At 40.2% G+C, this 67,236-nt stretch overlaps 3 protein-coding genes across 4 annotated transcripts in view; 2 read left to right on the plus strand and 1 right to left on the minus strand.

Moving 5' to 3' along the window:
- Nucleotides 1-433: 433 nt before the first annotated feature.
- dnajc12 (DnaJ (Hsp40) homolog, subfamily C, member 12) lies at nt 434-21,546 on the minus strand. 2 transcript variants are annotated; one of them, XM_026939333.3, is made up of 6 exons: nt 21,454-21,546; nt 21,144-21,246; nt 1,488-1,566; nt 1,169-1,308; nt 857-992; nt 434-640 (listed from the first exon to the last, which is right to left on the minus strand). In XM_026939333.3, exons 1-6 carry the CDS (start codon nt 21,465-21,467, stop codon nt 558-560), a joined length of 555 nt encoding a protein of 184 aa, XP_026795134.1. In that variant the 5' UTR covers nt 21,468-21,546; the 3' UTR covers nt 434-557. The 2 variants fall into 2 exon arrangements, with proteins under 2 accessions (XP_026795134.1, XP_026795135.1); XM_026939334.3 differs by having other exon boundaries at nt 21,428-21,488.
- Nucleotides 21,547-45,274: 23,728 nt separating this feature from the next.
- Nucleotides 45,275-56,352, plus strand: LOC113541878 (piggyBac transposable element-derived protein 1-like). The gene is made up of 3 exons (XM_034301836.2): nt 45,275-52,755; nt 52,941-52,993; nt 53,121-56,352. Exon 1 carries the CDS (start codon nt 50,871-50,873, stop codon nt 51,990-51,992), a length of 1,122 nt encoding a protein of 373 aa, XP_034157727.2. The 5' UTR covers nt 45,275-50,870; the 3' UTR covers nt 51,993-52,755; nt 52,941-52,993; nt 53,121-56,352.
- A 287-nt stretch (nt 56,353-56,639) lies between these two features.
- Nucleotides 56,640-67,236, plus strand: part of sirt1 (sirtuin 1) — a 22,356-nt gene continuing 11,759 nt past the window's right edge. The window contains exons 1-6 of the mRNA XM_026939297.3: nt 56,640-57,000; nt 57,538-57,651; nt 57,830-58,068; nt 59,932-60,084; nt 60,161-60,308; nt 63,116-63,195. Of these exons, the coding sequence (XP_026795098.3) occupies nt 56,679-57,000; nt 57,538-57,651; nt 57,830-58,068; nt 59,932-60,084; nt 60,161-60,308; nt 63,116-63,195 (1,056 nt within the window). The 5' untranslated portion in view covers nt 56,640-56,678. The remainder of the gene's footprint in view (nt 57,001-57,537; nt 57,652-57,829; nt 58,069-59,931; nt 60,085-60,160; nt 60,309-63,115; nt 63,196-67,236) is intronic.

The raw sequence follows: 67,236 nt of genomic DNA on the forward strand, positions 1-67,236 counted from the left end.
ATGCATGTGACAAATAAAATTTGAATTTGAAATTTTAATTTTGTGTCTATCACCAGCTTCGGAAGACAGATTACCTGTAGCTCTGACCATAGTCACAAGCTGTTATGCAAGACATACAAAAAAAGAATAAAGAGGCTCATAGCCATGGACGATCATATTTTATATGAACTACTAAGTCATACAGTGACCATATGAAACAAGGTCTCAGCATGTGTACACATGTGCACAAGAAGGTATCCAGGTGTTACATACCGACCCCTGGCAGCTAGGGGGGTATAGAACTTTAAAAATGAGACATTTTTATTTAAAGCAATGTAATGCTAATTACCCTAGACTAAACAACAAACTTATGCATTCTCAATAATACTGACTCAATATCCTGTAGCATTCTGTAGTATGGACTATGAAAATACAGTATGATATCTCCACTGAGTGAGGACAATAGCCATACTTTATTCCACAATATGAAACAATTCACAAAATTATTTCATTTATATATGTCAAAACCACAAATTTCAATAGGAGTGCCAAATATTGAGTTTATAGCTTATAATTCTTCATATTTGATAATTTCTAAACTTTTTCAAGAGGGCTGAAGGAGGATCACCCGCACACCGAAATTTGTGATGCCAATAACCACCTGAGGGGAAACAGATCAACATTATCAGTAACATAAGACAGTGCACATTTAATACCATGTTACCATCAATTTTTAACTGAGAACATTAGAATAGTGTGTATTAAAATTTTTACATATTTAAATTTTCATGTATTGATTAAATGACAATTTTGCTATCCTTTTTGTTGTGCTTTAATTGACTGATTTAATTTAACTGTAATGGTAAAAAGAAATTACTGGAAGAGAGTTCTTCATCGGATGAATTCCCCTCTATTGGCACTTGAGTTTCTGACTGACCAGCTTGGAATTCAGGTGTGTCTTTTGCTGCTTTTAGCATTGGCTCCTTTTTGCTTTTAAGGGCCCAATGCATTGACTAAAAAAATTTAAGGAAACACAATAGATGACAAATAGCATGTATTTATTTTCCTATGTATTTAACCTGTCTGTAATTCCTTCATATTTCTTTTGTGTATTATATAAGAATAAGGAAAATGAAAAATGGAAATTGAAATAGTCAATCACAATGTCCTGTTAAAAAATGGCACTTACAATTTTAACTGTGTCACTCAAGGCCTGCCATTCCCTGAATGGAACAGTGATGCTACTTCTCAACCAGTAATCATATTTTCTTCTTTTGGTCTCATCTGTGAGAACATCTTTGGCCTGTTGTAACTTTTGAAAGTCTTGTGCTGCACAAAAAATGTAAGTAATGCAATAACAATCTTTAATATTTTTTTAAATAAATTGTAAAAATCCAAATATACAGCCTCTGAAAGGTAAACTGGCTCACCATAATTGCCTGTTTTACTTATTTAACTGTTATTTACTATGTTGGCCAGGAGGCTAATTTTAATTTGTTTGAGCTTACCTGCTTCAGGATTTTCCGGATGTTTGTCAGGGTGGCAAGACAGGGCTCTCACTTTATACTCTGCCATAATTTGTTCAGTCTAATGGATACGAAAAGAACAGACTATAAACAGACTGCTTGTCAAACATGGTCATTGCTACAACAGACTGTTTTTTTTATATCTAGTCTAAATGTGCATAATCTGTTTTCGGCAAAATGAATATTTGCATGGATGTCAGTATGCTATACAGGCTAATGTAGTAATGCAATGCCACTATCAATATCTGTTGAGCGTTCCAAATATGCATATCTTTATCTATATATGGATATAAACACAAACCATTATGCCCACAGAAACACTGGAAAACACACAGGAGGGAAAAACAGATGCAGAAATGCCATGCCATGGTCTGTGAATTCTGGCTCTGACAGTTTATCAACCTCAGATACATCACTTGAATTCATAATGGGTCTCAACTAGCGATGTGTGTGGACCTGTTTTTTTCCCTCAAATAAATCCTTCTTGTGCCATTATTAATAGCCAAGCACATATTGTGTTTGTTAGTGTCATTAGAGGTTCAAGCATGAAGTGCTGGAACCCTCTTGTCTTTGTTAAGATTTTTAATTTCTTATTAGGGGTCCAAGCACATAGTCCTGGAACCATACTGTAATTGTTAGAATTTTTATTTCTTTGTATTATTATTTTTCTGCCTTAAAACAAATTATGCAGACAAAACCATAAATGGAAGGCGTGAAACGTGGTCAATACTCCCTCCTGCTACTCAGGCAAGTGAGAGGGGTTTTACATTTTGGTCCGTATCTCATGAACTGTGAGTCCTACAAACAAAATACTTCTTCTCCCTGATTCCTTGGGGTATCCCAACAAAAAGCCTCAAGAACTATTAGTTCTACCCACTTAGATTTTTTGGTAACTTGCATAATATGCAAAACATACTTTTGCTAATGAGTCCTAGGATTTTTGGCCAATCTTCACAACCTTTGTGTAGACTACTCAGAAGAGAGTGAACCTCAGTAATGATCAAAAACATGTTGACATTTGTAAACAATATGGCCAGCACACATCAATCAATTCTAATGAGGTGGAGCCTAATTTATTTAAAACATCTGCAACTCATGACTGCTTGCATGGATTCAGATGAAACTTCAATTGAATGCACAGGACAAGCTTCTGTGGTGATGTGCAAAGTTTGGGGGGCATGATTATGCCTAGGGGCAGAGCTAAGGTCAGATAACTGTTCCTCAGGAACCATAAGGCTGATCAAGCTGAAATATAGTATGCTGCATCAAGGTTAAAATCTGTAAGGGGAATTTTGATGTTGACCTGATTACTTAAAAAAAAAAGGCCGCCATTGTCAGTCAGATTAACATTGAGCTAACATTGAATAGTAGGTTTGGTTAGGGACCTAATAGTACCTGATGCAATCTCACTCAAATTGGCCACTGGAGAGCGTTATTCGTGTTTTGCATTGGAAAATGAGGTGTAGAAAGAAATTTCTCTGTTTGCCTGATTCTGTTGTTGAAACCATGAAAAATACTGTACCCTTTGGACCATTTAGCCACAACCACTCAAATTTATGATAATTTGCATAATATGCGAAATCTACTTTTGCAAACTAGTCCTAGGATTTTTGGCCTAAACAATATGGCCGCCAAACATCAATAAATTCTAGCCAAAACGAAGCCTAATTTAATCAAACAGCTATAACTCATAATTGCTTACATGCATTCACATGAATCTTGAAAGAGATATACAAGATAAGATTCTCAGGGTGTATGCAAAGGTTTATGAAATTTGGTATGGTATGTGTATCTATGTGTAATGTACACACTATATGGCCAAAAGTTTGCGGACATCTGACCATAACATTCATACAACATGTGCTTGTTGAACATCCCATTCCAGATTTAGTTCCAATTTGCTGTTATCCTCCACTCCTCTGGGAAGGCTTTCCACCACATTTTGGAGCGTGGCTGTGGGGATTTGCTCATTGAGCCACAAGAGTGTTAGTGAGGTCAGGCACTGATGTTGGGTGAGGAGGCCTGGGAGGCAGTCAGCGTTCCAGTTCATCCCAAAGGTGTTCAGTGGGGTTGAGATCAGGGCTCTGTACAGGCCACTCGAGTTCTACCACTCCAACTTTGGCAAAACATGTCTTCATGTGATAATGACAATGTGCACAGGGGCATTATATTGCTGGAACAGGTTTGTGCCCCTTAGTTCCAGTGAAGGGAAGCCGTAATCTTATAGCCTACAAAGACATTCTATACAATTGTGTACTTCCAAATTTGTGGCACCAGTTTGGGGAAGAACCACGTATAGGTGTAATGGTCAGGTGTCCACAAACTTTTGGCTATATAGTGTGTATATATGTACATTCACTATATGGCATGTCAGAGCCAAAACATCCCTGTCCATCAGGTTTCCAAGTCAAACTGTAAAATGCTTAGTGATTTTATGTACAGTGATGTTAAACACATTAACAAGCTCTGTTTCTTTTAGAACTTTCCACTTGATTGTGCTTGATTGTGACCTTAAATCAAAAACTCACATTCTTACATTCAAATGTAGCCTTCAAACCTACCAAAATTTCTGTTTTTTGGTAGGTTTGAAGGCTACAATGAGAGATTGTCAAACACTACTTATAATAGGAAAACTGGTTGGTGTTAGTACTCAATAATAATCTAGAATAGTGCAAAAGTATGCAATTTGAGAGTCAACACTAGTATCTTTAAACTTGGAAATTTGTCCGTTATTATAGCTGAACTACTAGTGTCTCAGGATAGTGCAAAAGACGACAAAAACTCATACCCTATAAATTTAAATGTGGCTTGTCTGAATGTGACTCCCAATAACATTTCAAAATATTAGCACACAAAATCAGTCTTCAATATTTCTAATATTAATTTGTAAAATAAATGAAGGAAACAAAAGAGGACATAGTGAGTTCCTCTTGCAAAGCCCTTTTTTAAAACAAGTGCCTAGTTTAGGAAACCCTGACCTATAAAAATGAGTATGCATAAACTTAATTTATTTAACAGCAGAACTTGGAAAAATGTTGCTTGGTTTATGCCAGAGATATTCAAACATTTCACTCAAACTACTGCAGCATGTGGGTCTCTAACGAATAATTTATAATTAAAAAATAAATAAATAAAAAATCAAGCCTATATTGGGTAATTGTTGAAATCCATATTGAGCAATTGTTGATCAATGTGGTGTACACATACACATACGTATCATGGGATACAGTCATATTTCAATATGTAGTAATTTTTTTCCAAAAAGGAAATCAACATTCAGAAACCAGGTGGGAAAAATAAGTTCACCCTATAATTCATTAGAATGTAGCACCACATTTAGCAACAATAACCTGAAGGAAACATTTTTTGTATGAATTTATCAGTCTCTCACATCGCTTTGGAAAAATTTGGCCCACACTTCTTTACAACATTGCTTCAAGTTCATTGATGTTTGAGGGCATTTGTTTATACACAGCTCTCTTAGGATCCTGCCACACCATCTCAGTGGGGTTGAGGTCTGGACTTTGACTTGGTCATTGTATCACCTTGATTTTTTTTTCTTTGTAGTCATTCAGATGTCGATTTGCTGGTGTCCTTGGGATCATTGTTCTGTTGCATGACCCAATTTCAGCCCAGCTTAAACTGCTGGACAGATGGCCTCACATTTGTCTCAAGAATATTCTGGTATAAAGTGGAGCTCATCACTGTCTCAATGACTGCATGTTTCCCAGGTCCTGTGGCTGCAAAATTAGGCCAAATCATCACCCCTCCACCACCTTGCTTGACAGTTGGTATGGGGTGTTTGTGGTTTTCGCCAAACACGGCACTGTGCACGATCATCAAACATCTCCACCTTGGTCTCTTCAGTCTAAAAGATATTGTTCCAGAACTTTTGTGGTTTATTCAGATGCAATTTTGCAAATATAAGTTGTGCTGACATATTCCTTTTGGAGAGAAGGGGTTCCTTCCTCACCACCCTTCCATGAAAGCCATACTTGTTCATACTTGTCCCACCAGGTTATTTTACTTTTTGGAGAAAAATGACTACATATTGATATGTGTGCTTTTTTGTTGTCACCTGAGGGTATTTGTTTGATTATAGAAGATGGTGAAGACAACACAATTGTTATTTTGGCCCTGATAAATAAAAAAAAAGTTTGAGGAAAAAAAGTTTTCGCAGTTATTTGTGCACACCCGGATGCTCCAGAAGCAGCTGAAAGAGCCGGGGTCCTGGATGACTGCTGTACTTGATAATTTTGGCAATCTTCAGGAACCATTTCAGGTAAATGTCCTGTAAAGAACTTCCTGCCAATGATGAGCTCAGCTGATCTCACCATTTCGTAGGTCCCTACAGTCACGAGCAGAATAGCTGCCATACCAGGCTGTGATGCAGCTACTGAAAATACTCTGAATTGTGCAATGATGGTGAGAATGTCCGGGGCCATTTCAAACCATCTCAGCTTCTGCAGGAAGAACATACACTGCCAGGTTGATGTGTATATAAGCGTGCTCACACTCCTGTCTCTTCCTGTAGTCCATGATCATCTCCTTTGCTTTGCTGACATTGAGGCAGTGGTTGATGTCTGAGCACCAAGCAGCCAGGGCTCTGACCTCCTTTGTGTAGGCTGTCTTATCAGCATCCAAGTTAAGGCCTACAACGGTGGTGTAGTCAGCAAATTTAAAGGCATATTAGGTAAGATTAGGTCTCTGATGGTTAAGTGGGTAGGTTCAAAATTTGAATGATTATGATAATCACAATTATATCTCCTTTACCCTGAGTAACTTCATTCCATCATCATGCTACAGAGTTAGCTTTTGCCCACTTCAAGAGTTGAAACCTAAGTTATAGCAAGATATTCAGCTCATTATGATTAATGATCATTAGATTTCACTAATCCTGAGTAACATAATGTTACATATGTACTCTGCTTGTTACAACAGCCTGGATTGGTGCACCGTGTCTCAATGGCTAAAGTTAGCATTTTAGCATTTAGCTTCTGTCCACACAGCCAAAGTGATTGAAACCCAAGTTATAGTTCTAAAACACACAAAGTTCGGCTGTTGAAGGAGTGAAGGGGTATTGGGGAGTGTTTATAAAATGACTGACATGAGGCATATCCAAGCAATTCCAGTCTGGAGTGAAGTGCATTTGCAGTTTTTTTTTAAATGTTTTTTCAGCCTCATAATAGATTCACCCCACATAACACACTGAGGCCAATAAAAAAATGGACTATTGTTCCTCTAAGGATGATATTTGAGCTGTGTTGTACTACACAGTCATGTGTAAACAGAAAGAATAGAAGGGGCTTGAGCACTCAGCCTTGGGGAGCTTCAGTGCTGAGGGTGAGAGAGGAGGATGTGAGGCTGCCACTTCAGACCACCTGTGGCCTACCCATCAAAAAGTCCATGATCCAGTTGCACAGTTGGCTCTCCAGACACAGTGTAAGACTTCCCTCGGGTTGGGTCAGTAACAAGGAATGGGAGACAGGCTTGGGACAACTCAAATAGTTTTTATTTTTAATTTAATACTTGTCAGTGCTGATCTCACTCTCTGCACACACGCGCGCACACACACACATGGCTCTGTGCCGCTCAGCTCTCTCTCTTTCTCTCGCTTGTTACGGGGACCCTGAAGGCAGAAAAAGACACACACAAGTAACGTGGGCTAATACAACACAATCATCAAACGTTACCTGCTGTATCGACCCACCTCCTCTCCGTCCACAGCTGGCGCTTGATCACACCCCCACCGCCACAAACCCCCAACGCCTGACTCAGGCCCGGGAGCCGTCTGGCCTACAGCTGACCCCCCCGCTGGGAGAGGTTCTCCAGCACCACCAACTGCGCCCCCTGGTCTGTGGACCTCATCGGATATATGCGTCAAATTTAGACAGCGTATTGACGTTTCTCAAGTTCATACAAAAATGGACCAACCCGTCGGCCTTGGACACCAAGAACACCAGGCTGCTCCAATCACTGTGGGACTACTCGATTACCATGTCAAGCAGGGCCTTGAGGTCCTCCTGAACCATATTTTTATCAACTTTTTCAACTTGAGGTCCTCCTGAACCATATTTTTTTCAACTTACCTTCAGTCCCAGCTCCTCCCTCTCTGGAACCACCATCGCCAGAGCCAAAGGAACTGCCTCTCTCCATGGTTTTAGGAAATGGTATTTTAGGAGGTGGTATACTTGTGCATCGCCTCTATCCGTTCGTCTGACCTCATAGTCGACACCTCCAACTCGCCGTGTGACCTGTGTTAATTGTCTCAATGTGTGGAGTTTTGCTCTCAGGTCAAGAACATTTCATTTTCGCTATTAGAAGATCAATTTTCTCTAATGACGTCTAAGACTCCACGGGGCTTGCGCCCGTACAATTATTCGGGAATTATAATTATTAGGGAAAACCCCGTGGAGGCTCGCGGCACTTCTCTTACGAAGTGTATTATATACGTCTTACAGAGGTATTCTGGTGGGCTGGGACTTTCTCAGCTGTGGAATTGTTGCTTACCTCAAAATGAGCATAGAAATTGTTAAGCTTGTCTGGTAGTGAGGCAGAGGCTTCACAGTGGCTGTTTTTGCTTCCTTCACACTCTGTGATAGCACCAGGCCACTCCACATGTGCTGGATGTCAGAGCACTGGTTGTGTGATTCCACCCTGTCCCTATAGCTCATCTTGGCCTTCCTGATGGCCTTCTGAAGATAAAATCTGGTCTTTTTGTAGGCCATAGGTTGCAGGCAGCAGTGCCTACCGTTTGGTTCAAACATCCCCAATGGCCCAGGGCTTTTGGTTGGGAAATGCACAGGCAGAGGTTTTTGGAATGGCCTCGTCTGTGCACTTACTGATGTAACTGATCCTTATAAAGGTTGATTTCTCATTTTGCAGCCTCTCGGAATATCTCCCAGTCTGTGATTTCAAAGCAGTCTTTTCGCATGCTTATGGACTACTCGTTCCACTGATGGACCGGAGCTTTCCATTTTAGCCTTTGTCTGTAATTCAGCAGCTGGAGAATGCTGTTGTGATCTGGCTTATCAAAAGCTGGACAGGGTTGTCTTTGTTACAGTCCTTTTGTGCTGAACAGAAATGGTCTGTCTGCTCACCTCGTGTGGGAAAATCAATGTGTTGGTAATATTTAGGGAGAACTTTCTTCATGTTCACCCAGTTGAAGTCCCCAACAACAATAAATGCAGCCTCAGGATGTGAATTATGCACACAAACTTGCATCACTGCCTCCTGTATGCATTTCCCCTCTACAATTCTGCAAATGTAACACAGAATTTAGAAAGTTGCCTAAAATTTAGCAAGTTACTGCTCATTGTCCCAAAGTGGCCTGCGAGGCCCTGGTTACTGCTGCTGACCTCGGAATGGACGGAAGGACTTGGCAGCTTCCTCCTCACCAAGATCTCAATTAGATAGGATAATTAGACTTGGCCAGGGTGCCCATGCCTATGAGCCTCTCAGAGGGAATCACAGGCCAGTACAGTTAGGTTAGGTTTTTAATTTTTAATGCCACGTTCAGCGTCAAGTGCAACATTCATGGTAGGAACAAGATTATAAATAATAAATGAATAAAAATGTATAAATGAATACATGGGTAGATATACATAAGAACTGGCACACTAAATAAATTAACACAATTGAATAGAAGATATTTTAAAAACTAAAACAATTTAAAAGTGTAAAATATTTCACAGTGGGCAAGGTAAGCATCTATATGGATCAATTCAAATTAATTTTTGATAAAAATTCTAAAACTCTTTCTGGTGTTTCCTTGTCAAAAATCTCCTTGAAAGACCTTGCTCAGTAATACCTGTTGACATTAAAAGTAGAACAGTTTGATAAAATGTGCTTTTGAGTCAGAGGAGTTCTACATGACTGACATGATGGTGCCTCTCCACCCATTAATAAAAACATGCGTTAGTCTCAAGTGACCCACGCGACATCTTGTGTACACAGTCTGATCCCAGTGAGTTTTAAAGGAAGGGGTCAGTCTTAACAAGAATGATTTCATGCAGTTTATCATCATTTTTGTCCCATTTCACTTGCCACTTTCTTACAGTATAGGAGTTCAAGATCGGTCTGAGGTCAGATGGTGGGATATGGCACTTGCTGGTTCTCATTCCAAAAGCCTTTTTAGCAGCTATATGTGCCTACTCATTGCCGGAGAGCCCACAATGTCCCAGTACCCAGCAAAAAAGCAATGCTGTAGTTCTGTAAAAGGTACACATTGGATAAGATGCAGACTATTATGGGGTGATCCGTTTTTCATGGACTCCAGGGCTTGTAGGTAGGATTTAGAATCTGTACAAATTAAAACATAATGTTGTGTATTTTGTGCAAGGTATTCCAGGGCTAAAAGCAAAGTGCGTGCCCCGGCTGTCAAGATCCTGGAATGCAGATGCCATGGTGCTGCTGTCCAACTGCTAGTGCAGCAGATAGACGATTGTCCACTTTGGTTCCGTCTGTGTGTATAGGTGTGTGATGAGGAAATCTGCTTCTTATGTTCAGGAACTGCTGCTGATACATAACTGGGTGAGTTTTTTACTTTTTATTGTAAGACATGTCAAAGATGATGTCAGTTTATTTTTAGATCCCATGAAGGATACAACAGAAATGCATCGGGGTTAAAACAACAAGGTTAATGTACAGGTTTTCTAAATGGAGTCTTACACATAGCCCAAAGGGGTGAATGCATTTCACTCTGGCCTCATACAAATGTACAAAGTTGTTGGGGACAAAAACCTGGAGAGTAGGCTGGATTTTGTTGATTTGTCTTAAGCTTGGTTGTATACTGAAGAGCCAGTTTCAAGCATCTGTTACTGAGGGTTCGTTGGCTTCAACATGTATGCAACATATAAGGCAAGTCGCAAGGTCCTAAACGCTCCCAACATGTAATGCGCCCAAGGCAAGGTCCTAAATGCTCCCTAGGCAAGTCGCAGTCCTTGATGGTGCACAGTGTCCAGCATTTGTATGTATGATGTCTGGCAGAGCCATAGATTATACTCCCATAATCCGATTGGGATCAGACTAGTGTCCTGTATAGGCACCATAGTAATGTACAGTATGCACCCTGTATGATCAGCACCTATGTTTTTGCCAGCACCTATACAATATCTAAAACCTTAAGGCATCTGTTCTTTAGAAGTTTCATACATGGGATAAGAGACAGTCTGTTGTCTAAAAGAAGTCCTAAAAAACCTTGTCTTCTTTACTACCTTAATATGTACAGCTCTGGCTCATAGTGTAGAGAAGGTAGTAGGCAGAAGTGTCTACAGACAATTTTTGTTTCAGAAAATTTGAACTCATCGTCTGACCACAAATGGATTTTATTTATTTATGCATATGCATTCCTCTTGCAGCAAATACAGAGATTGTCAACATAAAGATTGCACAATATATTAGATGCAATCACATTCACAATACTGTTAATATTAAAAAGGATGCTTCTCTGAGGTACTCCCAGTTCTTGTGTGTGTAAGCTTGAGAGGGTAGAACCTACCCTGACTTTAAAAGGTCCCTTAGATAAAAACTTGGAGATAAAAAATGGTCAGGTGCCCCCTAAAACCCATGTGTTACTTTTAAAATGCCATACTTCCATGTTGTGGCATATGCTTTCTCTAGATCAAAAAAGACAGCTACAGCACATTCTTTTTTAACAAAAGCGTCATGTGCATAAGATTCCAGTCTGACAAGGAGACCTAGTGTGCACCTACCCTGTCTAAAGTCACACTGGAGTCTACTTATTTGATTGTCAGTTTATAGCTTCCAGACAAAATGATTATTAACCATCCACTCCATGGTTTTACAAAGACAACTAGTCAGGGCAATAGGGCTATTATAGTCCTTGTCTGGTTTAGGTATGGGTATGCTTCTAGCCAGGAGGGTGGCATGTGTCCTGATGTCCAGACTATATTTAAGTTTTTAAGAAGCAGACACAGAACACTATGGGGGAGGTGTTTTATAAATTGATAGTGACTCTTGTCTGGCCCAACAATGGTATCCTGGGATTTCTTTATGGAGTTCAGGAGTTCTTCCATTGAGACGGGCTGGTTATATGGTTCTGTATTATCTGAGTAAAACTCAAGTTGCTTCTTTTCTTGCTGTACATGTATTACTTGGAATTCGGGGAGGTAGTTTTGTGTTGAGAAGTTCTTTTTGAATGTCCCTGCTAGCTTGTTTGATATTTCATGTTTTGTGGTACGGAGTGCCTTGATGTTTGATATGCTGTATTTGTGGTCCGCTTCCTTTGCCCTTCCTGTTACACATCATACCCCAAACATTCTTTGCTGGCGTATTTAGTGTTACGCTTGATACTATTTGCCTCCAACTTTGTTTCTTGTTGCATTAATGACTTGGTTAGATTCTCTGTTGTTGGGTGTTGGTTGAAGAGCCTTTCTGCTTTTTTAATTGGCCTCAAAGCATTTTTGCAGTTTTCCTCAAACCATGGATTACATCTTCAATTTGGTTTTCTTGATGTTTTTGGGATAATTCATCTGATATTGGAGTATCGGTGAACCAATTTATTGGGTCCTGTAATATATTAAAATCTTAAACTTCTCCTGGTTCAGGGTCTGAAAGGGAAGGCAGTTACCTTTTTTAAGTTGCCATCTTTGCGCTCTTTGTTGCTTCTGCCAAGGTTATAATCAAGGGGAAGTGATTGCTCCCACACAGGTGGTCCCGTACTTGCCATGAGAAGTCAAGCAATAATTCAGGTTCACATATAGTCAAATCAGTTGCAGAGTATGTCCCATGCCCTGGATGCAGATAGGTATTTGAGTTCATCTATTCATCTAGCAAACAGAGAGCATTTTACTGATGTAGTTCTCTATAGTCTTGCCTTTAGTGGGCTGCTTCCCCATAGAGGATTGAGGCTGTTAAAATCACCCATGAGGGCATATGGGGATTTCAACTGACCTGGTCTTATAATGTCACAGAGCCATCAAGTGGTACATAGATAGAGCACATTCTGGTGGGTTTGTGGAGCGTTAAGTGTACTGCTGTTGCCTGCAGGTCGGTGCTCATTGCAGTGGGGCTATGGATGATATCACGTCTTATTAAGATGGCTGTACCACCAGAGGGACGTTGTGCATTTGGGCCATAAGCACTGCACATTGCAGTGGAGCTATATGGTACCAGGAGGTTCTCCTGAAGACAAAAGGCAAGAGGGTTAAAAACTGCAATTCTGCAAAGTTGGCATTAAGACCACGACAGTTCCACTGAATAATATTACTCCGCATTAGGTAGGCAGTACATGTACTCGCACCATATTCCTGCCTTCGGGTTAGAGGCTTTGGCTGCAAGAGGTCACAGTCTATGCCATTTCAATATCTTTGGGGTGTTCAGTTTTGTTCAGGCTTTGACCCAGACACTATGACCCTTTGACCCTTTTGAGGGGGCACTATGCTTGTGCCTTTTCCTGAGATTCCTGAGATGCCTTTTTGTATGGCGAAAGGAGATAGCTTGGTAAGGGGCATGTCTGGGGATAGAGATTCTAAGATTAAGAACCTCTGCCAGTTATCAAATGACATAAGAGAATCTCTAGTTACTGAATCAAGATCTAAATCCTAATCTACCATCCTTTTTGGGGGAGTTTGTTTGGTAGCCATGTGTATATGTATTTGGTTTCATCACCCCTATTCCCCACCCACCTCGGAGCCCAACAAGGGGATGCACAGGGCCACGGACATCCTGCAGATATGCATCAGGGATATAGGGGTGGTATACTCAAGCAACCATGTAATTACATTGCTCGATTGACCTTTAGCCAATGCCTTCTGGGAAGAGAAAAGGAATGGCCGATATTAATGCCAAAAAGGTACAACCCAGGGCAAGTCTTGACCAGCCACTTGATTGGAATGGCTCTTCCAACCTCCTGTCTATGTGAAATAGCAACCAAAGCACTGTGTTGGTAGCTGCAGCAGACCACATTCCTCAAGTGAAAGGACCTCTTCCTCCACAATCACAAGTTGCAACTCACGGCAAACAATCTACCCCATTTGTCACCTCTTATGATCAGCAAGGCGGTGCTAGGGACCTATTCTAACCTTTATTCTATTTTCCTTTACTTATGCTTAATAAAGAGAAAAAAAGATTTTTTATTATATTATCACTTTCTCGTATTATTTGTGAGTGTATTCTGAACCAGGGTTTTCCGACCTGATATGTCTCACCATTAGATAAGTGGATAGAATGTACATAAGGAGATAGATAAGCGGTACACATTGTCAGGTGAAGACCATTTATCATACAATAAGCTAAGCCTCTCTAAATGATTACACATAAATTAGCTAAAAACTTCTTATATATTGGGTAGCCTTTCACACATTTAGTTAGACAGGAAGGGAGTTGCGTGACAAAGCCAAAAAAGAACTCGGACTACACTCCCGTACTTCTCCATCTGAAGAATTTTCTGCAAATAAAATTCAGCAACTGTGAAGATCTGGTTGCAAGATTTATCCTTTCACGCTTTGCATCTGACTGAAGTGTTATGACTTTGACTTTGACAATGATACACCTACCTCCTCCAGAGTGTTCTTGAGTTGGCTAGATGTTGTGAAGGGGTTTTTCTTCACCAAGGAAAGAATTCTCCATTCTCTACTTTAGTTGTCTTCCGTGGTCTTCCAGGCCTTTTTGTGTTGCTGAGCTCGCCAGTGCATTCCTTCTTCTTAAGAATGTACCAAATTGTTGATTTAGCCACTCCTACAGTTTCTGCTATCTCTCTGATATGTCTGTTTTGTTTTTTCAGCTTAATGATGGCATCCTTCACTTGCATCAACACCTCTTTGGAGTTTCCACGCAAATTTAACACTTGGAATCAACTCCAGACCATTTATCTCCTTAATTTGTCAGGAAATAACAGGCCAAACCTGGCCATGAAACAATTGTCCAATTAAAAAATTACAACCTGACTATACACACACACAAGTCCCAAAAGTCTCCATACATGGGGTATTTAACACTTTTTGGCAAAATGTCTTCCAAAATGTTTCATACCTAGTTTATATCATATTGCGAGATCCCCAGATCTAAGCCCACTTGATTTGTACCTGTGGGGGCACATGAAGGCCATGGAGTACCAGGAAAAGATACAGCACAATGATAATTTAAAGGAACGCATTCAAAGTGCAGACCTGTTAAAATGGCAGGTTTTTGTGAAATGAAACCAAAATAAATCATGTCAAAATTTTTTCCACCGTCAATGTGAAATTACAACATATAAAAATTAAGTGAAAAACAATCAAACATTTTAGGTAAAAATAGGAAAAATAAAAAACTTACAACAACCTGGCTGCATAAGTGTGCACACCTTTTCATAATTGGGATGTGGCTGCAAAGAGCTTACAAAGCCTGTACAGCATCCCACTGTCAAAAGGTATCAATCAGGAGAGAGGTAAAAAAAAATTCCTAAACATTAGATGTACCATGGAACACTGTGAAGGCCATCATCAACAAGTGGAGAAAATGGAGCACCACAGTGACATCACCAAGAACAGGACGTCACTCCAAAATTTATAAAAGGACAAGACAAAAACTTAACAGGGAGGCTGCCAAGAGACCTATGGCAACATTAAAGGAGATGCAGGAATAGCTGACAAGTACTCTCTGCATGTGACAGCAATTTCTCATATTCTTCACATGTCTGGGCTATGGGGTAGGGTGGCTAGACAGAAGCCCTTTCTCACAAAAAAAAAAAAAAAAAAAATCCAAGCTCAACTAAATCACCCTAAACTAAGTGGCAAAATGTGTTGTGGTCTGATGAGACCAATTCCAAAAATTATAATAATTCTATAATTTCAAAAGGTATGTTTGGTGCAAAAAAAACAGCACTTCACCAAAAGAACACCATATCCACAGTGAAGCTTGGTGGTGGCAGCATCATGCTTTAGGGCTGCTTTTCTTCAGCCAGAACTAGGGTTTTTGTCAAGGTGGAGGGAATCATGAATAGCTAGAAATGCTAGTCGATTTTAGTGTTAAACCTTCAAGTGTCTGCTAGTAAGCTGAAGATGAAAAGGAATTTCCCCTTTTTAACATGACAATGACCCAAATCATACATCCATATCAACAAAGAAATGGCTTAACCAAAAGAAGATCAATGTTTTTGAATGACCTAGCCAGAGCCCAGACCTGAATCCAAGGTCTGCACAGGAGATGCCCTCACAGTTTGATGTTTTTGCAAGAAAGAGTGATAACACTGATTATCTAGTTACAATGGCACATAGTAGTAGTTACGGTGCCACATATTAGGCAGCAAGTGAACAGTCAGTTCTCAAAGTTGATTTGTTGGAAGCAGGAAAAATGGGCAAGTGTAAGGATCTGAGTGACTTTGACTAGGGCCAAATTGTGATGGCTAGATGACTGGGTCAGATCATCTCCAAAATGGCAGGTCTTGTGTGGTGTTTCTGGTATGCAGTGGTTAGTACCTACCAAAGTGGTCCAAGGAAGGACAACTGGTGAACCGGTGACAGGATCATGGGTGCCCAAGGCTCATTCATGCACATGGGGAGCAAAGGCTAGCCCATCTGGTCTGATCCTACAGAAGAGTTACTGTAGCACAAATTGCTGAAAAAGTTAACACAAATACCCATAAACAGGCATCTAGAAATCTGGACAAGGGCAAAAAGTACATATGGTCCAATGTCACTGGAGAAGAGTTCTACAAATTCATTGATCTGATCATCTACACATCAATGATTGCTCTAAAACATATACAGGATTATTGGAGAGAGAGCTACTTCTACTCTGTCCCATCTCCAGCAACAGTTATGACGAGGGATATGTTCAGAACTACTTCCTGGAACATTCACAAGTGACCTAGACAAAGGTGTGGAGAACAACAGGAAGAAGGGGACACCAGACCGTGACAGGTTGTTCCTCACAAGATCACTTCTCAATGAGATATGTGCTGCCTGCCAGGCACATTACCATCCAAGAAGGGAGCTTGCAGGAATGGTAACAAAATCTAAAACTAGCATGACCCTGTATATGAAAGACAAGCCAAAAAAATGGGGGTTCAAATTTTTTCTGTTAGCTGACTCCTCTAACAGCTACACAAATAATTTCTTTGTGTATACTGGGAAAACAAGGGATGTAAGTGGGAATGGACTCCAGCTTACCTGGGAACTGGATACAACATATACAGTCATGTGAAAAAATTAGGACACCCCATTAAATATTCAGTTCTTTATTAAGAAATGTCAACATGTCAATTTTTGATCTTGTTTTAATTTGTACCTGTAGATGAAAGTGATGTAATTGCATGTAAACAACAAAAAAAATTACTTTGTTTTCACTTATTTAACAAAAGAAATTTTAAAAAATGAGTATTTCAATTGAGGAAAAAGTTAGGACACCCTATGCCCTAATAGCTAGTGTTTCCCCCTTTGGCTGAAATAACCTCAATGAAACATTTCTTGTAGCCATCTACCAGCTTCTGACATCGACTGGAAGAAAGTTTCCCCCACTCCTCAATGCAGAATTCTTTCAGCTGATGGGTTTCTTGCATGCACAGTCCGTTTCAAATCACCCCCAGGATCTCAATAAGATTTAGATCTGGGGTTTGACTTGGCCATTCCAGAACTCTCCATTTTTTACTGTTCAGCCAGTCCTTGGTGGATTTACTGGTATGTTTTGCGTCATTGTCATGTTGCAAGGTCCAGTTCCACTTCAGCTTCAGTTTTTTGACAGATGGTCTCACATGTTCCTCAAGCACCTTCTGATAGTGAGCTGGCCAGGTCCTGCTGCAGCAAAGCATCCCTAAACCATCACCTAAACTTCCACCTCCATGTTTCAAAGTTGGTATGAGGTTCTTTTGCTGAAATGCTGTATTTGGTTTATGCCAAACATGCCCTCTGTTATGGTGTCCAAATAATTCAATTTTAGACTCATCTATCCAAAGCACATTATTCCAGAAGTCTTGGCCTTTGTCTATGTGTTCTTTGGCAAACTTCAGTCTTGCCCTCATGTTTTTCTTAGACAGCAAAGGTTTCCTCCTTGCACACCGCCCATGATAATTAAAGTTGTGCAGTCTCTTTCCGATTGTAAATTCATGAACTTTGACATCAACTGTAGCAAGAGCTTGCTGTAGGTCCCGTGATGATATTTTAGGGTTTTTGGAGACTTCTTTAACCATCTTGTGATCTGCTCTTGGGGTGAATTTGCTTGGACGGCCTGACCTGGCCATGTTGGCAGTTGTTTTAAATGTTCTCCACTTGTAAATGATTTTCCGGACAGTGGAATGGCTGATTACAAATTCTTTTGAGATCTTTTTATATCCCTTACCAGACTCATAAGCATCAACAATCTTCTTTCTGAAGGCCTCAGAGAGCTCTTTGGATCTCACCATGGTGATACCTCTCACTGCAACAATTAAGAGCAAACCAAACTAAATGAGGTTTAAATAAGGCAAGCCTCCTTCAAAATGCTCTGTAACGATGTTCTAATAATTTGCACCTGATATGATACACCTGTAGGAAATTTTAGCCATTTTAAGTACAAATAAATGTGGGGGTGTCCTTACTTTTTCCTCACAAGAAATTGGATTTTTTTTTTAATTACATTTTACAGATCATTTAAAAAAGACTTTTCTTTGGTTTTATTTGTTTAGTTACATTACTTGAATTTCCCAATATTGTTAAAATGAAGATCAAGTGTCCATATGTTTAACTATGTTAAAAAAAACACAGGCTTTCATGGGGTGTCCTAATTTTTTCACATGACTGTATGTGGACAACTTTTATACAAGTCCCAGGCTTTTCACAGATTTGGCACAGGCACACTATGGAGCTTGTGGGACATATAGAGACAACCGGAAAGGCTGCTCCCAAAACAGGCAGAATGCTCTGGACCAAAAATTCCTGAAGGGATACAGCAGATGGATCAGAGATGACCCTCTTCTGGTTGTGAAGTGGATGGACACACGGGAGGTGTCTGTATGCTCCACAACTCTCCAGGCCTTCTCCAGTGTTTTAGCTGTGTAGGACAGAGATTACTGGGCATCCCAGGAGAAATGTTAGGTAGACACTGCAGCACCTGCCCGTGGCCACTGCCAGCCCCACTGATAAAAGCATGAAGGCCACACCAGGACAGGGGACCTGTGAACGTTGCCGTAAGGTGGATAAAAAGGAAATGTGGATACCATGGAAGTGCAAGGCCTGTGATGTGGCACTGTGCCTCACTGTTGACAGGAACTGCTTTGAAAAATGGCACAGCTAAAAGGACACTGACATTGGAGGACTGCCCAGACTGAAAGAAATGCCTGTGACTAATCTGTTTTCTTGTAAATAGTTCACTATAGTTTCTTGTTTCTCATTTTTAAAGTTTAAATTTTGCATTTATAGTGGACTGACCAGAGAGAAAAAAGGAATGACTGACCAGACTGAAAAACCATCTGGGACTGATGTGTTTTATTTGTAAATTGTTCATTAGAGTTCTTTGTTTTTCACTCCTAAAGTTCATATTTTGCATTTATGGTATTGAAAAAAAATTACTGAAAAAAATATACATATATACATCACTGCTGTATTAACATCTTATAAGCATCTTTAAAAATGGATTTACATAATTCATAAATTCCCAAACGTCTTCAATACATCTGCTGGACATCGCTGAAAGATCCAACTGAGATGACCTGGCAACTTATTGAAGATGAGCAAACAGTATTTAAATCAAATACGATACTACACTAGGTGATATACAGGTGTTAGACACTGTCCCTGGCAGTTTGAAATAAAATAGAGTAAAATAGAACATGGTCTTTCTTCTCACAAGCTTCATATATAACTGTTTGCCCAGACCCGCATGAAAGCAAAAACTCTTTTTGTCAACTTTTTTGGTTGTCTCCCACACGGTCCCAGTTCCAATGCAACAGTGGCGTAGCCAGGGATTAATTTTAAGTGGGGATAAGGGGGGACTCCTCGACTGCCTGTCAGACTCATCAACTTGCTTCACACATACACACACATACAGCGGAGAAAATGTCAGAGAGAAGTGAGGCTGATATCACCAATCTCCATCCCCGGCCAAAAAAAGAAATTAAAATTGGCAGCATGGGATTATTTTGCATATCCCAAAAATGAAAGGGGGGTTGTCCTCACGGACGGACATCCAATTTGCAAAAAATGTGGTCGCAAAGTGGCCGCCAGAAGAGGAAACACATCAAACATTTTCGCTCCTGTTCGAGAACACCATTCCTCCATGCAGATCAAGGTAAATGTCCCATTTAAAACTTTAATCTCTAGCGAAAAAACGTGTGAAGGTTTAAACGTCAATCATAAAATGTGCCATCGAAATCATTTTTCCCATTGTGGCTCCATCTGCATTGTCTGTCCGTTTGGTAACCTCTGAATTACAAACGCACACACACTGACCCTGATCTGAATGCATGTGTGTGAGTGAGTGAGTGAGTTCAAGGTACAGACAGGCGCAGTTTGGCTGCGCTGTCGCTCACCTACAGTATATGTTAATGATCATAGGACATTACTTTTTTCCACACAGCTGATTGTATTGTTCATTTAGTAGTTAATTTAACATGCTATTCTAACATGTAAACAATAAGTTAAAATTAAGTGACTTACATTTTAGACTCAATATTGTCTGTTTTTGTTCTATTTCACCAACGAAAATAGTTCTAAACAAAGCCACAGCAAAACCATTGTGCGTCCCCGAGAAACACAGTGGTGTTTCGTTACTGAACGAATCTGTTTTTGAATGAATCGGTTAATATGACTTTTTCACTTAAAAATGGTTTCAAGTTTCAATTATAATAAAGTAATTATGTAAATACTACTAATATTAATTTTATAATACTGTATACCGTGAAATTTTCAGAGACAGTTATCGCATCGTGAAAATCTCATACCGTTGGAACCCAAAGTAGTAGATTAATTAACAATTTAAAGAATAAGCTACCATCAACCCATCCTGCTATATTAATAAAGTTGCCATAAAATTCCAATATAACAGTTTCACTGAAAATGATTAAAATAAAAATCATAGTAATGGGGAAATGTCATTTTATGTCATAAAACCAGATGCACACTTCTTTTTCTCCTCTTAAGTAGATCTCCAATACTACACACATTGCTATCCCTCGGCTACCTAGCTATCTGGCTTTCAAACGGTAACGGGAAAAATGCATGATTCTGATTTGTTAATCCTATTTCTCACCACAGCTGGTAGCCAATAAAATGTGATTAAACAAACTAAGAGAAGAGTTCATTTGACGTTTGGGCAGTTAAACATGTAATTGCAATGACTTGGTATTTGACACTGAATAAAGTTTTTGTGCATTAATTATGAACTGTGCTATAAAGGTGTTCATAAAAGTATATATAATACAAAAAGGTGGAAAGTGAAACCGGAAAATATTTAAGTACCTATGCCAATGCAACGCACACCTCTAGTCTTAACCAGATGACCGGTGAACCTTGCAAGCTTTCTAATGAAAAAATGAACACGTCCGTTCATTCTGACTAATGTAGCCTATTGTTATTTGGTTACAATCATAATACAGATTTTTAGGCCATTAATGTTTAACTATTCTCGAAAATTACCACTGAGTAATCAGTCGAGTGTAAGGTCAGGGCATAGAGGATTACACTCAAGCTTCGTCTCGCTGACGTTACAAAACAGAAATCTTACCGTTGACGACTCATCGCACCCAAGCAAGCCGTAATAATCTTCCAGATCTTCCATTTTACAATTTATTATCTTCTCCATGAGTGTGGAAGCACCCTCAGTGATCCTTTCACAACACACAAAAAACACCGTAAAGGTTGGTATAAATGCTATACATTTGGCTTCAGTACGTTCTGCAATAGAGCAATAAAATCTTTATAAGTAGTATAAAATATTAACTAGTCTGTATTTAGCAAGATAGACTTAGCTAACTAATATCGTATTGATAACTCGTTTATCTTGCTAACCTAGCAATTTTCGTTAAACCTCTTACTGTGCTCTCGACATCAGACACTTGGAGTTTCTGGGTCTCGCTATCAGTTGCTGAAATGTACGCGAGGCGGAGCAGCGAGTATGGAAAACCAAAAGGGTCATATAGCTGACTTCAAATTTATCTTTTAATGAAATTAAGACATATATGCAATATAATTGATTAGTTTATTAATTTAACCCCAAGATAGGCATTGCTCATAATTTTAGAGTGCATAATTTTGGGTTGCTCTTATTTAGAAATACTCCATAGTTCACAAATGCATCTAGCATAATATTGTAGAGGTCCTCCCACACTGTGACCATGCTAAATTTGAGCCCATTGTACAGTCCATCTTTGGAGAAAACCCACCAAATTTTACTGTCAAGTTCTGGAGAAAACCCACCTTAAACTTAGCCTTTGTGGCTATATTAGAGACATTAAAAACTGGTTTTTCTCATTATGGAATATTCCATAGGTCATAGATGCAATCAGTATATTATAGTAGAGGACCTCCCATAGTGTGACCATATTAAATTTCAGCCCATTTTACTGTAAATTTTTAGAGAAAATCCACCTTAAAATGAGCTATTTTGCTATATTATAGACATCAATAACTGATATTTTGGTGGCTCTAATGATGAAATATTCAATAGTTCATAGATGCAATCAACATAATATAGTAGAGGACCTCTGGTAGTTTGACCAAACTAAATTTGAGCCCATTGTACTATCCATTTTTGGTGAAAACCCTACTTAAACTTAGCTTTTGCACCTTGTGACACTCCCTTGGGTTTGACAGGAAATGAGGAGATGAGAGGCAATCTTTGGACAACTTAAAATGGTGCTCTTTAGTTTCCTTTTTATTCTCCTTCACTTTATTCTATTTTATTCTCCTTCACTTTTCCTTGATCATTTTTCCTTGATCTAGCACCACGCTCAGAGCCTCACACAAACATAAATACACATATATACACACACGCACAAAAAAAAAAGCCGAAAGGAACTTCCATTCCATGAGGCTCCTCGGTGGCCCTCCCAAAAGCATCATTGCATCCATTAACCTTAAACGAGGACTCCTTCACAAGAATTGGCATGGACCTTGTCACGGCTTTAGAAAGGTGCATTTGAGGATGTCACTTTGTGTTAGTCCTGGTGTAAAATGCCAAACAATATTTGAAAGCAGTGCCTGCGCAACATCTCAGCATGCAATGTTGCACTCTTTCATATAATCTCCCAATTTGAAATCCCAGAAGAGATTCTGGCTGACCAGGTCACTATGTTAATGTCATGGCCACTACATGATCTTTACGAATTATTAGGGATTAAATCAAGTCACACTAGTGTTTATCATCCGCAAACAGATGGCCTCATAGAACACCACATAGGGACTCCTCCAGGTGTGGTTGTATGCAGCCGCCCGTCCCGGTTACCTGATCACAAAAAATGTGGTTTAGGATGAACTCAAGGCTATGCTTGACATGGGAGTAATTGAGGAGTCAATTAGAGCAGCCCGGTGGTCTTGGTTCCCAAAGCCGACAGGTTGGTCTGTTTTTCTGTGGACTTTGGAAAAGTCAACGCGATGACTAAATTTGATACATACACTATATGGCCAAAAGTTTGCGGATATCTGACCATAACATTCATACAACATGTGCTTGTTGAACATTCCATTCCAGATTTAGTCCCAATTTGCTGTTATCTTCCACTCCTCTGGGAAGGCTTTCCACTACATTTTGGAGCGTGGCTGTGGGGATTTGCCCATTGAACCACAAGAGCATTAGTGAGGTCAGGCACTGATGTTGGGTGAGGAGGCCTGGGGGGCAGTCGGCGTTCCAGTTCATCCCAAAGGTGTTCAGTGGGGTTGAGATCAGGGCTCTGTACAGGCCACTCGAGTTCTACCACTCCAACCTTCGAAAAACATGTCTTCATGTGCACAGGGGTATTGTCTTGCTGGAACAGGTTTGTGCCCCTTAGTTCCAGTGAAGGGAAACTGTAATGTTATAGCCTACAAAGACATTCTATACAATTGTGTACTTCCAAATTTGTGGCACCAGTTTGGGGAAGAACCACATATGGGTGTAATGGTCAGGTGTCCACAAACTTTTGGCTATATAGTGTACCTGATGCCTCGCATTGATGAACTGCTCGATCAGTTAGGTACGGATGAAATATTCCATAGTTCACAGATGCAATAAGCATAGGATACTAGAAGATCTCCCATAGTGTGACTATACTAAAGGTGAGGCCATTTTACTGTCAATTTTTAGAGAACAACCACCTTAAACTTTGTCTATATTGCTATATTATAGACTCAATATAACAATAACTCATATTCAGGTGGCTCTAATTATGAAATATTCCACAGTCCACAGATGCAATCAGCATGATGTAGTAAAAACCTCCAATAGTATGACCATGTTCAATTTTAGCCGATTTTAAAGTTCTGAGGACAGAAATGCCTTATTGATGAGAAAGGTCAATGGAGGATGGCAAGACTGGTTTGTGCTGACAGAAAGGCTACAGTAACTCAAATAACCACTCTTTATAATTGCAGTGAGCAGAAAAGCATCTCAGAATGCACAACACATCGAAACTTGAGGCAGATGAGCTACAACAGCAGAAGACCACATCGGGTTCCATTTCTGTCAGCCAAGAACAGTAAGCTGAGGTTGCAGTGGGCACAGGCTCACCAAAACTGGACTGTTGAAAACTAAAAAAACATAGCCTGGTCTGATGAATTTCAATTTCTGCTGAGTCACACAGGTGGTGGGGTCAGAGTTTGGTGCTAACAGTATGAATTCATGGACTCAACCTGCCTTGTGTTAACAGTCCAGGCCGGCAGTGGTGGTGTAATGGTGTGGGGAATATTTTCTTGGCACACTTTGGGCTGGTTAATACCAATCAATCATCTAACCATGTGCATCCCTTCATGGCCACAATTTACCCATCTTTTAATGGCTGCTTCCAGCATGATAATGCACCATGGCACAAAGCAAAAGTTGTCTTAAACTGGTTTCATGAACATGGCAATGAGTTCAATGTTCACCAGTGGCCTTCCCAGTCACCGGATGGGAATCCGATAGAAAACTTTGGGATGTGGTAGAACAGGAGATTCACATCATGAAAGTGCACCTGAAAAATCTGCAGGAACTGTGTGATGCAATCATGTCAACATGGATCAGAATCTCAAAGGAATTTTTCCAACACTTTGTGGATTCCACGCCATGAAGAATTGGGGCTGTTTTGAGATCCAACATAGGCCTTACCCAGTATTAGTATACTGTTTCTAATAAAGTGTTTGGTGAGTGTAGAAAATAATAATAATAATAATAATAATGATAAATATAGACACAAGCGGCAAATATCAGGGTCCAAGCACCTTCAACAAAGAGGCAAGTTACATAGAACAATAAAGATTCCATAGATGAACATAACTTAATAAGTATGAAAAGTCTGAAATTGTTTGAAATGTTTCCAAAAGCCATTTGGCTGAAGACAGCCATGTTTTTGAAGTAACCTATTAGAAATTAAAATCCAGTTAACAATTAGCAGAACAATTCACAACACCAAATTTCAGGTCAATCAGACTTTCGGTTCCCAAGAAACAGCTATTTGAAATTAATTGCACAGCTCTGCACACTTCGTCATAACATTGGCCTGAAGGTGCCTTTCAAATTTCATGAGGATCCATACAACCACTCCTCAGTTACAGCTGTTTTAGTAAATCAAGCTCTGCCCCAATTGCTCTGGTTGGCATGTGGGGGCAATGTTGTTTGCAAATCTCAACATATTTTGATGATTCTTGAAAATTAGTCTCTGCTGAGTAATTTGACACCAATTTTGGGAACATATGACAAAAAAACTAGGACTAGTTTTCAAAAATATATTTAGCATATCATGCAAATTTTCATACATTTGAGTGGATGTGGCTAAATGGTCCAAAAGACAATTTTTATGTGTTCAGCCAAAGGATTACAAGGAAAAGAAATGATTTACTTGTTTTTGTGTGAAAAACTATGAACAGTGTGCCCCAGTGGCCAATTTGAATGAGTTGCATGGCTTATTAGTCCTGTATATGCCTTTCAAGTTTTGTATGAGACCATGCAATCATGACTTAGAGTTGTATGTATAAATTAGTCTCCACCTCTTCAGAACTGATTGATGTATGACAGCTATATTATATGACATGTATGGCAGCCATATCAGAAAGTATATCAGCCAAAAGTAACTAAACCATATGGCAAAAAGTGGAGGACTCAGGAATTTTGCTGATATAACAAGTTTTACTCTATTCCCTATAGTTGCAAAGATATATATACCAAAACGTAAATTCATTTATTATAGCACCCCCTTCTGGTGGGTATGGGTATGGTATAAGTGTGGCAGCGGGGCGTGGTCAAGTGTCAGCTGTGGACAGGAAGGAGGCGGGTCGACCTGGCAAGTAACACATAATGATTCTCACCTGTGGCTTATTACTGCCAATGTACTTATTTGGGTCTCTTGGTGCTTTCAATGACTTCTGTAACCAGCAAGAGATACAGTCAGGTCTGGAAGTATTTGGACAATGACAGAGTTTTTGTGATTTTGCCTTTATACACCAACACAATGGATTTGAAATAAAACAATCAAGATGTGATTGAAGTGTAGACTTTCAGCTTTATTTTAAGAGGTTCCACAAAAATATGGCATTTACCATTTAGGAATTACAGCCATTTTCAACAAAGTACTTCCATTTTCAGGGGCTCAAAGGTATTTGGACAAAGTGACATAATTGTAAATATAACCATAATTTTAATACTTGGATGAAAATCCTTTGCAGTCAATGACTGCCTGAAGTCTGGTGCCCATGGACATCACCAAGTTTCCACTGAGTTTCCTCCCTGGAGATGCTTTGCCAGGCCTTCACTGCAGCCACCTTCAGTTGCTGCTTGTTTGTGGGTCTTTCTGCCTTCAGTCTTGTCTTCAGTAAGTGAAAAGCATGCTCTATTGGGTTGAGATCAGGCGACTGACTTGGCCATTGAAGAATATTTTATTTCTTTGCCTTCAAAAAGTCTTGAGTTGCTTTCGCAGTATGTTTAGGGTCATTATCCACCTGCGCTGTGAAGTGGTGTCCTATCAGTTTTGTAGCATTTGGATGAATGTGAGCAGAGAGTATAGCCCTATACACCTCAGAATTCATCTTGCTACTTCTGTCAGCAGTAACATCATCAATAAACACCAGTGAGCCCGTTCCATTGGCAGCCATACATGCTCATGTCATAACACTGCCTCCACCATATTTGACACATGACGTGGTGTACTTTGGATCATGAGCTGTTCCTTTCTTTTGCCGTACATTTCTCCTCCCATCATTCCGCTTTATTTGTATTCCAGGCCTTTCGATATTGTTGAGCTCACCAGTGCTTTCTTTCTTTTTAAGAATGTACACCTAAGGTTTTTGTTATCTCTCTTATAGATTTATGTTGTTTTTTCAGCCTAATGATGGCCTCCTTCACTTGCATTGAGATGTCCTTGGACTTCATATTGGTAGCTCCAGTCGAACAGCTGCCAAATGCCAATTCAATACTTGATATCAACTCCAGACCTTTTATCTGCTTCATTTGTCTTGAAGCAACGAGGAAATGGACCTGGTCAATTAACTTCTTGTCAGTCAATTGTCCAAATACCTTTGAGCCCCTGAAAATGGAGGTACTTTGCCTAAAATGGCTGTAATTCCTAAATTGTAAATGCCACATTTTTATGGAACCTCTTAAAATAAAGCTGAAAGTCTACACTTTGATCACATCTTGATTGTTTTATTTCAAAAACTCTGTCATTGTGCAAATACTTCTGGATCTAACTGTAGATGCTGCATCCTAAATAGTATCCAAGATTAGAATTAGTGTGTCCCAAATCGTAGTATGTTGAAATGAGTATCCCAGAGGTACCCGGATGGTCTACTACAGTACTGTGCAAAAGTCTAAACAGTCTACTGTGCAAAAAGCACCCTATTTTTTTTAGGGTGATTACTGATTACTGTTTATTGCTCTTTATAGTATTTTTTAGTATTATAGTATAGTATTATAGTATTCTTTATAGTATGTAGAAATATTTAATTTCATTATTTTTTGAAAGCATCTTTGCTCTACAGCATGTATTTGCATGTGCCTAAGACTTCTGCACAGTACTGTATTTCCGGTAGAAGTGTGGATCCATGGACACTGTTTCAGCTAATATTGGCCACAACTACCAGGGTTTCGAGTGTTAGGGAGAGAAATGTTTGTGGGATGTGTGCAGCGTTTCCAGGGGAGGAGGTGCCAGGTCCGTCGACGTCACATCCACATCAGGGGGACACTGACAGTGGGGGAAGCTCCGCTCCTCCCCTCTTGGTGGGGGAGTTCCCCTTGGAGCAGTCACACGATGAGAGCCTGAGGCACGCCTTCGACCAAGTGAGAGTAATCGATGGTCAGCAAATTCAGCCTAATGTTGCTCTTTCCCCCCTATTTTTTGATTATTAAGGATAGGTTATATCGAGTGACGCAGGACACTCAAACACAAGAGAAAATGACCCAATTGTTGGTCCCGAAGAGCCATCAGAAATTATTGTTCCAGGCGGTTCACCATAATCCGATGGCAGGGCACTTAGGACAGGATAAAACACTGAACGTCTCATGGCCTGCTTCTTTTGGCCAGGCATTCATGGTGATGTTCGCATGTCATGAATGTCAGCTGGTAAATCTGACGGCCACCCCGAGGGCACCTTTGTGCCCATTCCCATTGATCGAGGTCCCCTTCGAAAGAATTGGCATGGACCTCGTCAGGCCATTAGATCGAACTGCACGAGGGCAGTGGGCTGTGTGTTGGTTCTAGTGGACTACGCAGCACGATACCCGGAAGCAGTGCCTCGCCGCGCTATCTCCGCATGAAATATTGTGGTGGCACTCTTCCGTGTTATCTCCTGATTCGGGATCCCGAAAGAGATCCTGACTGATCAGGGCACGTCTTTCATGTCATGAACACTACGCGAGCTTACAAATTGTTGTGGATTAAATTGATTCGCACCAGAGTTTATCATCCCCAAACGGATGGGCTAGTGGAACAATTTAATCAAACACTTAAAAACATGATTCGTAAGTTTGTTCATGACGATGAGCAAAATTGGGATAAGTGGCTAGAGCCCCTGTTATTTGCAGTACGTTAGGTCCCGGAAGCCTCCACAGGGTTTTCCCCAATCAAGTTATTGTACGGACAGAAGCCTCACAGCGTGCTTGACATCATACGGGAAAATTGGGAGGAGGGACCTTCTAACAGTACAAGTGAAATTCAATAAATTCTTGATCTGGGAACAAAACTCCACACCTTGAGCCACATAACACAGGAGAATTTGCTACAGACACAAGAACGTCAATCCTGGCTGTATAACAGGGGTACTCGGCTATGAGAGTTTGCACCGGCAGATAAAGTGCTCATTTTAATACCCATGTCGAGCTCTAAATTACTCACCAAGTGGCACGGGCCCTTTGAGGTCACACGGCGGGTTGGGGATGTCAACTATGAAGTGAGGAAAACGGATAGAGGAGGGGCGTGGCAGTTGTACCACCTTAACCTCCTTAAACCATGGAGGGAGGTGGTTCCCATGGCTTTGGTGATGGTTGTTCCAGAGAGGGAGGAGCTAGGACCGGAGGTAAATCTAAAAATAGCAGTTCAATACACCTTGGTCCCTTAAGGAGACCAACTCTCTCTGTCCCAAGTCATGGATGTTGCTAAACTGAGGGCGGAGTTTTCCGATGTGTTCTACTCAGCACTAATCTCATAGAGCACCACATAGAGACAACACCAGGGGTGGTGGATTGAACCACTAAAAACAGAGGTTCAATCCACCTCTGTCCCTTAAGAAGACCACCTCTCTCCGTCCCAAGTCATGGAAGTTGCTAAACTGAGGGCGGAGTTTTCCGATGTGTTCTACTTGGCACTACTCTCATAGAGACAACACCAGGGGTGGTGGAGGAGTCCCACAGTGACTGGAGCAGCCCAGTGCCAGCGGGACAGTCTATTTTGTGTGGACTTTAGAAAAGTCAATGCGGTGTTTAAATTCAACGCATTCGCTATGCCTCATATTGATGAAATTGATGAACTACTCAATTGGTTAGGTGTGGCTCACCTTTATTAGACACTAGATTTAACAAAGGGATATTGACAGATCCGATTGACTCCAATATATCATGAAAAGCCTTTTCCTCTCCATTTGGGTTAAACCAATTTGTAACCCTTCCTTTTGGGTTGTTTGGGGCCTCCATGACATTCCTAGAGACTCATGGACAGAATCCTCCATCCACACGCTGCTTATGCCACCGTCTGTTTAGATGACATTATTATCTACAGTAATGATTGGCACTGGCACTTGCTGCACCTGAGGGCTGTTCTGAATCGCTGAACCATGTGGGACTCATGGCAAACACAAAGAAGTGTGCAGTTGGGTGGGTGGAAGTACGGTATCTGGGCTTCCACTTAGGTCATGGGCAGGTGTGTCCCCAAATTGATAATACAGCAGCAGTTGCGGCCTGCCCAAGACCCAAGACCAAAAACGAGGTGAGACAGTTTCTGGGGCTGGTTGGCTATTATGGAAGGTTTGTGCCTAATTATTCAGACGTCACCAGCCCGCTGACTGATCTCACTAAAAAGGGGGTACCAGATCCGGTCCAGTGGACAGAGCCATGCCAGCAGGCTTTCACTCAGGTAAATGCTGCACTCTGTGCCATACAGCTCTTGCATTCTCCTGACTTCTCTCTCACTTTTATTTTGCAGACTGATGCATCGGACAGGGGGTATCTCCCCCCATCTGCGCACAGCCATCTGCGCCCCCGGCCTGTGGACCTGTGCTTGAGCGCCAGGTTGTGAATGGAGGGCGGAGCCAGAGAAGGTGAGTGGTAAGGAATGCACACCTGCGGGGGATTATACTAATGAGTGTGTGTCTGTTTGCAGTGAGCAGAGAAGAGGATAAGTGGGAGAGAGACGCGCGCCTCGAGAGACAGAGAGAGCAACCAGCACAGAGCCGTGTGTGGGTGCATGTGCGTGTGTGATTAAAGAGCTGAAAAAAATAAAGTGCCTTTTGAAGTGTTCCAAGCCTGTCTCCAGCTTCCTCATTTCTGCCCAAACTTGGGATAGTGTCATAATTACAATATTATTTATTTGGCTTAATTAAAGACAAACAACAATGAAAATAGCACAGTGATACTTACTTAATATGCATGCAAAATACATCTTACTGAAGGAAAGTAAATTAACCAACTGCTAGGTTTTTTCAGAAGGTTTTTTCAGAAAACTAAAGATGGCAGAAAGTATATGAGCCAAAAGTTACTAAAAAGTGGAGGACTCAGGAACTTTGCTGATATAATTCATTTTTCTCTATTCCCTACAGTTGTGACTATACACTGATCAGCCATAACATTAAAACCACTGACAGGTGACGTGAATAACATTGATTATCACGTTACAATGGTTCCTGTTAAGGGGTGGGATATATTAGGGAGCAAGCAAACAGTCAGTCCTGGAAGTTGATGCAATGGAAGGGCAAGCATAAGGATCAGAGCGACTTTGACAAAGGCCAAATTGTGATGGCTAGATGACAGGGTCAGAGCATCTCCAAACCGGCAGGTCTTGTGGGGTGTTCCTGGTATGCAGTGGTTAGTACCTACCAAAAGTGGTCCAAGGAAGGACAATCACTGAACTGGCAACAGGGTCATGGGCGCCCAAGGCTCACTGATGTGTGGGGAGCAAAGGCTAGCCTGCCTGATCCGATTCCACAGAAGGGCTGCTGTAGTACAAATTGCTGAAAAAGTTAAAGCTGGCTATGATAGAAAGGTGTCAGATCACACAGTGCATCACAGCTTGCTGTGTATGGGGCTGCGTAGCCGCAGACCGGTAAGAGTGCCCATACTGACATCCCACACCGCCAACATCAGGCAACGGGCATGTGAGCATCAGAACTGGACCAATGGAAGAAGGTGGCCTGGTCTGATGAATCATGTTTTTGGTGCGTGTATGTCACTTACCTGGGGAAAAGATGGCACCAGGAGGCACTATGGAAAGAAGGCAAGCCGGCAGAGGCAGTATGATCCCCTGGGCAATGTTCTGCTGGGAAACATTGGGTCCTGGCATTCATGTGGATATTACTTTGATACAATATCCCAGTGTTTACCCAGTCAATTGCCTGCTGAAAGGTTGATGGTGGCCATGTTCTTTAAATAACCAGGTCATCATGAACCATCCACTTGCAGATTAGCAGAGAGATGCCATATACCAAGTTTCAGCTCGATTGGATGTACATTTTTTGAGAAATAGCTATCTAACATTAGCCTTGCCCCTTAAGTATGACTATGTCCCAAACTTTGCAAATGACCTCTGTCTTGTGTATATGGTTCAATTTTGTGCAAATCAATGCAAAAAGTCAAGAGTTAGAGCTGTTTGAGTAAATTAGGCTCTGCCTCATTAGAACTGATTGACATGTGGTGGCCATATTGTTTACATGGTTTTGATAATTATTGAGGGTCACACTCTGCTGAGTAGTTTGACACAAAAATTCTAAAAATAGAACAAAAATCCTAAAGTAGGTTTTGCATATTGTGCAAATAAGCAAAAAAAAATTAAGTGGGTGGAGCTAAATGGTTCTTGAGATGTTTAGGAGAACCTAAGGAATAAGAAGCAAAAAGAATTTTTCCCATTTTCGTGATATGAGCCAAAATGTAAAACACTTCGCTATAGCATCACCATTAGGCCGATCGGGCTTATCTTTCTTGCTTGAGTAGTGGGAGGTAGTACTAACTACTGACCAACTTTCATTTCTCTAGGACCTACAGTTTGGTCTGCCCAATCTATTTTAGCAGAATAAAAGAAGAAGAAGAAGAAGAAGAAGAAGATAAATCCTAAAAAAAAATAGGGTTCCATTTAGGGGTGCTTGCCCCCTAAATATAGCTGCAAGCGGAGATCTCGGGGGTCCACACAGTCTTAGCAAACATCACCCTCATTGGCCACTCCTACCAGTGTACACATAACAATAAAGACCATAAACGAACACAAAATGAACATAAATTTCAATGTTATTGATAAGTATTAAGTGTCACACTGTCCTGAATAGTTGACACCAAGTTTATGATCAGTTAAAAATCCTAGGACTAGTTTGCAAAAGTAGGTTTCGCATATTATGCAAATTAGCAAAATCATGGGTGGGGTCTATCTGAATTCAGCAGCCAAGAAATTAGAGCAAAAAACCCAAGGAATAAGTAGAAAAAAGAGAAAAAAGTCTACGACTTACAGTTTCCAAGATATAGGACAAAATGCAAATGCTTGCACTATAGTGTCACCATCAGTCTGAAGCTGGTCCCTTTAATTCTTTGAGTAGTGGTGAATATTCGGCATCATTTGACAAAGTTTGGTGTTTCTATGACTTACAGTTCCGGATGTCCATTGCATTGTATTAAAGAATCAGAATAATAATAAATATAGCCGCAAGCAGCTATCTGCAGGGTCCAAGCATTCTTAGTAAACATTGCCCCAATGGCCAGTCCTTGGCCAATAGCCAGTAGAAAATAGAACAATAAAGAGATTTAGCAGTCATGGGCGATTTCTGGGTTTGGGGCAGTTAGCAGTGAGGAGGGAAGTATATTTGAGCTTTGTGAAAATTGGAGGTTTGGGGGGTATTTTCAGGTTTTATGGCAATTAGCAGGCATAGTGGTATTTATGCATGTGAGTAAATAGACAGTGGATTACTGCGGAGACAGAGGATAAATGCCTGTCTATGTCAAAGTGCAGGCCCATACACCTGCACCGTGTGTGTGTATGAGACTGGCCCTTTGTGAAATTCCAGAATTCTTAACTGACAAACAATCCTCTATGTTTATTGTACACAAGGTGCTCCTCCCCCTCCAACACCTGGGAGAGCCCCAGGCCCTTTGTCTGATGCATCAGTGTACAGAACACAAGGAAGAGAAAAGTCAGGAGAATGCAACAGCTGGTACCCACACAAAACTGCTTTTAACAGTTTTGTGCGGGGACCCAGCTCACAAATGTCCATCAGCTGGACCGGATCTGGCACTCCCTTTTTTGTGATGTCAGTCCATGGGCTGGTGACGTCCAAAAAATTAGGCACAATCCTACGATAATAGCTAGCCAGCCCCAGGAACTGCTGCACCCCTTCCTAGGGCCTTGGGCAGGCTGCAATCACTGCTGTCTGATCAATTTGGGGACACACCTGCCCATGGCCCAAGTGGAAGCCCAGATACTGTACTTCCACCTGCCCAATGAGTGCTGCCCATCTCAAGGATCTCAGGACAGCTCTCAGATGTTGTGAATGCTGTTGCCAGTCATTACTATAAATGATGATCTAAATCTGCAGTGGAATGTGCAATGTTGAGGTGGAGTATTCTGTCCATGAGATGTTGAAACATCTGTAGCAACGCGAGACCACAGGAGGGCTGAACACAAACACTCAGAGACTTAAGTGTGGTGAAAAGGTGGTTTTATTGAAGAAAAGTGTGCAGGGGGGGTGGTGGTGAAGGTGAGCTCAGCTTGTGTATGGCGGTGAGGTTGCTTTCCCGGCTTTCCGCGCTCCACCGCGAGACGTCACCAACCTCACCGCCCTGCACAAGCTGAGCTCACCTTCACTCTGCACTGAAGCCGAGGGCGTAGTGGCAGCCTTGGGTGGCGGCGACTCGTCTGTGCCGATGTCTCCGTCTGGAGGGCAAAAGGAACGAGACGTTGGCATCAGTATTTAAAGCGCCTACCTTCTCTTCCAGAAAGAGGCAACTGGCTCCTTTTATATCTCCCCGTCGTCTCCGTGAGGGTGAGTTCGTGCCACGGCAACAATTGGGCACCAGCCATGCTGAGTTTGTTTGCTCTGTCTCACAGCCACGCGCGCTCTGGCTGTCCAAAACAAAAGGGGTGCTGAACCGGCACTGTCCGTTCAGCACTCTGCCAGCAGTCGAGCGAGGAATGTTGATCTTCAGTGTGCGGGCCGGTGGCCCGCCATCACAGTACCCCCCTTAGCTCCGAGCCTACTGCCAGTAAGAGATGGGCCCAAAGTGCCGAGAGAGCCCATCTGCGTTACCGTGCTGAGCCCTTGCTCAATGTTGCACAGTAAAGTTGTAGTCCTGCAGGGAGAGGAGCCACCATGTTACCTGGGCGTTCACGCCTTTCGCCTTGGCCATCCACTGCAACGGAGCGTGGTCGGTGATGAGGATGAAGGGCCGTCCTGCCAGGTAATACAGTATTGTGCAAAAGTCTTAGGCACCCTTTTTTTTTAGTACAAACTTTGTTATAGATTTTTATTTTATGACTTCTACATTATTGATTCAGTACAAAAACATTTTAGATTTCCAAACATTAGTTTTCCAGCACAAAATTAAATGTTACAGAAAAATGTTTGTATGTCAGTATAGAAAGCAGCATATTACACAAGAGACCACTTTTAAGACAAAAAAACATAATGAAAGCTGCTGGGTCTTTGCTGCAAAAAATAAGAAGCAAATGTGACAAAGACTCCAGAAGAACTGTGGCTGGGTCTGCAAGATGCTCAGTAAAACTTACCGCTAATTTCCTTATAAAACTGCACAAATTGTACCTGAGATTACTATTTTTTTAATCAAAGGGCTGTCACACCAAATATTGACTTTGTTTCATTTATTACTGTTTACTGCTCTTTATAGTATTTTTTTAATGCAGAAACATTTCACTATTTTTGAAGGTATCTTTGCTCTACAGCATTTCTTGCATGTACCTAAGACTTTTGCACAGTACTGTACTTCAGCTCATCCACTGCCTATTTGATGGCTAAGGCTTGCCTCTCCGCTGCGGCATACCTCCTTTCCATGGGGGTCAGCTTTCAGATCACATACAGGACCAGGTGCTCCTCCCTGTTGAAGATCTGCGAGAAGACGGCTCCCAATCCTGTCTCAGACTCATCGGTCTGGACGACAAAGGGGAGGCTGAAGTCAGGGTTCCAGAGGACGGGCGAGCTTGTCAGGGCATGTTTTAACTCCTCAAAGGCCAGCTCTGCCTCGTGTCTCCAGTGCACCTGGTCTGGCTGGCCTTTCCTGGTTAGATCAGAGAGGGGAGAGGCAATCAAGGAGAAGTTTGGCACAAATCTTCTGTAATGCCTGGCCAACCCCAAGAAGACACATACCTGTTTTTTTTGTAGTGGGTCTGGGATACTGACGTATGGCTCTTACTTTTTCCTCTTGTGGTATCAGGAGTTCTTGGCCGATGCGATAACCCAGGGCCTCCGTGAGTCCGAGGTGGCACTTTTTGGAGTCGGCGGTTAGGCTCGACTTCCAGAGCTCTCCAAGGACTTCTCTGAGGGGATGCAGGTGGTCGGCCCAGGTGGCGGAGTGAATGACCACATCGTTGATGTAGGCACCTGCATACTGGCAGTGGGACCGCAGAACGATGTCCATTAGCCGCTCCCAAAGGGGAGGATCCAGTACTGCCAGTGGCCATGGGTGGTGGAGAACTTGGGCTTTGCCTTGGGGCTCAGGGCCACCTGCCAGTACCCTTTCGTGAGGTCGAGCATGGAGAACCGGGCCCTCCCCAGCCGTTCTACTAGGTTTTCGACTCTGGGAGACGGTACCCGTCGAACTCCGACACCTTCCGGAAGGAAGTTCCGGAAGGAAGTCGTTGCACAGCCGGAAGCTCCCATCGGGCTTGGGCACCATGACGATAAGGCTAGACCAGGGGCTGGTGGATTCCTCAGTGATGGCATCCAGCATCCAGCTGACCTCCTCCTCGATTGCCTGACGGCAAGCCTCAGGGACACGATAGGGCTGCTGGCAGACCACGACTCCCAGTGGGGTTTTTATGTCATGGTGGACCAGCTGCATCAGGCCGGGGGAGAAGACATTGGCAAACTGGTCCACCAACTCAGCCAACTCCTGATTCTGGGCCGGTGTGAGTGGTTGAGTGGGACGGTTGTAGGTCTTCCTCTGCTCCCTCTGAGCAGCCTCCATATGTTCCCGCACGATGGGCCTCACCAAGTCAATCCTGTCTTGCATTTCCTGCACATACTCACCAGGGAGCGATAGGGGGAGGGCTGCTCTTCCCAGGCCTCTCAGGCCACATCCAACAGTCCCCGAGGTCACCATCCAAAGAGCAGTTCAAATGCAGTGAACCTGGTGGAGGCCTGAGGGATCTCTCCAAAGAGGGATGAGGATGTAGGGGAGGAGAAGGTCCCAGTTCTTCCCTTCCTAGTCTACCACCCTCTGGAGCATCCTTTTCAGCATTTTGTTAAAGTGTTCTGTCGGTCTGGGCATTGTAGACAGACATCCTCAGGTGCTTCACCTGCAACAACCGACACAGATCTGACATTAATTTTGACATAAACTGAACAGGCTGAACAGGAGCAGGAACTCACAGGTGATGTTCTGGGAGGTGGCCTTCTGAAGGGGGACTGCCTCGGCGCACCGGGTTGCCTAGTCCGCGATGACTAAGACATATTCCTGGCCCCGGCAGACTTCAGCAACAGCCAGATGAGATGTATGCCTACTCTCTCAAAGGGAACGCTGATTATGGGGAGAGGGACCAGTGGCACGGGAGCAGGCTTATTGGGGGTGGTCCTCTGGCACTGGGGACACTGTTGGCAGAAGCGGCGTACCTCTGCATCCATCTGCCAATACCCCTTGTTTAAATACAGTGTCAAATAAAAGCGAGTCACGCCCCAACCACTTGAGCGGTTCATCAATGCGTGGCATTGGGTATGCAACAAATTTAGATACCGCATTAAATTTTCTACAGTCCACACAAAAACAGTTCCACCTGGCACAAAGACCACAAGGCTGCTCGAATCACTCTGGGGCTCCTCAAGTAGTCCCCTGTTACAGCATAGCTGTAAGTTCCTTCTGAACCGCATCTTCTTGTGTTCGAGTAAACGATAGGTGTGGCTGTGTACAACCACACCCAACTGTCTCGAATGACATCTAAGACGCTATGGCGCTTCAGCAAGTACAGTAATTTAAATGGGGAGAACACTGGGGAGGCTTGCAGGACCTCTTAGATTTGGACAAACTTCTGTACTCAGATGCAAAGCTTGCCAGACACATTTCAGTAAATTCTTTGGTTTTAGGTCTCCTTTTAATTTCTATTTATGATACTGTTCATCTAGATATTTGGAGAATCATCTGTTCGATCTATCCATTTTCCATTCCGCTTTTCCTACTCAGGGTTGCAAGTTAGCCTGGAGCCTATCCCAGGGCCAGAGCCTATCACACACCCATTCACAAATTACAGACAATTTAGAAATGCCAATCAGCCTACAACGCATGTCTCTAGACTGGGGGAGGAAACTGGAGTACCCGGAGGAAATCCCCAAAGCACGGGGAGAATATGCAAACTCCATGCACACAGGGAAGAGGTGGGATTCAAACCCCCAACCCCGGAGGTGCGAGGCAACAGTGCTAACCCTATTTCAGTTTCATGTCATTAGGACAATAGACACTTTCCTGAGCCAAAACATCATGGTTATGCAGGTACCTGCAAAGCTCGTTTAACATTGACTTGCTTTGTAGCCTCTTTCTGACTATGTATCAATAACTCCATCTTTCTCTCTCTCACTGCTTGGGATATGTAGGAGATGATATACACAATACATAAATAGGCATCGACCACAAACTGAATGTCCATGTTTGCATTCCAGCAGTGCAAAAAATTTCTTTGTTATACGGATTCACCCACCCAAGGTTTTCTTATCAGGACAATGCTGGTTTTCCTTGTCATTCTTAAGTAGGCAGCTTCAAATATTTCCTGATTTATTTCAAGTGAAGCAAATACAGCATCAGTAGAGCCAAGCTGGCCTCAGTATTCAGTAAAGCATCCCTTACTTCTTTCATGATCTTTTTCCATTAGAGGATTCTTAATTTTCACTGAGTTTGCAAAATGTGCTTCTGCTTCGCATTTCTCATCAACATCCTATTCAGTATCATCAGTTTTACATCTTGTGATAGATTTTCTGTTGCATGGTAGACGGAAATTAGAGTCTACAAGCTGTTCCCTTTTTGCATGTTTTTGAGTATCTTTTGCTGTGTTGTTGCACCTTCAATACAATTTCATGCATTTATTTATCATTATCTGGTAGTATTTTACTTGTCAGAAAGTGATCAATAAATGCTACAACTTCATCATTATCATCTTTGTCAATTTGAGGTGTGTCTTCCACCCAAACCAAAGACTGACTATGCGGTGATACACGTTGCTGAAATTCTATTCTGCAAAAAGTATAAAAATCTACAAATTGGCTGTGCTTCAGACATAGTAATATTCTTAAAAAAAAGCAATGGAATAGATGATCAAACATTCTGGCAGCTGTCACAGGGTTAATTTTCAATAAGGCATATCATTAAGACCAATAAAGTTCCTCAGCTTTTTCATCAAGTTTTTCTTTCCTCTTGCTTCATGATTGTTTGCATCAGCTCTGGCCATCATAAATCAGCAGAGGAAAAGGAACAAAACCATGTGCAAATACCAAGCTGTCTCACCATTACACTATGCCAGAAAATAGGATTTCAGAAATCTTAAGGATTTCAGAAATTTGTAGTAGTCATCAAAATTCAGAATCTTTTCCAGGGACTCTTTGTCAAGATTTCTGAATTAAAGTCAGTTTTGTTCCAAGTATCATATCCTTTCCTTAGCAATAGAGGTATTTGATACAACTTGATTGAGCTCAGATGAATAATGTAGCTCAATCAAATATTGTTGATGAATATTGTATTTTCACATGAAAAAGATATAGTCCATATTTTTCCACAAATTGCCCATCTGCATTAAGTATTCGACTATTTTTTTGTATTCAAATACCTACACAAGGTCAATTTTTCTTGTGTCTTATCTTGAAATGTACCTGTTCCTTTTGGGGAAAAAAAAAAACAGAAAACCATTTTGCTTTATTTGATTAATTACTCAGAAGCTTCACTGGGTTGTTTGCTTAAGGTGTCATAGACATTATGCCATCAATCATCATAATGCTCATCTAATTCTTTGTTAGTTTTGCTTAGTGGATTAATCCAGGCACTGTTAAACTGCACATCCCTGTAGAATTTAGTATGCCCTTTAGGGTACATAAATACATTCTTATTTTTTTTCTGGATGTACAAATTGATGCCGTTACAAATAATGCCGTTTGTAAGTTAATTTAGTCTTTAGTTTCACACAAATCATGAGATCAAGATTTTCTGATCTTGGTAACGCTTGAACTACAGTTCTTTTATTACATATTACAGTAATATTAGATGGTCCACAAGTCATGGGTCCATGAACACCACTCTGCCCATCTTTTGGTAAAGAGAGTTTTTATGAGTAGAATGTACATCCCAATCAGACGCTGTTCAAGTGAATTTATACTCTGCAACTCTGGAGGATCTGGATCCAGTGCAAGGTTGTGCAACACTCCCTTGTGGCATCTTTCCATTAAGAATATTTTTGTGACAAATGTAGCAAATCCACAGTGAGCTAGCAGGGTCAATATTACTGCAACTATCAGTGCAGGCATCACTGTACTTATGTAAATATGTGTCTGTAATAAACCTTTGTGCAACCAATTCAACCACATGCACTCTTCTGAGATATTCACCTTTTCACTTGGTTTCCAAACACTGTCCAATGACATATGAGCATATATATTCAGGAGCTGTTCTTAATTTCTGTGTTCAGTGGCATAGTCAATTTGTTTCCTTTTGTTGTTTTTTTTTGATTGTTTCTTTTTTCTGCATTTCTGATTTTAGTGGCATAAACATAACATCTGTATGTTTTTATATCTATCAATGCTATTTTGCTTCTTAATTGTTTGATGAACTGGGTTTGTGTGGTATCCATCAAAACTGTATCCTTTAACACACATGTCAAACACAAGACCAGTGGGCCAAATCCAACCTGCAGCTTCTGTTCATACCGGCTGCTTGAACTTGGAAAAAATCAAACTGAAACAGTTGAATTCACAGCAGATCCATAGCATAGCAACCACCACTGTACAGTGTGCATGAACATATCTCACAGTGCTTAACTAAAACAGATGAGGCAGCAGCATTTTCTCCTCATCCAAAGGGCAGTTACTGTAAACCACCCTATATATATGCACCGGCTGGCTTGACCATCTGAAATGTGGGTTAAAATCAATGCCTGTGTGCTGTGCTTGTTCTAAGTCACACTCATCCAAAATCAGTCCAGAAGCAGAATTGTCTAAAATTGATTTAGTCATCTGTTGTGCTGGCAGTGGCTTAAACAGAAGCTAATTACAGTGGGATGAGGAAATATACAAAACAAAATCCATCCATCCATTTTCTGTACTGCTTATCCTACACAGGGTTGCGGGGGAGACTGGAGCCTATCCAAGGGGACTTGGGGCACAAGGCGGAGGACACCTTGAGTGGAATGCCAACCTATTGCAGGGCACAATAGGACAATTTAGCACACACTATGGACAATTTAGCAATGCCAACCAGCCTACAATGCATGTCTTTGGACTAGGGGAGGAAACTGGAGCACCCAGAGGCATGGAGAGAACATGCAAACTCCGCACACAGAGCGCAGAGGCAGGAATCAAGCCCCCCACCCCAGAGGTGTGAGGCAACAGTGCTAACCTCTAAGCCACTGTGCCCCCGAAATAAAATCATAATTGTTATACTGATCTGTACTATTAAATTGGTTAGTGTGATGTGCTCCTGCATTTCAGGTTGATGTCAGACAGCAGTAGGAGCAATGATGACACTACTTCATTTAATTATTTAATCGTTTAAGGCACAACAATCTTGCCATATTAATAACATTGCCATAAAATAGCATTATGACAGTTCCACTGATAAAAATTAAAATAACATATTAATAGTCAGGGAAAATTACACCTTATATTATAAATCAGGATCAAAATTCCTGTAGTAAACTCCAGGAAGCTACTTCACTGGCTCTCACCTTGATATCTCTGTGTTTGTAGTGTAGCTATCTGGCTAGTTGCTTTCATACTGACACAAAAAAAATGCATCATCCCAATTGACTAATCCTGTATCTCATCACAGCAGCTGGTATCCAGTTGGATGCTTAACCGTTTCATGTGGTCTTTATGATCCATGTCTGAAGCATATTGTTGATACACAGCCGTTTCACGTGCTCTCTATGATCCATGTCTGAAACATATTTGTGGATTGCTTTACTGTTTCTTATGTTCCTTATATTTTATATTTTATCTGAATTTCTTGGTGTTCCATTTTTTGACACAGCTTCTGTAAATTTTATCCTTACAGTATCATTTCATGCTTTTTAAATCTTAGTACAATGTTGTACTTTTGCAATTATGTGAACACAATGCAGCACAAATATCTGCACCCTTCCTGTTAAAACGTTGTGACGATTGCATATTACATAATTTGCATACCCATAATTATGCCTGCCACCATTACATTATCAATCCCTTTTAAGCTGCCACCCTGTTCCCGATAAGCACCTCACTTCTGTAACGGAGACACCACACAACTAACGATACTCAATGTATTTATATTTACATTTATGGCATTTGGCAGATGCCCTTATCCAGAGCAACTTACAATTATCTCATTTATACAACTGCCTTTCAATGTGGCTGGTGTGCTGGAAAGCAAACAGTGAACAAACTTCATGTAATCCACTTCTGTTCGCTTGGTTTTGTGCATAGCTGATTCAAAGGAATCGGGCTTGTTGCAAAGATCTGAAACTTGTGTAGCCCCGAGGCAAATTAGCATGGGAGTGAGTGGACTGACGGTGTGACTGACGATGGTGTGACTACTGATACCAGGAAGTATTGCGGGAAAGTGTCCCTAATAGCAAAACTACTCTGGCCCTGATCTGGGCCAAACCTTTCCCAAGGTCTGCAACAAATCTGGCAAACAGATTCAGGCCAGGTTATTTTTGCAGAACAGGCCAAATCTGGCACAGGTTCTGTATATCTGATATGAATTTAGGTCAGAGCTGGCCCAGCTCACCCTTTAATTTTATTATATTCGGTCCAGATCAGACGTGACTCATTTTCACATCCAAATGTGGCACATAATCAGTTACAGTTAGACCAACAGCGGCCCAGCTCTGCACCTTAAATCCCTGCTTATCCAAGGCAGATGTGGCCCAGATCATGTAGCCTTATTTCTATATGAATGCTAATAAATGATACATATTTCAGTTATTTTAAAATCTTCCAAATACTTAAAATGCCATTTTAATTCTAGTAACAGACATGATCTTGCTTAACCTATGTGTATAAACATAAAAATACAAAAAAGACTAACAGTTCATACAAATTCTGAAAGATTTATTTTCTAGCTGTTATTGCCAGAAAAAGTTTTTGACAAGCATAAACATACAGTAATATTGGTAATATTTTATTTTTTTCAGTTATTTGTCACAGATTGATAGCAGAGGCAGATACAAGTGCAAATTGGTGTCTATTAGAGTGAAACATATGAAAACAAAGATTATGAACATGAAACAAAACAAACAAGAACTAGATATGCATGGCAAGAACGTGAACACAATGTGGGCTAAATAACATACAATGGGACTACAAACACACCCCTTAATGTGTGGCTCCTGAAGCTCATTCAGAGGGGGTCCTGGACAACCAAGCGAAATGATGAGGGCCCTTAGGCCAACGAGGCCAGAGAAAGGGGTTCGCGTCCTCCGCGAAGCAAGAGGGGAGAGAGACACACAGAAAGGGGAAGGAATGATGTCATCAGCGGAACAAGGAGGTGGAGTTACGTCCTCAGTGAAGCAGGGCGGCTGAGTGACATCCTCAGCTGAGCAAGGAGGTGGAGTGATGTCCTCAGTGGAGCAGGAAGGCTACGCGATGTCCGAATCAGAGCTGAGTGGCAGAGCAATGTCTGCGGCTGAGCAGGGAGATGGAGTGATGCCCATAGTGATGCCGTGAGCTGTACTGATGTCCTCAGCCATGCAACGCAGCAGAGTGACGTCCACAATGGGTCAGGAAGGGTGAGATATGGTTCCAGCCTGGTCGGGAGCCCCCTCCTCAAAAGATTTTCTCAGGGGGCGGATGGTTTCGAGCCATTCCAGTGTGGCACTGACCCATTCTCTCTTTCCCTGTAGTTCCCACATCAGGTGGTTCTTTTCCTTGGCCCCTGGACCTTGTTGGCCTTTGAAAATATCTGCTGCATCCATAGTTGGATCTAGCTGTCTGTCACGCATTGATAGCGGAGACGAATGCAAGTGCAAATTGGTGTACATATTAGAGTGAAACACAAGAAAACAAAGACTATGAACATGAGACCAAACAAACAAGAACTAGATACGCGTGTAAAGAACATTAACATAACGTGGGCTAAATGACATACTATGTGACAAAATTACAAAAGCTAGACAATGAGATTATGCTACCATGACATAATTGTGCTTAAGTCAGGGGTGTCAAACTAATTTTAGGGAAAATTATACATTACACTCTGTCCAATGTCAAGTAGGCTGGACAGCAAAAATTAGTGTTCTAGGCCAATAACACATCAACAACTCCTCATAAATGTTTTATGTTAGCACAATTTATCTGAAACGTAAATTCAGAATGCGCAAACTATCTGAACAAGAATCAGCTAAAAAAAAAAACATTAGATTGTCAGACCTCAAAAAAGTGCAAGAGATTCACGAATATATTCTAAGTGCATTAATATTCACCTTCACACAGAATGTATTAAATGTATGTGAGCACTGCTCACTGCAGTCTTCTTTAATCAGACTAATTTTTTTTTTTTTTTTTTTGGCTACCTGAGCAAAGTCAGCAGCTAAGCTAAGAAAAGCTAATTGGCTAAATTTTCGTTTTTTTTAAATGTTTAAAACAAGGTTCTCATCTGATGTCTAATAAAATCATATTTATTAAAAAAAAAAGACAGTTTATAGCTTTTTTTCTGCTTTTTTTAAACGGTCTATATTATTTGGCGAAAGGGGCAGGCCACCTAGTGCATGAGCAGGCTGATAAATAACGCTCACATTCGCTCACAGACTCATGAACTGAACGCGCACTGGATCTGGGCTAAATTCGCTAAACGGAATTGATTATTATAATGTGCCGGAAGAAAATCAGCTCCAGATCAGAGTTGTCTGCTCTCTGGGTATCTGACTCCGTCCCGAAGTCACACCGAAGGAGTGAAATGATTGTAGCTTTTATGCAGATTTGCCGTACATGAGTCTAGATTCATGAACCGAATCTGCGCTGGAGCCGGTCAAAATCCGCTAAACGGAGGTGACTGTTACGCAGATCTGCCGGAGGAAACGCCATCTGGGGTGAGTTTCAGTGTTTATTTATTTTAAGTTTTTTTTTTTTTTTTAAATATTGTGAAGTGCGAATTATAAATGTTTTTCCACCCTTTTCATAATATTGATTTATGTTGTTTACAATATATTTTTGTGAATCCATTTATTTCTGTAAAGCTGCTTTGTGACAATGTCCATTGTTAAAAGCGCTATACAAATAAAATTGAATTGAATTGAATTGAATGTTGTTTAATGTTTGTACACAGGGGTGGGCCCGGCTAACAGGGAACGTTCCCTAATGTTATGTTAAGGTTATGGGAAAACGTTATTAAAGAAACGTTATGGGAACGTTTTAATGTCTATTTTCTTGTCTATTGTTCTCACAATGTTAGTAAAAAAAACATTCTTTGCAACGTTATATGAACGTTTTAACGTCTTTTTCAAAAGCATTCTTATACTTGTTTAATAATATATATAATATGTGTGTGACGTGCTCCATGTCACGTTTCATTTCGATTTTTAATATTTTGTTAGATTAAATTGGGAAAATAAATTATTTGCAAAATTTAATTATTTTACCTTCTTATTTAACATTGTGAAAAAGTTTTTATTTTCCACAAAAGTTTACATTTTTCACAGAAGGAAATGTATTAGTACATATGAGAACATATTGTATTATTAAGAAAGGCTTAGATACAGAAAGTGATTCAAGATATAAGAGGGAGAGGAGAGTTTCATACAGTTTAGCGCGTCAGCGGTCCGTGTTGCCATGGAGACAGACCCCGCCCTGCTGACCATTACACATCTCACTTCAGTCCAGAAACCAACGTTTTAGTTCAAAAGGTAAGGTGAATACTACAGCATTCTTAATGTGTATAAATGTATTATAGCAGTATTTGTGTTAAATAAAAAAAAACAAAAAATTCATAGCATTATTTGCAGGACCCGCTGTGGTTTTCCTTTACTTTATTTAATCTTCTGAAACAGAAGATAACCTTCTAGTATGCTAACATTAGGTATACCTATAGCTTAACAGTTATAACTGTTAAAATTGTATTGGCTTGTAAGATTATTCAAGTTACCAACATCCTTTTTGAAGCCTTTTTCCAAAATGTTTGATTAACGAAAATGTTTCAAAATCAAACGGCGATCTATAGCTCCCTGTTGTAGAGCTTTACAGTGTGAGAAACCTACCCTTGAGACATTTATATATGCCACATTACAAATGTTACATTTTTACATTAACATGAAAGTTTCTCCATCAGACCTGTTAGAGAAATAGCGGAGCGTAATGTTAGCCACTCTGCAGTATTTTCCGGAGCTCATTTGAATTTTGCCGCCTTTTTATAGATGGTAGGCTAAATTCTAGTATGCCCCAGGTTAGCAAAGCAGTACAATGCTTATGCACAGGATCTGGCGGGCATCAGTTCCTTGTACACGATGTTCACTCTGTGGTCCATCTGGCCTCTGATGCATATGTATATGGTGGGCTTGATGAGTGTAGTGCTTTTCCCTTTGAAAATTACCTGCATTCGCTCAGGAAGGAACCCTCTCACAAATTGTAAAAGACTGAGTGTGCCTGACAGGCAGAGAGAAGAATTGCAAAAAAAGAACTAGAACTGTGGTGAGAACTCAAAAACCCAGCAATGATTTTGCTCTAGGTGACATGCAATGCTGTGCGGTTGTCTCTGTCGTAAGTGCAAAAGAAGGCAGTGAAAACATAGTGTTTTTTCGTGTTTATGACAAACTTAAGCCATATTTTATGCACTCTTGTGACTGTCTTGTGACAGCTGTCTGAAAGGCAATTAGTAAGACAGGCAGTTTTAATTGAGGCACAGGATGATGTACAAATTGTCCTCACAGTGCTGCATTCATGTTAAAGTCTCTCAATCCCCCCATGCTGCACAGACACTGCTTTTATTTTTACTTATTTATTTACTTACTTACTTACTTACTTATTAGTTTATTTGGTTTGTTGCTTTGCTATTTTTTTTCCCATACATCTAAGACCACCAGAGTAATTCCCTACACATCCAGGTCAAGCAATGTATATTTTACATTTAACTCATTGTTTACCTTTCAGAGGTTGTCTCACAGCTACACAGTGGTTAAATTTTTTTGAGACAACACTGTGGATGTTGTGGCATCCATGTGACTTGAGATAATCAAGGATGTATTTTGCAAAAACTATAGAATGGTAAAAATCTTATAGTCTGATGTCAGAAAGCTATATACTGTGACTTTTTTAAATATACATTCACCGAGAACTTTATTAGGAACACTACGCTAACACTGGGTGGCCCTTCTTTTGCTCTCAAAACAGCCTCAATTGTTTGTGGCATAGATTCCACAAGATTTTGGAAACATTCCTTTGAGATTCTGGTCCATATTGACATGATTACAACATGCAATTCCCACAGATTTTTTAGGTTTTTCATGCTGTGAATCTCCCATTCTACCACATCCCCATTCCAAAGGCGTTCTATCGGATTCAGCAGGGATGTGATTTTTCTGTATGATTTCCGTATTTTCCAATCTGAGAAGTATGACCCACATGAATCTGAGAATTTCATGCGGGGGTGGATGTCAGTGGAGTTGATGTCGTCAGGATGCCACTGGATCCTTGCCACTTCTACGTCAAGCTCGTTCGAGTTGAGAATGCGCCAGAGGCTTCATTCAGGACTTAACTGAGGTCACTCAGCTTTATCTTAATGAATCCAAAGAAATAAAAGCTTACAGTTTAGCCTTTGCAGAGTGTCCAGACATCATACTGTAGTTTTTGGGGAATTGAAATATGTAATCCATTAAAAAATAGCCACCGAGCAGATGGATTAGCACTCCTAAAAACATGTAGTGTCATTTTTATTCATAGTCATTTCCATTTAAGTGGGGAAAAACTGCAACGGACATGACAGTTGTGAAAGTGCCACTTGAGGGAAAGTTGAGGGAAAAATCACTAAAACACTGTGAAACCTTCACATTTTGACATTCTGAGTCATCAGTATGATATCCATTAAGACAGCATTATGGGCTGTATAAAGATTGAAATCGTGAAATGGCCTTCAACATTTACTAAACAAACTGCAGAATGTTTTCAGAAACATTTATTTTTTCAATTAGATTTATTTCATGCATACATTGCTTCCGACAGCACTGCACGAGGTAGCAGCGCCATCTAGCGGCTATGTGCGGGTTACCCTTAGCATCTCAGCTATGTGAATATGTTTGGCAAAATAATCCCTTTCCAGCTGTTGGCTATATATACAGAAAACTTGAAACACATCATAGTAAAAGAGCGATCAGTGGATGTCTGAAACTGTCATGTTTGCAGTGCATTACTACTTCATAAAGTAAAGAATGGAGGTCATTTATTTGTCATTTTTAACATCAACACAAGTCAGCTTTGTACATAAAGTATCAATTTATTTGAATGAATATAGTTTAATTGATTATTAAACTGATAAAAAAAAAAATTTACCAATCAGAATTGAGTAATTATAATGGTTTGTATTTTGTATGGCCAAGCATGAAATATTATTCCAGGGAAGCATAGGTGCATATATACGATTTAGCCCTCTTTCTGATGTTAATTTATGTACTTATAATTGATTTAATCTCTGTGGTATTATTAGCATTAGAAACTATTTGTTCTCTTATTTGCTGTCAGACAAATGAATGACAATTCTACATTGCATTTATTTCTATTATTATTTATTTTCAGCATACCATAAACTCATGGCCAGGTGGGTAGGAGATGTTCCTTCCTTTTTGTTCCTAGCTGATCACATGCTTCACATGATCACATGATTCAGATCTGGTGACTGGGAAAGCCACTGAAGAATGTTGAACTCATTGTCATGTTCATGAAACCAGTTTGAGACAAATTTTGCTTTGTAACATGGTGCATCATGCTGGAAGTAGTCATTAGAACATTGTAAGGGTAAATTGTGGCCATGAAGGGATACACATGCTCAGCAACAATACACAAATAGGCTGTGGCATTCAAGCGATGATTGTTATTAACAGACCCAAAGTGTGCCAAGAAAGCATTCCCTACACCATTACACCACCTCCACCAGCCTGGCCTGTTGACACAAGTCAGGTTGGGTCCATGGATTCATGCCGTTGGTGTCAAATTCTGACACTACCATCTGTGTGCCTCAGCAGAAATCGAGAGCCATCAGACCAGGCTATGTTTTTCAAGTCTTCAACTGTCCAGTTTTGGTGAGCCTGCACCCACTGCAGCCTCAGCTTTCTGTTCTTGGCTTTCAGAAGTGGAACCCAACGTGGTCTTCTGCTGTTGTAGCCCATCCACCTCAAGGTTCAATGTTTTGTGCAAGCTAAGATGTCTTTCCTCTCACCACAGTTGTAAAGAGAAATGATATGAGTTACTATATCCTTCCTGGCAGCTCAAATCAATTTGGCAGCTCAAATCAATTTGGCCATTTTCCTCTGATCTCTCTGATCGAAGTCACAGAGATGACACGTTTTCTTCATTCTAATGTTTGATGTGAACATTACTCAAAGCTCTTGACCTGTATCTGCATGAATTTATTTGTGCTGCTGCCACATGATTGGTCTGCATAAATGAGCAGGTGTTCAGGTGTTCCTGTTAAAGTGGATAGTGAGTGTAGCTATACAGTGCATTTAAGAACTATTGAAACCCCTTCCCTTTTTCATCAATCTGCAAGTTCTCAATTATATAAAAGCAGATACACTCAATCATTGCTATCCGTGAGTTCAGCTCTAGCGAATTCGCTTATTCACTTATCAGAAAAAGTGTAAACCATGAGGCAATCACTCATGAGGCAATTCAAGGCCAGTATCGGGTAGCAGAAGTGTTTGGTGAATCCCGTTCCGCACGATATAGAACGATACTGGAGAATGGTATATACCTGCAAACCTAAATGCTGTTTGAATATGACCCAAATCAAATAGTTGCTTTGTGAACGATATGCATTCTTTTTCACCAAAGCACCAAAGAAATTGTGCATTAGAAGGCACACCCACATGCAAGTTAGTTGTGTTGATGATGCCGTCTTATGATCTTCTTGTGAGTTTCATGTGTAGTAGCCACATAGACAAGTTTTATGTCAAGATAGAGTTGATTATGCAGTTTTTTGTTTCTCAGATCATCTTGTTTTAAATAGAATATGTCTAGGTGCTATTTCCTCCTGAGACCCAGCCCATTGACTCATGTCCTCTGTAGTAGACATTTTGTCCACATGCTTCTCCTTTTACTGTTTTGAGCTCCTCAATCAATCTCTGCAGTCCTGTAAAGAGGACATCCTGGGCTTTTTAACGATAGGTCATGTGATAGGGTGGGACACTGGGAACTACTTCTTCCTTTACATCAAAAATGGCTGGCAAGAACAAGCACATTTTATGGAAAGAGGAGAGGGGTAAGTCAAATATTGTCTGTCTGTTGTTTTTTTACTATGATTATCATACATTATCTTGTTTATTAAGATGACAGGAATTATATATTTAGCTCTGAAAGCAGTTAAATTATTTGTGCTGTGAGATAATAGTCACTGTTTTAATGCCAGTATAGAGGACATCATTATAGAGGACATCAAGACCATTTTAAGGCGAGACACAGCAGGCAAAAACATTGTTTTTTCATGCCCTGGTCAATTTTGAGATTTTGGGATAGTTGTTGTACTACAACCGATACTACAACCGAGAGACTTCTTTACAAGATAGTTGAGGGAGATTCAGATTTGGACCTGTCATATGATGAGAAAGATGAGGATGACTTTGAACCTGTAATACAAGAATATGGTGAAGAAGAGGAAGAAGATGCAGGAAGCTCAGGTGAGCAGACAGACAATGACACAGAGACAGACAGGGATGAGCAGGAAAGACGTCCTCTGTGGATCAGGAGTAGCACGCAGGTTTTGTTTAGATTTAGGATAATATGGTCAGTTCCAGTAATTAGCCACTACTGATATTCATGTTGACAAAATGTTAGCAATTAATGTTAGCAACTAACTAACGCACATTGAAGCATAACCAGAGCCCATCTTATTCGTGGGTGCATCAGTTCTGTACACTTACAGCAAAAGAAGGAGGAAACTCAATCAAAACTGTTGGTCCTAACCTTCAATGCTTTGTTGCTGTTGCAATTTTACCTTTTTACTGTTTTTTTTTTTTTTTTAAAGATAGATTCACCCCTGTGTTACCTGGGCTTGCTGTTTGTCAAGATGACCCTGCAACCCATGCAGACTGGAGTCCAGTTCAGTTACTTCTCACAATACATTGACAGCAAAGTCTTTGAAGATTTGTCAGAATTCACAAATCAAAGAGAATTACAAACCAGAGGAGTGTTTCTGTATACAACTCCAGAGGAAATGAAGATCTTCTTTGGCATACCAGTCCACATGGCCTGCCTTGGCTATTCCAGAATTGAAATGTTTTGGGCCAAAAAAACAAAAGTGCCAGTAATAAGCAGCAAAATGTCAAGGGATAAGTTCTTCAAACTGAGAAGCTCACTCAAGATTGTTGATGACCTGGCTGTAACAGAGGAAACAAAGAAGGCAGTCATTCTTTGGAGAGTCAGGCCATTACTTGACCGTGTGAGACAAGGTTGTATCAGCCTCCCAAGGTCAGAGAAGGTCTGTATTGATGAGCAGATCATCCCTTTCAGAGGCTGCTGTCCAGTCAGGCAATATGTTCCAGGCAAGCCAAACCCTACTGGCCTCAAAGTCTTTGTCCTTGCTTCCCCAAATGGTCTGATGGTCGATTTTGAAGTGTGTCAAGGAAAGAATACATTCAGGGGCCAAAGATTGGGAGTTGGAGCAGCTGCATGGTTGAATCTGTTCCTGCAAGAAGTCACCTATTCTTTGACAGATATTTCACAACAATCTCATGATACATTGCTTGCAAAGGGCTTTCTAGCAACAGGAACTACGATGAAGAATCGAGTCCCAAAGCCATGCAATCTGCCAGGAGACAGGGAGTTGCAGAAAGAGAGGAGAGGAGCATCAGTGTCGGTGGTTAGAAAGAATCCTGGGCTGGCAATCACAAAATGGTATGATAACAAACCGGTGTTGATGGCTTCCACCATGCATGGGAAAGATCCTGAAGATATCTGCACCAGATGGTCCAATAAAGAAAAGCTCAAGGTCCAGGTGAGAGGACCAGCAGTTATCAGAGAGTACAATGACAACATGGGTGGTCTAGACCTATGTCACCACATGCTGAGCTTTTATCGTATGTCTAACAGGACCAAAAAATGGACATCACATGTGAGTACTCACTTTTTTGATGTTGCCATCACAAATGCATGGATCCAGTACAAGTCTGACAGGAAATCACTTAACTGACCAGCAAAGAATACTCAACAGTATCTGGACTTCAAATTGCACTTGGCTGAAGAGTTGTTGGAATATCCAGAACTTGATCAAAGAAGTGAAGATAGTGATGTAGAGTATGAGCCACCAACCAAAATGAGGATCCCAGAACCAGAGCGTTCTGTGCGCAGACTAGGAGCCATACACATGCCGGAGATGGTGGATATCAAGCATGCAGAAAGATGCAGAAATAAGGGCTGCAAAAGCAAGACATACATGAGGTGTACCAAAAGCAAAATGTTTCTCTGCATTACCAAAAAGAGAAGCTGCTTCCAGGAGTATCATGGCTAAAAGCAAAACATGAAAAAGAATGAACATAAAACTAGATTGGTTTAGATTGAGTTTGAGGGCAAAAAAATAAATAACAAAAATGGTATAAGCATGTGTTCAGTTTAAAGGGTTTTAATTGATATAGCTATCCAAATGTATCCATATTGATATTTTAAAATCAAAATGATTGTTCTTTGTTTAATATCAATCTACATCAGTTTTTTATCTTTTAAGTTTGGCTGTCTTTTTACACTAAAATAGTCCTTTTGTCCACTGTAGTAAAAAATAAAAAAAAAAAATTAAATTGCAGTATGTTTTTTGAAGGCAAAATAGGTAGAAAATCTATTTTTTAATCTAAAAAGTAAAAACAATTGAATGACACTTTTTTCCTTGGTTCCCAGTAGGATTTACTATCTTGTTTAATAATCAGAAGCTGCTGCGGCCCCCAGGAAGACACCTGTTAATGGTGAGAAATTAAAATGAACGTACATGTATTTTAAAGGTTTTTTTTTTTTACTACTATTAAATTATACTATATATAGTCACTCAGCTTTCCCTTTATACTCAAATAGCCCCCATAGTGTTTCATTAAAATTCAGAAATCATACAAATAAGAACCTTTGATTTTATTACTACAATATTTATTTGTAGTCAGCTTGGCTGCAGATGCCACACTAGACAACACAGCTGGGCAATTCCTTTGGGTGAGTATATGTTAAAGGTGATAGATATCATTTCTTCCGAGTACATGTTTATATATCCATGAATTTCATTTAAATTGTGGGTGTTGGTCACCTGTTGTTCCTCCTATGTCAATTTTACCAACTCTAGGAAACTGAAAAAGGTGGAGCATGCCGTATTACTCTGACTGGACAACTTGGAACAGAAACTTTCAACAAAAGCATCTTTAGGTGTCTTGTTTCACAAAGCTACCTAGCAGTTGAGAAAATCCTGGAGACTCCTTGCAGCAAAACAGAAGAACTGTGTTAATTTGTCATTCGTAATGTATTTTTTTAGTCTGCTTGGAGGAACACCTCCAGCTGATGCTGTGAAGAGAATTCTGTGAAACCTAGCCACAAATAATGTATGGTGTCACTTCAGCTTGAAGGGTCGAAAGGGGAAGAAGAGATTCGATGCAGTGTGATCATTTGTAAGACCTCCATTATTTTTTATTGTAGTGCATTAGCAAATAATTGTCAAAAAATATATTGGACTGATGCTTTTGATGAATTGGACAATAATTGGTGATGTATTTATTGTCTTCTGAAAGAGCAGAATGTTTAGGTGCTATGGGTTACTATGCTATGATGGCTTCATCATGTTGATTTTACTGTATTTCTGCATTGTGACTACAGGTCACCAAGTAAAAACTTAGAATCACACTTAGAGACTGAATGTGAGTGAACCAAGGAGCTTTATTTGAATGCATATAAATCACCCACCAACACAAAAATACCTAAGCTCCTTCCCCCTCTCTTAGTTTGGAGGGCCTTTTTTTTAAAAGTTAAAGGCATGCACTCTGCTCCACAGATAGTGAAGGTTCTAGTTAAAAGTTACCAGTTAAAGCCAGTTCAAACCAATACCAGTTAAAAGTTTGGACACAGCTAATCATAGAAGCCATATTTTACAGTTTTTATTAATATAAATCTGGTGTTTTTAAACTTTTGACTGGCAAAAGCTCACTTGAGCAATCATGTAACATGATTAACTAGAAGAAGTAATGATATACGTCATCAATGTTGCTGCTTTTGAATTTTCAGCGGTTTCACACCACTAACATTCTTTAGTGTGGGGGAAACTTTTGTCCCTCGTTTTTATTTTTTTATTTTTTATTATTGATTTTATTTTTTTGTGATTTTCTCAGGGAACATCAGGCAGTCAGAGCAGTGTAAGTGAGCGTAAAGCATTGCAGTTCATGAGAGATAGCAAGAATGTTCTTTTACTCATCTGTAAGAAAATTCTGGAAAAGTGTCCACTGAAGTACCCCAGTGTTTGAAACATGATGTGTCTGGACCCAAAGAGAATGCACTCAGAGCCAGATGTGCTCCTGCAGAAAATGAAGGCCCTCATTCTGAAGTTTGTCCACAATAAACAGTTGCCCAGTGGATTTAAAGCTGGTAAATTATGTGTAGGTCTAAGAATAAGATTAAAATAGACAGCCTGCTTATAGCATGATGAATAATTGCACGGTATACCCTCTCTAAATGTTGATGTTGATGTCATCTACTTAACCATATCAGTGGCCAAGATGAGTATCAAATGGTGTTTTTTTGTTTGCATTAGTTTTTTGGGTGTTGTGCATCTGTTTCATAAAAGAGATTATTTATTTATGTATGTAGTAGTGTATTTAGTTGAAATATGGTTGGAGATTTGAGACTTTCTGTGCTATTAAATAGGTCCAAAATGGTTTCCAGAAGACTAACATTTTAATGTGCTGTAAAAATCAATACTGCTACTAACATTTGCTTTTTCTTAATTATACATAATATGGGTGATGAGATCACCCAACAGTTTGGAAAGTTCCTCTTCAGTGAGGCCAGAGGGAAGAACAAGAGCTTCAGTACTGCAAATGCAAAATCCAGAGTTGATGTATTTTTGCATGAGTACATGCGTGTCACATATAATGAACACTGGAGCCTTGTTCAGAAACTTTTGCTCATCTGGACAGGCAACTGTGGAGCGTGGGTTCTCTGTCAATAAAGAAGTGGAGATGTGGAATGTGGATGAGGACACAGTTGTCACACACAGACTAATCTGTGACTATGTGAGAATGTGTAGTGGAGTGACCAAAGTTCCACTTACCAAAGAGTTACTGAATCATTGTGCATCTGCGCGAACCAGATATAGAATGCACTCGGATAATGAAAAGAAGAAAAAGGAAAAGGCTGAACATATGGGCAAAAGAAAAAGGGCAGAAGATGAACTTAAAGAACTAAGGAAGAAAAGAAGAACCATTGAGAATGTATGCAGCTCACTTGAAAAAGAGGCAGACAGCTTTGCAGAGAAAGCTGAGAATGCAGCAGGGACCAAGATGGCAGAACTGATAACAAAATCTGACACGCTGAGAAGACAGAGTAAGGATTTGAAAGGACAGTTAGACCTAGAGAGGGAAAATGAAAGGAGGAAAGATGAGTTGAGGCACAATTCATGAGTCCTCTGTCAAAGGGGAGAATGCAGCTCTTGTGTGGAATGATTACTTTGTTTCTGCAATTTGAAATGTCTTCATCAGAGACATCAGGGCCATAAACTCAGGTTACCTCAGTCACATTACAATCAGTTATAACAGAATGTTAGTTTTGCAGTTTTGCTAGGCAATGTTCTATGTTTTAATATGTTACATGTTGATATGTGGCCCAGCCTGTTTGATTAAAATAATCTGTGAAACATTATGTATTGAGATTGTGTGAGCTTGTTCTTCATGTATTAATTTTTTTTCTTCAATTTGAAAAAATTGAAAGAATATTATTTCTTAATTCTTAGAATTTGAAAGAATATTATTTCTTAATAAGCCTTAAATGTGACTTTAAAATATGTGCAGCAACCCTGCCAGGAGGCTAAAGAGCAGGAGACTAAGAGTGGAATCACTGAATTCGTTTTACCTCAAACTTCCTCTGAGCGAGTATAGTATGCTGTTGTTCAATCAGTTTTATCTGATTAAATATTGAGGATTTGCCTGAATGTCATTAACTGAAAAAACTAGCTGAAAAAAATTGCCATAATATATTTAGTCCCATAGGATAACTAGTAACAGTGTCACTATCAAGCTAGCAAATATTAGGCTAAATATTATATTGTGTAAAGCTGGTAGCCAAGGATGCTAACTAATATATTGGGATATATAACTAGGCCTAATCAGTCCAGTGCCAGTTAGCCTGATTATGCTGATACTTTCCCATCAATTCTCAAAGATTTTGGACTGAAGGTTGAGATTATTGGATAGATTTATTTATCTATCTATCTATCTATTCATAAATGATAGTTTACATTCTATAAATATGCCAATTTACAAATTTAAAAGCCTACATAAATAACCACATCATAACCACATCTCTCACACACACACACACACCAGCCTTTTTTCTTTTTTTTTAAGGGGGGGGGGGGGGGGGGGGGGTGTCAACGTATCCTTTTCTTATACAGTAATAATCAATAATCCATACAATGCCAAATAATCATTGTTCTTTTTTTTCTTGCTACAGCTATCAGCACATCGGTAACATTAACTAGCTAGAGCTAATTCGCCGGCTACCCATGTTGGAATTCCGTAAAATAAATGTGGAACTTCTAAATTTTCCAGTGTATACTGTCGGCCACGGTAAATACACGAGATTTCTTCAAACAAAATGACGTCATTTCCTGGGCTTGGTGGCCTAAACGCGCATTTAAAAGATGGCGGACACGGAACATAAATCGGTCGCCGATTGTGATAGAACAAGCGAGCCGGTCCGTAAGAAATCACGGAGTAGTGTTCTTCAGAACTGTGGTCCAGACGCTATTAACGGAGGTCAAGTAACAAGTGGAGACCAGTTAGGTGGGAGTTGTGCGGTGGAGATTTCGGTACGGCCCGAAGATGCAGAACCGGAGATGGGGGTGGCTCAGGCCACAGAGGGTGCACAAGAAAACAGCAATGAGCCTGTGACCTCGGAGCTCACAAAAGATTACGCTAATGCAGATAAGACTCTAATGTCTGGACCTGAAAGTGAGGTGTTAGGTACATAGCTACAAACTTTGATTGTTGTTTTTGGTGGATTCAGCATTCTGACTTCTTTCACTTTACCATTATGCTAACGTTAGCATGAGAAGGGAGCAATGGAGAGATCTAGTTAGTCTAGTTATGGAACAATGGGCTTGCTAGCTAGTAAAGAATCTAACATTTATCATCAGTATGATACGTAGTCGACAAACTTTGAGACTCTTTCATTTGTCGAGGAATAGGTAGTAATCACACGTTTAAGGACTCATAATCTTTTCCCTTTGCATCGTAACAGCAAAGCATAGGCAGCTTCCCACAAGTGATGTTGCAGGAGAACGCAACATATTTCCCAAGATAAACATAGTTTTCCTGTGTACTTTTTCCTGTTTCTATCCAGGCCGTCTATAAACTGGTTATAGGTAAAATTATGGCCTTTTTTTTTTTTTTTTTTTTTAAAAAAAGACCCAATGGTAGGCATGGCAGCGCTCCAATTATTGCAATATTATTTAATTCGTTGCGTCACAGATTTTTTTTTTTTTTTCTTTCTTTAAACAGGGTTAATGGACGATGATATTCACCGCAATGGATTTTATTCACCTGAGTTAGGTGATGATGAGGACTGCTCTTCTCATGCCAGTTCTAGTGACTGGACTCCCCAGCCACGTATTGGTATGTGTTGGCGGTGACGTTTATACCTAACAGTATTCAGATTATCATGCGTTTTTAATTCGCTGCACTGAAATGTTTCTGGAAACTGGTGTAATGCTACATTGTGTTATACCAAATGGCGGTGTAGAGTACTTTATATATCTGCCGGTTTAACAGGTCTTAATCTTTGTTTTGTTAGGTTCTTACCGCTTTATTCAGCAACAAATAATGAGAGAGACTGATCCACGGACTATTCTAAATGACCTGCTTCCAGACACTGCCATTCCACCAGATCTTGATGACATGACACTATGGCAGATTGTCATCAACATCTCGGAGCCTCCAAAGAGAAAGAAACGCAAAGATATTAACACCATAGAGGATGTCATCAGACTGCTTCATGATTCCAAAAAGATACTTGTCCTGACTGGTGCTGGGGTATGTTTGCAGTTGTGTTAAGACTTCTTCCATGTTCTGTCCTAGCTGCAAGGACCAACTACCAGAAAGGGATCAATAATCACATATTGCCATTTGTTTCACACTTGCTAAAATGACTGGGATTAGCTTAGACCCTTTGTGCATTATGCTTGGTTACACTCAGTGGTCACCTTAGTAATTTTGCAAGCTTCCATATGACCAGTTTTGGCTGAGCACCTTAATTTCCAGACATTAGCTTTGTGTTCTAATTCTATGTTTTTGTCATTGCCATACACTAGAGGAAATAATTGTCAGAGTAGGAAATAAAATGATTTTTGGTAATGCACATATGCACCTTCCTGTAAGAGCCAAGGGTCTCTGATTTATGCTGTAGGATCATCTATGGTTCTGTAATTGAAAGAATACTTCATAGTGCATACTTCAGTTAATTGGTTTGGAACATTACATATGCAAATGCATATACCTTTATATTCTACAATGTACACTCACCTTCCACTTTATTAGAAACACCTGCACATTCATGCAATTATTCTAATCAGCCAATCATGTGGCAGCAGCACAATGCAAAAAATCATGGAGATATGGGTCAAGAGCTTCAGGTAATGTCCACATCATACATCAGAATGAAAGTGTCATCTCTGGCATGGATATTGGTACTAGATGGGCTGGTTATATTTCACAACAGTCTCTAGAGTTTACACGAAATGGTGTGAAAAACAAAAACATTGAGTGAGTGACAGTTCTGTGGGTGGAAACACCTTGTTGATAAGAGAGGTCAGAGGAAAATGGCCAGATTTGTTCAAGCCCCAGGAAGGATATAGTAACTCATAAGCACTATTCACAACCATGGTGAGCAGACAAGCATCTCAGCATGCACATGGTCTACAACAGCAGATGACCACAACAGGTTCCACTCCTGTCAGCCAAGAACAAGAATCTGAGGCTGTCATGGGCACAGGCTCACCGAAAATGAACAGTTGAAGATTAGAAAAAAATGTCACCTGGTCTTTTCCCACTCTTCAACTGTCCAGTTTCGGCGAGTCTGTGCTCATGATAGCCTCAGATTCCTGTTCTATGCTGATAGGAGTGGAACCTGATGTGAGCTCATCCATCTCAAAGTTTGATGAGTGTTCTGTGATGCTTTTCTGCTCACCACGGTTGTAAGCAGATGCTGGTGCTTATTTGAGTTACTGTAGACTTCTGTCAGCTTATCCCAATCTGGTCATTCTCCTCTGATCTCCATCATTAACAAGGTGTTTCATCCTGCAGACCCTCCACATACAGGATGTTGTTTTGTTTTTTGCACCATTCTGTGTGAGCTCTAGAGTCTGTTGTGTGTGAAAATCCCAGGAGATCAGCAGTTTATTAAATACTCAAATCAGTCCATTTGGCAACAACAACCATGCCATGGTTAAAGTCACAGAGATCACACTTTTCCCCATTCTGATGTTTGATGTGAACATTGACTGAAGCTCTTGACCTGTATCTGCATGATTTTATGCATTGTGCTGCTGCCGCCACATGACTGACTGACAGGATAACTGCATGAATGTACAGGTGTTCCTATTAAAGTGACTGGAGAGTGTATATGCTAATAAACGTGTGTATATGTAGTGTATATACATGTATTTAAAGAGGTTTTAAGAGTATTATGTTGTTGAAGGCAGTATTGCCATTTTGATTAGGGTTAAAGATAATTTGGATAAACAAGTTAAATCATGCTCTGTGTTTCTGAAATTTCTAGTACACATTCAGATGTGTATGGTGCTCACTTGAAACTGTGTTTCTTTTGATTTTTGTCTACAGGTGTACTGTTTTTACCATGGAAGGAGATCTTTCATATTGACTGTTTTATGTTTTCAGGTTTCTGTTTCCTGTGGAATACCTGATTTTAGGTCTAGAGATGGGATTTATGCTCGACTTGCTGTTGATTTTCCAGACCTTCCAGATCCTCAAGCAATGTTTGATATTGAGTACTTCCGAAGGGATCCAAGGCCATTTTTTAAATTTGCGAAGGTCTGTGTACTGTCCATTTTCTTGTTTTCCTCTCTATTCGATTATAAACCAATGCAGGTTTTTTCTTTTATTGTAGGAAATCTACCCTGGACAATTTCGGCCATCACTTTGTCACAGATTTATTGCTATGCTGGATAAGAAAGAGAAGATTCTCAGGAACTACACTCAGAACATTGACACTCTGGAGCAGGTTGCGGGAGTCCAAAGGGTCATGCAGTGTCATGGTATGTTGATTTCAATATTAATTTTTCAAAGGTTACTTTAGAGCAGTGATCACCAATGCGTTAATTACGATCTACAGGTGGATCCTGCAAGCCTCATTTGTTGATTGTCTAACCTTTTTATAAGCTAATAACAAATTAATATTTCGTGCCCCATTTGACACCACTGTGAACAGTGAATTGATAGATTTGGTTTCTTAATAGAAGGCATGCTTATAAACTGTTCTGGTTGGTTAATAATAAAACGTGAAACATTGTTTGATTTGGTCTCAATGAGCATGCTTCAAGGCCGTGTGAGCTAGCCCCAATTTTGCTGGGCACAGAAAAGCCAGCTAGCTAGCTGTGAGGAATCATGGCAGAGCCACCTAAAAAACTTAAAACATACAATTTATTTTTATGCTAGGAAAATGCACTGTGAAAAACAGTATGCTTAAAAAAATTAAAATGCAAACAAGCTGTTGCCTTGGCCAAAAGGGGCTATTTGGAGCACTATCACACCATTGTATGCACACATTTTGCTGAAAGCTGTCCTCCAAGAAGCAAACTATGGCTTCAGAAACTGCGGGAGCTGAAGGCTGCGTTATAGCTTAGCAATCTCTGTTCACTTAGCCTGCTGGAAAAACCATGGTTTCTGGCTACTGAAGCATCATTTGATGTCAGCCACTTGATCACCAAATATAAGAAACCATTTACAGGTGGTGGATTTGTCAAGAAGCAATGAGCATGAATGCCATTATTCAATGATTTTAAAAAACAAAGAGGATATAAAAATTGCAATTAAAAATATGCCACTAGGTCCATCTGCTATGGTAAGGTGAATATAATTATTTTCTGAAGATGTGTTTTGAGCAGGTTTTGAAAGACCTAGGCATCTGTGAATACTTCTCATTGCAGTTGGATGAATCAATGGACATGACAGACACTGCACAGCTAATGGTTTTTGGCTGATAGAGCATTTAAGGATTTCTCCTCCAAGGAAAACTCTCACGCTCATACCCTTAAAAGTGAGCATGAGGGGTGAGGCTATATTCAGCAAGTCAAGTGTTTTGCTTATGAAAAAAAATGTTCCCCATCAGAAGCTGGTTGCTTTCACAAGAAATGGGGCACCAGCAATGTGAGGTGCATTGTCAAGCTTCGTTGTCTTGTACTGCAATGATGATGATTTCCCAAAGTATAGTAATTACCATTGTGTCATTTGCCAGCAAGTGCTAGCTGCCAAAGTGTTGGCTTTTTCTCATGTTTTGACTCTTGTCAAAACTGTTAATTCAATCATGGCCAAGGGACTTCAACATTACTTGTTTCAGTCTTTGCTCGATGAACTTGATTCTGCTTATAGTGACCCGATTCTGCATGCTGACATGTGCTCATTAAGGCTGAGGGAAAGTGTTGCAGTATTTTGTGGAGCTGCTACCTGAAATTGTATCATTTTTGGAATCCAGGAATGAGACACATGGTAAATTTATGGATGATAGCTGGCTGTTAGATTTGGGATTTCTAATGGACTTGACTTCAAAGCTCAATTAACTACAAGTTGCAGGGCAAAAAACAAAGATTTCCACCATATAGTCGGTGGAATAAACCCATTTAAGGTAAAACTGTGGATGTATGGATATCCCAACTAGGGATCAGGTTACCTTAACGTTACGTTATTAGCTAGTCTCACTTCAGTTTTGCAAGCATTCTTGCCCTTGTTAATGAGTAGTAAATTAAGCAAACTGAGTAAATGTTAATGTAAGCGACTAGCAGCCGAAGCTGACTTAACCGGCTTTTAGTATTTTTCTGCTGTTATGACACATGTATACGGCATGCATTATGTGTGTTTGGCCAAGCCCCCTTATTTTCCTTCTCCTGCATCGCTGCAACCTACATCCCTCCAAACTCACAAGCATATGGGACAGAAAAGTCAACTCTTTTTTTTGTATCTCATTTAATCAAGCCTTGAATCATGCTTTCAAATAAATGTTCAAATTCCAGTTGAAACACCAACATTTTATTTGAAAAGACTTCACTTTCAAATATCACACTTTGCTGAAAGTCTATGGCTTTCTTTGTTTTGAACCCTATGCAGGGCAAGAAAGAAACATTCTTGACTAAACTCTCCCTTTTAGCATCAGGTATAGAAATGACAGCTTGGCCTGTCACAAAAGTGTATGTGTTCTATTTTATATAATATAACGATTTCTGGATGACCCTATAAATCAGGCTTCCCCTATTTAAGGTATAGGAAGATGACTAACTGAAGGTAGTGTGCTAGACTTTAGGCTATCAATCTAATAGGTCTAAATAGTTTTTATGCTAAAATTGTTGAATTATGCAATTGTATTTTAACATAGCATGCAGTAACCCATAATACAGTTTCTGTTGTGCAGGATAATTTTGAACCCAAAACTAGATAACCATTTTGTGCCATATCGAACTATTTTCACTATCTTACTAGAAACACACGTTTTGGAAAAATACTGATGCACTGTTCAAATATCATTTTTGACACGCATATTGGAATTTTCAATAAAATGGGCAGGTCATTGTTGTGCTAGTGAAAACGTCAGTGGAATATAAAAAAGAGCTTGCATTATGTTTCTTTTATCATTGTAGTAAATTACATTCCAGCACTACCAGTGTTATTTATTTATTTATTTATTTATTTATTTTTAAATAAAACAGCCACACAACTAGTCCAAGCTTTGCACTAATGTTGAATTCCTTTGAGACCTTAAAAGAAAGTGCTAGCATTTATCTTACAATTAATTAATTGCTAATTTAATTGCTAATTTGACTAATTCTTTTATGGTAATGTAATTTTTTTCCAGGTTCCTTTGCAACTGCATCCTGCCTTGTGTGTAAACACAAAGTTGATTGTGATGCCATAAGGGAAGATATATTCAGACAGGTATAACTATCTTTATTATAAATAACAAAAAGCCACCTTTATTATAAATAAGAAAAATTCCAGTGCTAAGTTTAATTATTAATAGCTTTTTAACAATTTAACAATTAATAACTTTTCGTCAAGTTTCCTTCAGTTGTAGTTGTATTAAAGTGGTCTTCATTAGTGATTTTACTCCACCATTCCTGATAGTGGTTCACTTTGTCTTCTCTTCATTTAATTGGCTCTTATTTTGCCAGTTATATTTAGATAGATGACAAACATTAATCTTGATGGATGACATTATATATATATATATGCCCATAAAACTGTGGAGTGTCGGTCCATTCATTAGAGACAATGACTTCTCTTGGCCAGTACACTTGGAGGTTGGGTAAAATGGTCCTTGTTCTAGCCAAATATACATTGAACAGAGAACCACTGCTAAAGTAAGTGCTTTTTTGGCTGTTACTTAATGGCAAACCAGCTCGTCCACATCCCTCTACATATAAAGCAAAAAGATCTTAAAGGTACCCGAAGCAAAATGGTCTGCTGTCCTAAAGTTAAGAATGTGGTAACACTACAGCTATTACTACAGGAGACATGCAAAATGTTCAGACCAGTGACTGTATATATTTGTGGACAGCATGTCACCATTGACAATTTGAAGTTAAAATTTGGTTGAATTGACAGTCACCATCTCGACTGATTTTGCAGAGTAGGTCAAAATTGAAGTCAGAGCATATGCAGTATACACTGCTGGTCAGACAGCAAGTTCACCTCTCGGCCACCCATATTGGTCTTTCTTCATGCTGAGAACACGGGCTGAGGGATATTTTCTGAAATTAAGATGGCGCATCAAACGCTAGCTCAAAGTGGTATGTCCAGCCTTATTAACTGATGTGTAAAATGCTAAATTGTAGTTGTATAATATTTGCGCAAGTATATTGATTTTACTGTTGCCAGGAAAAGATTTTAGACCTTCGTGTCTTGACTGACTGAGCTACCATTTGTTAGCTAGCTACCATGCTAATGTAATGTAAACTGTAAATATATTTGTAAGCAGTCAACATTTACAACTTTTTTTTTTTTTTTTTTTTTAAAGTAGAAAATTGCTGCTCTCCATGATTTTAATCTAGCTCTGACACCTGCAGTAAGTTACCCATTTGAATAGAGAACTATGCTCTGCCCATTCTGTCAGTGTAGTTTGTTTAAAAAGGAGTGACTGGCAAACTTTACCAAACTCCTTTGAGTGTTCGCTAAGGTCATACAGTCAATAGTAAATTGCTATGAAATTTAGCTGTTTGTTAGTGGCTTTGGTTTATGGTATCGCCTTGCTCACTTGCGTTGTTTTGCTAGTATAATATCAGGACTACAAGCTATCAAAATGAGCTGGAAAAACTGCAAAGAACTCCTAACTGAGGGTCTGTTCAAACAGTTTACAGTAGAACAAAATATTTGCACTGTCCAATGTGTGTTCTAAGGTCAGCTGAACTTGGAACAAATGGAATAACAATATTCCTGAAAATAATTTGTGGAGATGTAACTTACGATATAAGTGTCTTATTGTCCATCCACTTAAGGGAATGGGAGGAATTAAAAATTGTACTGCAGCCAGCAACTAGAGGGCCTCAGAGCTATTTTGGCTTCACTTTTTCACTCTGTTATTACATCCACCCATATACACTGATCAGCCATTCTGGACAGATCAACATTTTGTAAATTGTTTGAATTGTCTCTACCTATGTGAAGAAAATAAGTCTTAATTGATGTTAATTTTATACTATTGATTGGAAGGTTGTGATGCTTTTGCTTTGTTTCTAATTACCTAGACTACTGATTTTTGGAACAAATATTACCATTACAGAACATCACAAATCATGTGATAGCTTAAATACGATTTTGTTAATATTAGTTAATTTTACATCTAGACCTAGACAAACTTTGCTGTAAAGCTGTTGTTTTGAATGAACAATCTTAGGAAATGACTTGCATTTTCTTGCATGATACCTTTCTAACCAGAAAGCAAAGTCTAATCTAATTAATATAACATTAACCTACTTTCCGTTAGTAATGATACCACATGGATACCTTTATAGGTGGCAATTTCCAAACACCGTTTATATCCAAATCTCACCCTTGCTACAGTGGATAATCTCACCAGATACAGTATATGTATACATAAAACTGCTGCTGTAATGATGGACTGTCCTGAGTCCCAGTACTCTTATTAACAGTATGTTCATACTGATCATCCTTTTATCACACTGCATTAGGCAAGATGAGTCAGTGAAATTATGGTGAAAAAAGGTTCAGTGAGAGTTAACATTATACTGCGTTTGAGGTGTTGCAGCTTGTAATTCTCTGCCTAAAACTGATAAAAGCCACTGAAAACGCTCCCTCAACTTGCAATTTCAACTTGTCAGCTTGGGGTAGTCTTCTCAACCACCAGGTCTTTTCCCGTTTATGGAGTGATGTCAAAAACAATTACAGACGGTGAAAAGCATAATGTTTCCCCGCTCTATTTTAAATTAGCTTGTATTAGTATTGGCTTTAGATCAGTAGTTATACAGACACAGTACTTGGTTAAATCTGTAATATTGACCATATTAATTATTCTTTTGAAAAGGTAATCAACGTTGGTTATCACTAGCATTTGCTGGCTTGCTTGGTGCTAACACTATTCGCTATTGTCAGCTGTTGTTGCTGTACTACAATTTCGGTCCAAAATGTTGCATGAATGGTTGAAGTTCAGTATAGTAGAACAGTAGCCACTCAGGCCTGTAACTGTAAAAGTGAGGTTAAAGTAGCTTTTTATGAGCTTTACGTGTGCTGACTGAGTGAACAAAAGACACACTTTTGTGGAGGTGTCCATATTTTGATTCCACTCAGCATGTCGAAAGTGCAGAGGTGGGAAATGACCTGATTACAACCTGCAAATTACTGCCTACAAGGCACCACAAAAGCAGCATTACCGAGTGTTATGACAACACTTTCAAGTAATGAGGTAGGGTGTTTAAGTGTCTGTCACTATCAGAGTTGGCTAGTTAGCATCATTACCTTACTTCTGTGCAGCTAACAATGCTAACTAGCTAACATCAGTAGTGATGGCTGAAAAACTCACAAGATCACATACCATTTTTCTGCTGTGAGGATGGCAATGAGTGTCTTTGTTGTCCTGTTTTTCTTTGTAATGATGGGTAGTTGGCATCGTTTGCTGCATGGGAGCTAGCATTACATACATTTGTGAAGGTGATTCATCCAAAGCGTTGCCTTACCTGGCTCTCTAAGTGATAAAAAGGTATCTACCCTAGACAGAAGGTGATGGAGAGGGTGCACATGTGCAATTGTCTATTATACAGTTCATTCCATCATGGTGTTACCAGTATGGTATCCAAAATGGGAAACAATAACCTTTGCCAGTATGCGTAGAGCAGACACCTAGAAGTGTACACACTATTTAAAAAATTTTATACACATTTTTTTGGGGGCTCCAGGTGACCATATGCATTATAAGAGTGCCAATCTATCACTAATAGTGGTAGCTACTGCTAAGTACTGGTCCACAAGCATTTGTTTTCAATGACGGTATGCCGAACGCTCTCACAACCCGGTTTGATGGACTGAATAAACAAAGTTTATGAACTGGGGACTTTGCAAATGATTGATTGATTCATAATGAGTGCTCTCACAGCACCCGAGGTGTGATTTTACCCGGAAATAGATTGCCAAATTCAGCTAAAATGACTGACTTCTCTCTCCTTCACTCTCTCTCTTCATATATATAAAATAAATATAATATAATTTTTTTGGGGGGTGGTTTGGGAGAGGGGGACTGATGCAGAAGTATTAGGTTATTGGGCAGTCTTTGGTAATAGGGCAGGCTACACATGAAAGAACGTGATCGTGTGACCTGTTGCGCCATCTTTTACTTTATGGTGCTTGATTTGTTATGTAAAAATGGACATTTCAAACAGTTCAACTCATTATACAGATTGCCTTTACCCACCTGTCCAGGAGCAGGGTCACTAATTCCATGTCCAGCTCCATTCCCTTCACCAGTAA

The sequence above is a fragment of the Pangasianodon hypophthalmus genome, chromosome 3, assembly GCF_027358585.1.
Source record: "Pangasianodon hypophthalmus isolate fPanHyp1 chromosome 3, fPanHyp1.pri, whole genome shotgun sequence".
NCBI classification, from domain to species: domain Eukaryota; kingdom Metazoa; phylum Chordata; class Actinopteri; order Siluriformes; family Pangasiidae; genus Pangasianodon; species Pangasianodon hypophthalmus.

Bases quoted from the DNA above. Each gene is read 5' to 3' on its own strand.
- LOC113541878 (XM_034301836.2), top strand. From the start codon at position 50,871: ATGACCCTGCAACCCATGCAGACTGGAGTCCAGTTCAGTTACTTCTCA.
- dnajc12 (XM_026939333.3), bottom strand. The intron at 1,309-1,487 runs GTAAGCTCAAAC...TTTTTTGTGCAG, and splicing joins TCCGGAAAATCCTGAAGCAG to CACAAGACTTTCAAAAGTTA. The intron at 641-856 runs GTAATTTCTTTT...GTTTCCCCTCAG, and splicing joins CGATGAAGAACTCTCTTCCA to GTGGTTATTGGCATCACAAA.